Below are 72089 nucleotides of genomic sequence, written 5' to 3' on the forward strand. Positions count from 1 at the left end.
CGCTGGGATTCAGTATCCAGGAATGGTAGCAGCGTCGCCAGTGGAATCGAGAGGCCTAGTCAAGAGAGTAAAAAAGAGTTAGAGATGATGTGATGTCTCGCTTGATGTTCCAGAATAACATAAGGAAATTTATGAGCAAGCAAGTTGAGGAAAGATTGCAATAGATATGTGTAGGTCGCAAGCTAAAGTATGGTAAAGCGACAAGGTTTTAGGAAGATAGGAGTAAGGATAAGAAAGGGCGAGTGAGAAGGTGACGAGAATGAATAAGTCCTCAAGATTAAACCCAGGAAAACAAGAGAGCTAATGGTTTCTCTAAGTTATACAAAGCTCGGTATAGCCTGAATGAACTCAAATGAGTCTAAGACTAATGCATTTAGAAGAGATGGAATGCTGCTATGATAGTACAATGAGAGTGTAATTGTGATAGATAAAGGATGACGATTGGGCCTTCGATTGAGTAATGATTTGAAGAGGATTTCATGAATTGTACGGGATTAAAATACCCACGTAAGTCAATCTTATTGGGATTCTATAAAATACAGTTATAAAAGCACAGTATCGCCGCTAAGTGGATCAGGAAAATCACTTCAAATACTCCTCGATGCAACGTAAGCACTAGTGGCAAGGTATTACGTAAGAAGTTTCAAGTTATCAGTGGAATATTGTAGATCAATATTGAGGTGAATCAACAATGGATGGACAAAAGTCAAAAAGTATGAGATGAGATTAGGTTGTCATTCTTAAGATGAACGGTAATGAGGAAGCATTAAAGGACTTAGATTTATACATATGGGATAAGCAACGAAAGTAACCTGGAGTTCGGTAGCATACCTTAGTAACGATAAATCGAAGTAAGAGTTATGGTATAGTATGACCTACCTAGATGCAGTAAAGTCATACGAATGGATAACCGGTCTATGAAATAAGATATAGCAATATTCGTAAGTTCAACAAAGTATGGAGCAAAGAACTTCAGTATACCTATAGATGCCCCGAGAGACATCTTATCAAGCTTTGTATATGCTTACAAATTGAGGCCTAGAGATTGGATAAAAACTGGAGGAAAAAGAAGAGAAGAGTCGCATAGGCGCACATACTAGGAAAAAGTCGTACATGCTGCATGACAGAAGGTAGCAAGAGTTACGAGATTGGAAAAATTCCGACCGCAAACCGTGGTGTGAGAAAGAGGCCTAAAGGGGGGAATGCCCTGACCTTTGGATTTATTCAAAGAACAGTTGCCTAAATGGCAAGAAGGGTATTAAAGTATCCGCAAGAGCTATAGGTTATGATAATGATAAGTGCATCAGTCAACATTCGAGGACGAATGTTCCAAAGGGGGGAATGATATTACACCCCATGTTTTCGTACATAAAAGTACGCCATAAGTAAATTGATGAAATCTTGGAAATAAGATATTACATCCCGCATTTTCGTATATTAAAGTTTCGTCGTAAAGTAATCGGCGTAATTTCGGTAATGGGATTATTTTGAGATTATAAGCATTATGCTATTTCAAACAAGTGACGAGTAAATTAGTGACGGTGAGAGAATAAGCGAATCGAAGAAAATTAGTTTCGGCGAAATTTGACAATTTGGGATCGAATACGGCCCGAGCTATAATACTCGGTATTTATGGACTGGTACCATACAAGGTACCATGTGGCCATTATAATAAGGTGTACAAGGTATGTTAAAAGTGAGTAGTATTTTAAGTAAGTTGAGATAATTCTTAATTGTTAGGTAATGGGATATTACCTAATTAATTAAGGGAATTTTGTGGATAATTAACTAAGACTATGGATAAGCTTAAGGAGCCTAAACGTGGCAGCAAAGGCCATTATGTAAGTGTGACTCTTAAGGTCATATAATAAGGTGGCAAATTTTGAAGACTTTGTGGCCAAGTCATCCCCTAAAGTGGGGCCCACTCAATAACATAAAAATCAATCTCCCTAATTCATTAAAGGGAGATGGGTTAGATATTTAACAAACTAACGGATGGAAATTCTCAAACAAGAATTCTTATGAACCCCTACAATGTTATAGCAACGTGACTTGCAAATCTAAGGGATACCGATACAATCTTTTTCAAGAATATCATACGGATTTTTTCCTACTTTGATCCGCCGTTACGTGTTATCACAATTGACGTGTGTTAGAGGGATTGTCAAGAGAATCGGCTCAGGTATGTTAAGGCTATCCCTTCTTTCCTTTTGGCGTGATCCAAATGATACAAATGAAACGAGCAAAATATGCAACTTTCATAAATGACTCTATTCATAGAAATACTAGGGGTGTCTATATTCTTGATTCCCCATGTGTCTTATTATTCTATCATATGTTCATGAGCCTCAGAAAAATACGTATTTGATAAAGTTTATCCGAAAGGCATATTGATTTTATGATATTCCGAGAAATCTTATTAACGTAATTCTTATGCATTTCATGCATTTATACATGTACATTGACCTATGACCAGATGGAATTATACACGCGTATATTATATGTATATGGGATATGGAAAAAGGTTACAGCATTATATACGCACCACCACCTGATCAGCTGGTATACGTTGATGATTTGCCCACAGTGGCCGAAATGATATGATGGGATGCCCTCAGAGGCTTGATGATGTTATGAACGCATATACCTATGCATGGTATGACATTTATACGCATATGCATGACATTATAAAAATGAAATAATTCACAGAGCTATGCAGACGTACATGTCAAGTCGTTTGCTCCATGTTTCTCTCATGTCTATTATTTATTGGTTTTCATTCCTTACATACTCGGTACATTATTTGTACTAACGTCCCTTTTGCCTGGGAACGCTGCGTTTCATGCCCGCAGGTCTCGATAGACAGGTCGAGAGTCCTCCAAGTAGGCGATCAGCTCAACGGAAGATGTCGATGCACTCCATTTGCTTCGGAGTTGCTTGTTTGGTCTGTATGATTTAGATGTGCATTGTTTGGTATGGCGGGGCTCTTTCCCGACCTTTATGATAATTATGTATTCTTAGAGGCTTGTAGACAGATGTCATATATATGCAAGATTGTATGGCCTTGTCGGCCTATGTTCAGTGTACGAGTGATCGTTTTGGTCTTATAGGCCAGTATGTCAAATGTATAAATTTTTATATCAGATTCGATTGTCTTATATTGAGTATATTCTAGTTAGCCCATGACGACCCGTTTGGCCCATTTACCAATGACAGTACGATAAGAATGATATGTAATATTGGTACTCGGTTGAGTAAGGCACCGGATGCCCATCGCGGCCCATCGGTTTGGGTCGTGACAATCCGAACGCCTGGACCCATGTAGATGGCATGGGCTATAGCACACGAAAATCTGTTAACCTAGCGGAATTCTAGTTTTATGACCCCAAGACATCAAAAAATGAGGAAAGGTTATGGCGAGGCGATGACTAATGTTCCTTAGGTCATTTTTGAAGGACCAACAAAGTTTTACGTGATTCGCGTTCGCTCGCCCAGACAGATGGAGATGGCGTGGGCTATAGCACACAAATATTTGAAAATCTGTCGGAATTCCAGTTTTATGGCCCTAAAATGCCAAAAAATGAGGAACGATCGTGGCGAGGCGATGACTAATGTTTTTTAGATCGTTATTGATGGGCCAACAAAATTTTAGGCAATTCAAGTCTGAACGCCCGGACCCATGCAAATGGAGTGGGTTATAGTACACACAAATCTAGGAATGAGGCATAATTCTAGTTTTATGGCCCTAAAATGCCAAAAACTGAGGAACGGTCATAGCGAGGTGATGACTAATGTTCCTTAAGTCGTTTTTGATGGGCCAGCAAAATTTTAGGCAATTTTTGCAAGTCACCCGGACCCATGCGGATGGTGTTGGCTAAAATGCCAAAAAATGAGGAACAAACATGGCGAGACGATGACTGATGTGTTTAGGTTATAGCCGAGAAAAGTTAAGGAGATACGGGTCCGGGACACTCAATATTTGGATCCGTACGTGCTGCACGGACAACTCACGTGCTATAGTATCAATATCTCACAATCAGGCCCTCGGCCTCACTCAGTCATAAATCTCTCTAGTCTCTCGGGCTCTCAATAATCATGAAATCAGCCCAAACAACAACGATATGATGCATCAATAATGAACAATAGAGACTGTTACGCCTAGAGAGAATAATTAGCATGTGCGGACGAAGTCACAATCCCCTAGAGTCCACAACACATAGAGAGCATATAGCTAAAAATAAATTATTCAACTTTACAGTTTCACGGGGAGGACCAAGTCACAATCCCCTCGGTGCACGCCTTCACGCCTGTCACCTAGCATGTGCGTCACCTCTAAAGTAATCACATGATACAAAAATTCGGGGTTTCATACCCGCAGGACCAGATTTATAACTGTTACTTATCTCAAAACGTGAAATTCTTTACTCTGCTATGCCTTTGCCTCGCAAATAGGCCTCTGGATGCCTCGAATCTAGTCACAAATAATTCGTTTCAGTCAATAGAATTTATTGGAATTACTTCCATAAGAAAATACTAATTTTTCATAAAATCCGAAATTTAGCTCAAAAATCGCCCGTGGGGACCACATCTCAAAACTCGACAAAAATTACAAAATTCGAAAGCCCATTCAACCATGAGTCTACCCATATCAATTTTACCAAAATCCAACCTCAACTTGATCCTCAAATCTACAAATCTTATTTCCAAATTTCTAATTTCAAATCTCCTATTTACACCTCAAAATCATGTAATCTAGTTGGATTATTCAATGATAATTCAATATTATGGAGTAGAAATGATCACAAGGGACTTACCTCAAGTTTTCCTGGAAAATCTATCAAAATCGTCTCTCCTCAAGCTCCAATTTGCCAAAAATGGCGAATGAGACTAAGTACCCTACTTTATAATTCTGCCCAAATAGCCTCGATCCTGCCTCGATCTTGGCCTTCGATCGTGGTCCTCGATCGATCCTGGTCCTCGATCCTGAGCCTCGATTCTGACCCTCGATCATGGCCCTCGACACTGGCCTTCGATCATGGCTTCGATCCTGGTCCTCGACCCTGCCTTCGATCATGGCCCTTGATCCTGGTCCTCGACCCTGCCTTCGATCGTGGACCTTGACCTGGGCTCGATCGTGGCTTGATTCTGGGCTCGATTATCGGCTCGAATCTGGGCTCGATTTCTGGCCGAAGGAATTTCCAGCATAAGGAAATTGCAGCAGCTGTTGTAGTTCAATTTTTCATCTGTTAACCATCCGAAACTCACCCAAGGCCCTCGGGACTTCAACCAAATACACCAACAAGTCCTCAAACATCATACGAACTTAGTCGAGTCTTCAAATCACATCCAACAACACTAAAAACACGAATCACACATAGATTCAAGCCTAATGAACTTTGAAACTTTCCATTTCTACAAACAATGCTGAAACCTATCAAATCATGTCCGATTGACCTCATATTTTGCATACAAGTCATAAATGACATAAAAAACCTATTAAAATTTTCAGAATCGGATTTCGACCCCGATATCAAAAAGTCAACCCCCCGGTCAAACTTCCCAAAAATTCAACTTTCGGCATTTCAAGCCTAATTCCTCTACGGACCTCCAAAAATATTTCCGGACACGCTCCTAAGTCCAAAATCACCATACGAAGCTATTGGAATTATTAAAATTCAGATCCGAGGTCGTTTACACATAGGTCCATATCCTGTCACTTTTCTAACTTAAAATTTTCAATTATGAGACTAAGTGTCTCATTTCACTCCGAATTCCTTGCGGACCCGAACCAACTAACCCGGGAAGTCATAAAATAACTGTAAAGCATAAATTGAGCAGTAAATGGGGGAATGGGGTTATAATACTCAAAACGACCGGCCGGGTCGTTACATTCTCCCCCTCTTAAACAAACGTTCATCCTCGAACGGGTTTAGAATAATACTTAGAGTCTCAAATAAGTGTGGGTATTTACTCTGCATCTCCTGTTCAATCTCCCAAGTAGCTTCTCCGACTTGCTGGCCTCTCCACTGCACTTTCGTTGATGCTATGTTCTTGGACCTCAATTTTCGAACCTGCCGGTCTCAAATAGTCACCGACTCCACATCATAAGTCAAATTACCTTCCAGCTACACTGTACTGAAATCCATAATATGATACGGATCACCGACATATTTTCGGAGCATGGATACGTGGAACACTGAATGAACACCTGATAGACTAGGTGGCAAAGCAAGTTCATAACTCCAATCTTATTAAGTATTTGAAAAGGCCCAATATATCGAGGGCTCAACTTGCCTTTCTTCCCAAACCTCAACACACCCTTCATAGGTGAAATCTTGAGCAGAACCTTCTCCCCAACCATATAAACAATATCACAAACCTTCCTGTCAGCATAACTCTTCTGTCTAAACTGTACCGTGCGCAGCCGTTCCTGAATCACTTTGACCTTCTCTAAAGCATCCTGAACCAAGTCAGTACCCAATAGCCTAGTCTCACCCGGCTCAAACCAACCCACCAGGGTCCGGCACCGTCTCCCATACAAAGCCTCATACGGAGCCATCTGAATACTCGACTGATAGCTGTTATTGTAAGCAAACTCCACGAGTGGCAGAAATTGATCCCAAACCCCCCAAAAATCAATGAAACAATCGCGTAGAATATCCTCTAATATCTGAATAGCGCGCTCGGACTGTCCGTCCGTCTGAGGGTGAAATATTGTACTCAACTGAACCTGTGTGCCCAATTCTCGCTGCACTGCTCTCCAAAACTATGATGTAAATTGTGTGCCCCGATCTGATATGATGGACACTGGCACACCATGTAGGCGAACAATCTCGCGAATATAAATCCCAACCAACCGCTCCGAAGAATAATTAGTACCAACTGGAATAAAATGCGCAAATTTGGTCAACCGATCTACTATCACCCAAACATCATCAAACTTTCTCAAAGTCCGTGGGAGCCCAACTACGAAGTCCATGGTAATACGCTCCCACTTCCACTCCGGAATTTCAAGTCTCTGTAGTAATTCTCCCGGTCTCTGATGCTCGTACTTTACTTGTTGACAATTTAGATACCGAGCTACAAACCTAATTATATCTTTCTTCATTCGCCTCCACCAATAGTGCTGCCTCAAATCCTGATACATCTTCGCGGCACCTGGATGAATGGAGTACCGCAAACTGTGAGCTTCTTGGAGAATCAACTCACGCAAACAATCTACATTAGGCGCACATAGCCTACCATGCATCTGTAATACACCATCATCTCCAATAGTGACTTCTTTGGTATCACTGTGCTGAACTGTGTCCTTAATAACAAGCAGATGTGGATCATCATAATGGCGCTCTCTAATGCGATCATATAAAGAAAACTAATAAACCACACAATCAAAAATTCGATTCGGCTCGGAAACATCCAATCTAACAAACTGGTTGGCGAAGGCCTGAACATCCAATGCTAAAGGCCTCTCTACTACCAGTAAGTATGCTAAGCTACCCAAACTCTCCGCCTTACAACTCAAGGCATCGGCCATTACATTGGGCTTTCCGGGATGATAAAGAATGGTTATATCATAATCCTCAAGCAACTCTAACCACCTACGTTGCCGCAAATTAAGATCATTTTGTTTAAACAAATGTTGTAGACTCCGATGATCGGTATATACCTCACACTGGACACCGTACAAGTAATGCCGCCAAATTTTCAAGGCATGAATAATAGCTGCTAACTCAAGATCGTAAACCGGATAATTCTTCTCATGTGCCTTTAATTGTCTAGATGCATAGGACATCACCCTTCCGTCTTGCATAAGTACTGTGCCAAGACCAATACACGATGCGTCACAATACATAGTATAAGACTCTAAACCTGTAGGCAACACCAATACTGGAGTTGTAGTCAAAGTTGTCTTGAGCTTCTGAAAGCTCTCCTCACACTCATCTGACCACCTGAACGAGGCACCTTTCTGGGTCAATTTAGTCATAGGCGATGCAATAGACGAGAAACCCTCCACGAAGCGAAGATAATAACCGGCCAAGCCGAGAAAACTCTGAATCTCAGTAACTGAAGATGATCTGGGCCAACTCTGAACTTCCTCTATTTTCTTCGGATCCACCTTAATTCCTTTATTGGACACTATATGTCCCAAGAATGCCACTGAATTAAGCCAAAACTCACACTTAGAGAATTTGGCATAAAGTCTCTCCTATCTCAGCCTCTGTAATACAATACCCAAGTGTTGTGCATGCTCCTCCTGGCTACATGAGTACACCAGAATATCATCAATAAATACTACGACAAATAAATAAAGATATGGTTGGAATACACTATTCATCAAATGCATAAACGTTGATGCGGGCATTGGTTAGCCCAAATGGCATCACAAGAAATTCATAGTGTCCATAACGAGTTCTGAATATCGTTCTTAGAATATCCGAATCCCGAATTTTCAACTGGTGATACCCCGATCTCAAATCAATTTTGGAGAACACCCTCGCTCCCTGAAGCTGGTCAAATAAGTCATCAATACGCGGCAAAGGATATTTATTCTTGATTGTAACCTTGTTCAACTGCCTATAATCAATGCACATCCGCATAGTACCATCTTTCTTCTTCACAAACAGAACCGGTGCACCCCAAGGTGACACACTAGGCCTAATAAACCCCTTTTCAAGGAGTTCCTGAAGTTGCTATTTCAATTCTTTTAACTCAGCTGGTGCCATACGATACGGAGGAATAGAAATGGGATGAGTGCACTGCACCAAGTCAATACCGAAATCAATATCCTAGCCGGGTGGCATACCCGGAAGGTCTGCAGGAAATACATCCGGATAGTCTCGCACGACCGGTACTGAATCAATAATAGGAGTATCTGCATCAACATCTCTCACAAAGGCCAAATATGACAAACATCCCTTTCCAGCCATACGCTGGGCCTTCAAATATGAAATTACCCTGCTAGGAACAAACTCTAGAGAACCCCTCCATTCAACCTTCGGCAACCCCGGCATCGTCAACGTCACAGTTTTTGCGTGACAGTCCAGAATAGCATGACATAGAGACAACCAATCCATACCCAGGATTACATCGAAATCAACCATACCGAGTAATAAAAGATCAACCCTAGTCTCTAGTTCCCCAATAGATACCACACACGACCGATACACACGGTCCACAGTAATAAATCGCCCACCGATGTAGATACACATACAAGTGAAACTAAGGACTTATAGGGCATATCCAGATAATGAGCAAAATACGATGATACATATGAATAAGTGGAACCAGGGTCAAATAATATAGAAGCCTCCATGTGGCACACTGAAACAATACATGTGATCACTGCATCTGAAGCAACAGCATCTGGCCTAGCAGGAAAAGCATAGAATCGGGCATGACCGCCACCTGATCGGCCTCCCCCTCTTGGGCGACCTCTAGCTGCCTGACCCCCACACCGAGCTGGCTTGGCGGGTGGTGTGACTGCTGGTGCTAGTGCTGGTACAGTCAGTCGAGGACTCTGTTGTGGAGCCCCACTCAACAGCCTAGGACATTCTCTCTTGAAATGACCAAATTCTTCGCACTCGAAACAACCCTCCTCTGACGGAATTGCTGCTCTTGATAACCCGAGGAATTACCTGTAGAAGCCTGAGCGGACGAGGCATGATGAGAACTCTGTGCTGGTAGTGCACTGAATGAAGACTGGCCTGAGTGAGCACTGTAAGAATTGTGTCTAGCTGATGCACCATGATGAGCTAGATGACCCGTCTGAGCGTGCCTGTAAAAACGACCCCTACCGCGGTAAAACTGACCCCCTGAAGGAACATCGTTGTAATCACCTGGACCACGAGGCCTCTTAGCCTCCCTCTCTCCACGTTCCTGGCTACGAACCATCTCTATCTGCCGAGCAATGTCAACTATTTCATCAAAAGTAGCACAAGACACCATCTCCCTAGTCATAAGTAATTTCACCTGATATGTGAGGCCATCAATGAACCTCCCAATCCCCTCTCTATCAGTGGGAACCAAACATATTGCGTGACGAGCCAACTCAGAATATCTCATCTCATACTGCGTTACAGACATGCCATCCTGACGTAATTGCTCAAAAAGAGAACGAAGAATTCCTGCCATGTAAGTGGTACTGCACCAACTGGCATGCGCCTCTCATAACCCTCCCACCATCTGAAGGCAGCCTCAGAAAACTGAAAAGTAGTGAACGAGACCCCACTGGTCTCCAGAATACCCGTTGTCTGAAGCAACCGCTCGCACTTATCCAGAAAACCTTGAGCATCCTCTGACTTAGTACCGCTAAATGGTGGAGGTCAAATCCTCTCAAATCTCTCAAGTCTCCTCTGCTCATCATCTGCCATAACAAGAACTACCGGGGCCTGAGCAGCTACAGTCGGCTGGGCTGGTAGTGCCCCCGGTATATGAAGTCACAGTACTACCTGATCTGGAGTACGGGCAACATGGGTATGAGTACCTCCCCCGGCCTGAGAAGTGGCAGGTGCGGCCTGAGCCGAAACCACCTGAGCAAGACCAGTGCAAGATGCCAATATCTGGGCCAAAGTTTCCTGAAGGCCTGGAATCTCAATAGGCACAGCTGGTGCCTGAGCTGGTCCTGTCGGCTTAGCTATATCTGGAATCAGCTCCTGAGCTGGAGCAACTGGTGGTATTACAGGTGCTGGCCTAACTGTGGTACGAGTTATACCTCGACCTTTACCTTGGCCCCGACCTCTACCACGGCCCCGACCTCTCGTGGCCCTAACTGGTGGCTGACCGTCCGATCCGGTAGTACATGTCCTCACCATCTATGAGAGAATAGAATAACAGAAATTTAGTTTTCGGAATCAACAATTTCGCACAACAGAATACAAGAAAGTGAAATTTTCCTAAGGGTTCTACAACCTCTCGAAGTTAAGTATAGACGTCTCCATACCGATCAGCAAGACTCTACTAGACCTGCTCATGACTCGTGAGACCTATGTAACCTAGGCTCTGATACCAACTTGTCACGACCCAAAATCTCACCCGTCGTGATGGCACCCATCTTAGAACTAGGCAAGTCGACACTCTCAATAAACTCCCATATCCTTTGAGTTTGAAAACATAATATCTAAATTTAGCGAAAGAAAAATCACAAATACATATATAAACACTCCTAAAACCCGGTGTCACTGAGTACATAAGCATCTAATATGAATACAAGTCTGGAAAATACGGTCCATAATAGTCTAAGACAAAATGCAGTAAATAAGGAGATAGGGAAGGAGAGGCAAGGTCTGCGAAATACGGCAGCTACCTCTGAATCTCCGAAAAGTCAACCGTGCGAAAGAATCAACACTCGCTATGTCCGAAAACAAGTAAACTGTGACTGAGTACCAAACAACAATTTAGCATATAATTCAACATGTACACGACCTCTGTGGGTCCCAGCAGTGCCAACATATAGCCTAAACATAGTTTCTAACATGCTTTACAGTCAAATTTCCACAACACATAAAGAGCATATAGCTAACAATAAGTTATTCAACTTTACAGTTTCACGGGACGAACCAAGTCACAATCCCCTCGGTGCACGCCCACACGCCTGTCACCTAGCATGTGCGTCACCTCCAAAGTAATCACATGATACAAAAATCTGGGATTTCATACCCTCAGGACCAGATTTACAAATGTTACTTACCTCAAAACGTGAAATTCTTTACTTTGCTATGCCCTTGCCTCGCAAATCGGACTCCAAATGCCTCAAATCTAGTGACAAATAATTCGTTTCAGTCAATAGAATTTATTGAAATTACTTCCATAAGAAAATACTAATTTTCCATAAAACTTCAAAAATTAGCTCAAAAATTGCCTGTGGAGACCACGTCTCGGAATCCGACAAAAGTTATAAAATCTGAAAGCCCATTCAACCACGAGTCTACCCATACCAATTTTACCAAAATCCGACCTCAACTTCACCCTCAAATCTACAAATCTTATTTCCAAATTTCTAGGTTCAAATCTTCGATTTATACCTTAAAATCATGTAATCTAGTCGGATTATTCAATGATAATTCAATATTATGGAGTAGAAATGATCACAAGGGACTTACCTCAAGTTTTCCTTGAAAATCTATCAAAAATCGTCTCTCCTCAAGCTCCAATTTGCCAAAAATGGCGAATGGGACGAAGTCCCTTGCTTTATAATCCTGCCAAGACAGCCTCGGTCCTGCCTCGATCTTGGCCTTCGATATTGGTCCTCGATCTTGGGTCTCGATCCTGGATCTCGATCTTGGGCCTCGATCCTGGGCCTCGATTCTGATCCTCGATCATGGCCCTCAACCCTAGCCTTCGATCATGGCTTCGATCCTGGAACTCAACCCTACCTTTGATCGTGGCCCTCGATCCTCGTCCTCGACCCTGCCTTCGATCGTGGCCCTCGACCCTGGGCTCGATCGTGGATTGATTCTGGGCTCGATTTTTGGGCTCGATTCTGGGCTCGAATCTTGGCTCGATTTCTGGCAGAAGGAATTTCGAGCAGCTGTTGTAGTTCAATTTTTGATCTGTTAACCATCTGAAACTCACCCAAGGCCCTCGAGACCTCAACCAAATACACCAACAAGTCCTAAAACATTATACGAACTTAGTCGTGTCTTCAAATCACATCCAACAATACTAAAAAGTGAATCACACATAGATTCAGGCTTAATGAACTTTGAAACTTTCCATTTCTACAAACAACGCTGAAACCTATCAAATCACGTCCAATTGACCTCAAATTTTGCACACAAGTCATAAATGACATAACATACCTATTAAAATTTTTAGAATCGGATTTCGACCTCGATATCAAAAAGTCAACTCCGGTCAAACTTTTCAAAAATTCAACTTTCGGCATTTCAAGCCTAATTCCTCTACGGGCCTCCAACAAATTTTCCAGACATGCTCCTAAGTCCAAAATCACCATACGGAGTTATTGAAATCATAAATATTCATATCCGAGGTCGTTTACACATAGGTCCATATCCAGTTACTTTTCTAACTTAAAATTTTTAATTATGAGACTAAGTGTCTCATTTCACTCTGAATTCCTTCCTGACCCGAACCAACTAACCCGATAAGTCATAAAATAACTGTAAAGCATAAATTGAGCAGCAAATGGGGGAACGTGGTTATAATACTCAAAATGACTGGTCGGGTCGTTACCTAGGCTATTCAGGTCCAGTCGCCTGCACCCATGCAGATGGCATGGGCTATATCTAAATCAGGTAGAATTCCAATTTTATGGAGCTAAAACGTCAAAAAACAAAAAAGGAACGGTCATGATGAGGCGATTACTAATGTTCCTTAGGTCGTTTTTATGGGCCGACAAAATTATAGGTGATTCGGGTCCGGACGCCCGGACCCATACAGATGGCGTGGGCTTTAGCACGGAAATTTGGAAATCGGGTGGAATTCCATTTTTATGGCCCTAAAATGCCAAAAATTAAGGAACGGTCATGGCGAGACGGTGACTAATGTTCTTTAGGTCATTTTTTGACGGGCTACCAAAATTTTAGACGATTCGGTTCCATACACATGCAAATAGAGTGGGTTATAGCACACAAAAATCTTGGAATCAGACAGAATTCATGTTTTATGGCCCTAAAAACGCCATATAAAAAGGAACGGTCATGGCGATGAGAGGAATAATGTTCCTTAGGTCATTTTATATGGACCGGCAAAATTTTAGGCTATCCAGGTCCAGACGCATGTACCCATGTAGATGACGTGCGCTATAGGACATAAAAAGCTGAGAATCGGGCGGAATTCATATTTTATGGCCCTAAAACGCCAAAAAATGAGGAACGATCATGGCGAAACTATGAATAATGTTCCTCAGGTCATTTTTGATGACCGACAAAATTTTAGGTGATTCGAGTCTGGACCCATGCATATGGCCTGGGCTATAACACACGAAAATTTGTAAATTTTCAATTCTTCGGCCCTAAAACACCAAAAAATGAAGAATGGTCATGGCGAGGAAATGATTATATTCTATAGGTGGTTTTTGATGGGCCGGCAAAAGTTTAGGTGATTCACGTCTGGACGCCCGGACCCATACAGATGGCGTGGCCTATAACACACACAAATCTGGAAATCGGGCGGAAAAATCCAATTTTATGGTCCTAAAATGCTAAAAACGTGGAACGGTCATGGCGAGGCGATGACTAATGTTCCTTAGGTTGTTTTTGATGGGCTTAAAAATTTTAGGCGATTCGGGTCCGGACGTCCGGGCCCTTGCAGATGGTGTTTAGCACACGAAATATGGGAGGCAAAATTCTAGCAAAAAAGGAGGAACAATCATGGCGAGACGATGATTAATGTTCCTAAGGAAGTTTTTGATGGGATGGCAAAATTTTAGCCGAATCGACTCCGGTTGCCTGGACCATGCAAACGACGTGGGCTATAGCCATGCAAATCTTGGAATCGGGCGGAATTCTTGTTTTATGGCCCTAAAATGCCAAAAATCGAGGAACACTCATGGCGAGGCAATTACTAATGTTCCTTAAGTCATTTTTTATGTGCAAAAAAAAATTTAGGCGATTCGGGTTTGGACTCCCGGACCCAAGCACACGCAAATCTGGGAATCAAGCAAAATTCCTATTTTATGGCCTTAAAACGCTAAAAATGAGGAACGATCATGGAGAGGTGATGACTAATGTTCCTTAGGTCATTTTTTATGGGCCGGTAAAATTTTAGGCAATTCGAGTTCGGTCGTCTGTGCCCATGCAGATGGCATGGGTTATAGCACACGAAAATCAAAGAATCGGGCGAAATTTCTGTTTTATGGCCCAAAAGGCCAAAAACGAGGATCGGTCATGGCGAGGTGATGACTAATATTCCTTAGGTCGTTTTTGATGTGCCAGCAAAATTTTAGGAGTTTCGGGTTCGGTCGCCCGAACCCATGCAGATAGCGTGCGCTATAGCACACGAGTATGTGTGAATCGGCCGAAATTCCTGATTTATGGCCCTAAAACGCCAAAAACGAGGAACAGACATGGGGAGGCGATGACTAATGTTCCTTAGGTCATTTTTTTGGGCCGGCTAAATTTTAGGCGATTCGATTCCGGTCTCCTAGACCCATGCATATGGTCGGGGCTATAGCACACGCAACTTTGGGAAACGAACAAAATTCTAGGTTTTTATCCCTAAAACACCAATAATTAGGAATGATCATGGCGAGGCGACGACTAATGTTTCATAGCTTGTTTTTGATAGGTCGACAAAATTTTAGGTGATTCGGGTTCGGACGCCCGGACACATGTATATGTCGTGGGCTATATCATACGTGAATAAGGGAATATGGCAGAATTCCTGTTTTGTGGCCCTAAAATGCCAACAAAGAGAAACGTTCATGGCGAGTGGATGATTAATGTTCCTTATGTCGTTTTTGATAGGCGGACAAAATTTTAGGCGATACGAGTCTGGTCGCCCGGACCCATGTAGATGGCGTGGGCTATAGCACACGAAAATCTGGTAATCTAACAAAATTCCTGTTTTATGGCCCTAAAACGCCAAAAAAGAGGAAAAGTCATAGCGTGACGATGACTAATATTCCTTAGGACGTTTTTGGCACGAACGCCCGGACCCAAGAAGATGGCGTGGGCTTTAATACTCGAATATTTATGAATCGAGCGGAATTCCAATTTTATGGCCCTAAAACACCAAAAATGAGGAACGATCATGGTGAAGCGATAACTTATGTTCCCTAGATCGTTTTTGATTGGCCGACAAAATTTTAGACGATTCATGTACGGTTGCCCAGACCTATGCAGATGGCGTGGGCTATAGCACACGAAAATCTAGAAATTAGGCGAAATTATTCTTTTATGGTCCTAATACGCCAAACAACAAGGAACGGTCATGACGAGGCGATGTCTAATGTCCCTTAGGCCGTTTTTAATGTTCTGGCAGATGATTCGTGTCCAGACGCTCGGACTCAAGCAGATGTCATGGGCTATAGCACACGAATATCTGAGAATCGGGCAGAATTCTAATTTTATGGCCCTAAAACAACAAAATTAAGGAACAATCGTGTCGAGGTAATAACTAATGTTCCTTAGGTCACTTTTTATGTGCCCGCAAAATTTTAGACGGTTAGTCTAGTCGCCTGAACCTATGAAAATGGCATTCTCGGCGGAATTCCAGTTTTATGGTCCTAAAATAACAAAAAATAAAAAATAAACGGTCATGGCGATGCGATGACTAATTTTCCTTAGGTTATTTTTATGGGACGTGAAAATTTTACACACGAATATCTGAGAATGGGGCGAAATTTAAGTTTATTCACCCCAAAATGCCAAAAACGAGGAACGGTCATGGCGAGGCGATGACTATATTCCTTAGGTTATTTTTTATGGGCCGACAAAATTTAAAGCGATTCGAGTCCGGACGCCCAGACCCATGCAGATGGTGTGGGCTATATCACATAAAATTTGGGAATCTGGCGGAATTCTAGTTTTATGGCCCTAAAATGCCAAATTATTAGGAAGGTTGATGGCGAGACGATGACTAATGTTCCTTAGGTATTTTTTATGTGTCGGCAAAATTTTAGCACATTAGAGTCTGATCTCCCGGACTCAAGCAGATGGAGTGGGCTATATAGCATACGAAAAACTGAGAATCAGGCGGAATTTCTATTTTATGGCCTTAAAACGTCAAAATATGAGGAACGATCATATCGAGATTATGACTAATGTTCCTTGGGTCATTTTTTAAGGGCCGGCAAAATTTTATGCGATCCTAGTTCGGGTGCTGGACCAATGCAGATGGTGTGAGATAGCACACGAAAATTTGAGTCAGGCAAAATTCCAGTATTATGGCCCTAAAACGCAAAAACGAGGAACGGTCATGGCGAGGCGATGACTAATGTTGCTTAGGTCGCTTTTGATGTGCTGGCAAAATTTTAAACGATTAAAGCAGGGTCTCCTGGACCCATGCAAATGACGTGGGCTATAGCATACGAAAATCTGAAAATCGGGCGAAATTTCAATTTTATGGCCATAAAACGCAATAAACGAGAAACGGTCATGGCGAGGCGATAACTAATGCTCCTTAGGTCATTTTTTATGGGCCGACAAAATTTTAGGCGATTTCGTGTTTGGACGTCGGACCCATGCACATGGCGTGGACTATAGCACACGAAAATATGAGAATCAGGTGAAATTAGAAGTCGGTTGCACAAGTTCATGCAATTAGCGCTAGCGTGGATTATAGCACATGAAAATTGAGAAATCGTCCCTAATTCCTGTTTTATGGCCCTAAAACGCCAAAAAAATGAGGAATGATAATGGCGGAGCGATGACTATTGTTCATTAGGTCGTTTCTGATGGGCCTAAAAGAATTTAGGCGATTCAGAGTTGGTGTGCTCAATTCCTGTTTTATGGCACTAAAAAGCCAAAAAATGAGGAACGTTCATGGCGAAGCGGTAACTATTGTTTATTATGTCGTTTCTGATTATCCCGTAAATTTTAGGCGAACTAGAGTCGGTCGCCCGAATTCATACAGATGGCGTGAACTATAACACACGAAAATCTGAAATCGTCATGAATTCCTGGTTTTGACCATAAAATGCCAAAAAAGGGAATGGTTGTGGCGAAGCGAGCCGGTCGCCCTAGTTCATACAGATGACATGGACTCTAGCACGCGAAAAATCATAAATCGTGGTGATTTTTTATTTTATGGCCCTAAAACGCCAAAAAACGAGTAGCGATCATGGCGAAGCGATAAGTACTGTTCATTAGGTCATTTCTGATGGGCACGCAAAATTTTAGGGGATTCGGAGCCGGTCGCTCGAGTTCATGCAGGCGTGAACTAATAGCACACGAAAATTCGGAAACCATGCTAAATTCCTATTTTATAGTCCTAAAACGCTAAAGGAACGATCAGGGCGAAGCGATGAGTATTTTTCATTATGTCATTTCTGATAAGCCCGAAAAATATTAGGCAATTCATAGTCGGTCTCCCGAGTTCAAGCGGATGTCGTGGACTATCACACACGAAAAATAGAAAATCATTCTGAAATCCTATTTTATGGCCCTAAAACGCCAAAAACCGACGAACGGTCATGTCAAAGCAATGGGTATTATTCATTAGGTCATTTCTGATAGGCCCACAAAATTTTAGGCGATTCGAAAATGATCGCCTGAGTTCATGCAAATAGCGTGGACTATAGCACAAAAAAACAGGAAATCATGCTAAATTCCTGTTTTATGACCCTAAAACGGAAAAAAATGAGGAACGGTCATGGTGAAGCGATGGCTATTGTTTGTTAGGTCTATTCCGATGGGCTTGCAAAAATTTTAGACAATTCGGAGCTGGTCACCTGAGTTTATGCAGATGGCGTGGACTATAGAACACGGAAAATCAAAAATCGTGTTGAATTCTTGTTTCATAGCCTTAAAATGCCAAGAAATCATCCTGAATTCCTGTTTCAGTACCCTAAACACCAAAAAATGACGAACGGTCATGGTGAAGCGATGACTATTGTTCATTAGGTCGTTTATGTTGGGCCCACAATATTTTAGGCAATCCGGAGCCGGTCGCCCGAATTCATGAATATGGCATGGACTTTAACACACGAAAAATCGAAAATCGTCCTAAATTTCAGTTTTATAGCCCTAAACACAAAAAATCGACGAACGGTCATGGTGAAGTGATGACAATTGTGCATTAGGTCGTTTCAGATTGGCCCGCAAAATTTTAGGCAATTCGGAGCCGGTCGCCTGAGTTCATGCAGATGGTATAGACTATAGCACACGAAAAATCAGAAAATCAACTTGAATACCTGTTTTATGGCCCTAAAACGCCACAGAAATAGTCTTAAATTCCTATTTTATAGCCCTAAAACACCAAAAATGAGGAACGGTCATGGCGAAACGATAATTATTGTTCATTAGGCCGTTTATGATGGGCGCATAAAGTTTTAGGCAATTCAAATCCGGTCGCCCGAGTTCATGCAGATGACGTAGATTATAGTGCACGAAAAAATGGGAAATCGTCCTAAATTCCTATTTTATGGCCCTAAAACGCTAAAAATGAGGAATTGTCATGGCAAAGCGATGTCTATTATTCATTAGGTCATTTCTGATGGTCCGCAAAATTTTAGGCAATTCGGAACCAGTCGCTTGAGTTCATGCATATGGCGTGAACTATATGGCACACGAAAAATCAGAAATCGTCCTAAATTCCTGTGTTATAGCCTTAAAACGCCAAAAATCGAGGAACGGTCAAGGTGAAGCGATGACTATTTTTTATTAGGTCGTTTCTGATGGATCCACAAAATATTAGGCGATTCAATGTCGATCGCCCGAGTTCATGTAAATGGCGTTAACATAGCACACGAAAATTAAAAAATCGTCCTAAATTCTTATTTTATGGCCCTAAAATGCCACAAAAGAGGAACGGACATGGAAAATGATGACTATTGTTCATTAGGTCATTTTTTATAGGCTCGCAAAATTTAGGAGATTTGGGGCCGGTAACTCGAATTCATGTAGTTGGCGCGGACAATACACACGAAAATTTGGGAAATCGCCTTGAATTCCTCTATCATGGCCCTAAAACGCCAAACGAGGACGGTCATGGCGAAGCAATGACTATTGTACATTAGGTCATTTCTGATGGGCCCGCAAAGTTTTAGACGATTTGGATCTGGTCACCCTAATGCAGATGGTGTGGACTATAGCACATGAAAATTAGAAAATTGCCCTGAATTTCTGTTTTACAACCCTAAAATGCTAAAAACGAGGAACGGTCATGGCAAAGCGATGAATATTGTTCATTAAGTTGGTTCTGATGGGCTCTCAAAATTTTAGACGATTCGGAGTTGATCGCTCGAGTTCATCCAGATGGCATGGACGATAGCACAGGAAAAATCGAAAATCGTCCTAAATTCTTATATTATGGCCCTAAAACGACAAAAGACGAGGAACGGTCATGGCGAACCGATGACTATTGTTCATTATGTCATTTTTTATGGGTCTGCAAAATTTAGGCGGTTCGGAGTCGTTCACCCGAATTCATGCAGATGACGTGACCTATAGCACACGAAAACTCAAAAATCATCTTGAATCCTTGTTTTATAACCCTAAAATGCCAAAAAACGATGAACGATCATGGAGAAGCGATTACTATTGTTCATTAGATCGTTTCTGTTGGGCCCGCAAAATCTATGGCGATTCGGAGCCGGTCGCCCAAGTTCATGACGAAGTAATGAGTATTGAACATTAAGGTGTTTCCTATGGACATACGAAATTTCAGGCTAATCAAAGTCCGTCAAAAACAAAATGGGCATGTACTAATATACACGAAAAAATGAATATAATCACAAATTCGTGTTACATGACCATGAAACGTCATAAAATGAACTCGAAAGTAATGGTGACACAATAAGTGTTGGTCACGAGGCTGTTTCCTATGAACCTACAAAAATTCATGCTAATCGTAGGACGTCAAAAAACTTGTACAAAATCATCATGTATTAATATACACGAAGATGTGAATATAATCACGAATTCGTATTGCATTACCTCGATACACAATAAAATAAACTCGAAAGTCATGACGAAGTAATGAATATTGGTCACTTAAGTCGTTTCCTGTGGACCTACGAAATTTCATGCCAAAGTCTGTCAAAAAATAATTCTACAAAATTAGCATTTACTAATACACACGAAAAGTGGATATAATCACAAATACATGTTACATGACCATGAAACGCCAAAAAATAAATCTGTAAGTCATGAGGAAGCAATGTGTATTGATCACTAAGCCTTTTTCTATAGACCTACGAAATTTAAGTCAATTAAAGTCGGCCAAAAAAATTCTAGAAATCAACATGTACTAATACACACGAAAAAGTGGATGTAACTATAATTCGCGTGTTGCATGATCCCAAAACACCCAAAAAAGAACCTGGAATGCCAAAAGGCAGCATTAATCATGGCGAAGCAATGAGTATTGGTCACTAGGTCATGTCATATGGACCGAAGAAATTCCAGGCAGATAGGAGTCCCTCAAAAATAATTCTACAAAATCAGCATGCACTAATATACACGAAAAAATGGATATAATCACAAATTCATATTGCATGACTATGAAATGCCATAAAATGAACCGGAAAGTCAGGGTGAAGCAATGAGTATTTGTCACTAGGTCATTTCCTTTGAACCTACAAAATTTCAGGGCAATCAGAGTCTATCAAAAAACTTCTACAAAATTAACATGTACTAATACACACAAAAAGTATATATAATTATAAATTTATGTTGCATGACCTCGAAACGCCATAAAATTAGGGGTGGCAAACAGGCGGGTCGGGTCGGATATGGGACGGGTCGAAACGGGTAATGAAAAAATGGATAAATATCCGACTCGACCCATATTTAATACGAATAAAAAACGGGTTAACCGACGGATAATATGGGTAACCATATTATCCATGGCTTCATGAATATGATCACTTTTGGGAGAATTCCCAGTCTCACAAACTTAAGGAACCCCCAATTTGAGATATTACAAATGTAAAAGTTAAATTCATTAGTTATCCATTGGTTACTCATTGGTTATCCATTTTCTAAATGGATAGTATGGTTCTTATCCATATTTGACCCGTTATTAAAAAGTTCATTATCCAACCCATTTTTTAGTGGATAATATGGGTGGTTAACTATTTTCTTTTAACCATTTTGCCACCCCTACATAAAATGAACCCGAAAGTAATAGCAAAGCAATGAGTTTTTGTCACTAGGCCGTTTTCTATGGACCAACGAAATTCAGGCCAATCAAAGTCCGTCAAAAAAATTCAATAAAATCGCATAGTAGACACATGAAAAAATGTATATATTCACAAATTCGTATTGCATGACCATGAAACACCACAAAATGAACCCGAAAGTCATGGCAAAGCAATGAGTATTGGTCACAATGCCATTTCCTATGAACCTGCAAAAATTCAGGCCAATTGTAGTCCGCAAACAAATTCTACAAAATCAGCATGCACTAATACCCACGAAAAAATGGATATAATCATAAATTCGTATTGCATGACCATGAATCGCCATAAAATGAACCTGAAAGTCATGGTGACGCAATGAATATATATCATTAGGTCGTTTCCTATAGACTTATGAAAATATAGGCTAATCAAAGTCCGTCAAAAACCTTATACAAAATAAGCATGCACTATTATACGCGAAAAAGTGGATATAATCACAAATTTGTATTGCCTAACCTCGAAACGCAATAAAATGAACTCGAAAATTATGGCAAAGCAATGAATATTGGTCACTAAGTCGTCTCCTATGGATCTACAAAATTCCAGGCCAATTAGAATCCGTCAAAAAAATTCTACAAAATACGCATATACCAATACACACAAAAAAGTGGATATAATCACAAATTCGTGTTGCGTGACCACGAAACGCCAAAAACTAAACTCAAAAGTCATGGCGAAGCAATGAGTATTGGTCACTAGGTCGTTTCCTATGGACCTATGAAATTTCAAGCCAATTAGGGTCCACCAAAAAAAGTTATAGAAGATCAACATGTACTGATACACACGAAAATATGAATACAATAATTAATGCATATTGCATGACCCCGAAACATCAAAAAAAGAACCAAGAATGACAAAAGGCAATGTTAGTCATAGCGATGAGTATTGGTCAATAGGCCGTTTCCTATTGACCTACGAAAATTCAGACCAATCGGAGTTCGTCAAAAAAATTCTACAAAATCAATATGTACTAATGCATATGAAAAAGTAGATATAAACACAAATTCGTATTGTATGACCTCAAAATGTCATAATCTGAACCCGAAAGTCATGGCGAAGCAATGAGTATTGGTCACTACACAATTTTCTATGAATCTACAAAAATTCAGGCCAATCGTTTTCGTTGTCATAAAAATTCTACAAAAGCATGTACTAATACACATGAAAAAGTGGATATAATCACAAATTCGTGTTACATGGCCTCGAAACGCCATATAATGAACTCGAAAGTGATGGCAAAGCAATGAGTATTGGTCGCTAGGTTGTTTCCTATGGACCTACGAAAATTCAAATCAATCGGAGTCCGTTAAAAAACTTCTATGAAATCAACACGTACTAGTACACATAAAAAAGTGGATATAACCAAGTATAAAGATAAATTGGAAGCTAGAACAAGAGTTCTAACACGTACACTCTATATGCGCGACAATAGAGGAGTTGTGACATCCTTAGTTAATTTAATCTGCTGTCATTGTCCTTGTCCAATTACTATTTTCAACCTGAGGAAATAAGGAAAGGTAACAAAACACAAGGTTAGAGCAGATGAGTTTACCATTAAAAGAGAAAAGTAGAACTTGAGAATCTATGCGTAAAATGTTCAATCTGACATCTTCTTGGAATGTAAACTGATTTTGAACACCAAATAGAAAAGGCAAAGGTGATAAGCAGGATTGATAAGAGTAGAAATGAATTAGGATAAAATTGCAGACTAACCTAGGAGTTTGGCAACAGCCGCCCATTATACATCTTATCAAGTAACTTTCTTGCATCCGGACGCCTAAGAAGACCTTTATTATTTGGTAGACCAGTTCCCAAGCATACAGGACATACAAGTTTTCCTCGCCCTGCATAGTCAATGAGAAAAATATTGCTATGTTAGTGTTCAAGATAGATAAGATGAATTATTTCGAAAGCAAAAATCTTAACGTGAATGATTATCAAGTAAAAGAGACTGTCCATTGAAAAACTACTGATAGTATGTTTGTTGGGGTAATATCGAAGAACTAAATTGCAAAGGAGCCATTCTTGGGTTGTGATGCAATAAAGAAAACCCTACATCTTATGCAATATTTAAATTTTGGTTTTATGCAGGTTCATTCCCTTTCAATTCACATCCAACATCCTGTCTCAGACTATGGATGTCGTATCAAGTTTGAACTTCATTCCCTTTCAATTCACATCCAACATCCTGTCTCGGACTATGGATGTCGAATCAAGTTTGAACTAAATGCTGCAACCAAGCCACCGTTTTCATGTTACGAACTAACAGACTTGTTGCCTGATACCAGCTATCAGAATACGCACAGTCAAATTTTCAAGAAGAGAAATATGAGAGAATATTCCATATATTTTTTATAAGACGTGCAAACTCAGAACAAGTTCCAAGAGGATATTTGAAGGGGCCTTTGGAAAGAATGCCCCAAATCATGTAGTTTGAACTAGATAACTAAAGAAGATGTTGTCAAAACATGCGTGAAGTAGTCATCACAGATTTTATCAAAAGGCCAAGAAAAAAAAAAGTTGTGAAGCTGTCATCACAGACTGACTTGCAACAATATTCGGGTATATTTTGGTAAGCAAGATAAACTGAAATTTTACAGTGCAAGTCTAAAAGAGCTCCATTTGCAAGAATAAAGCGTAACGAAGGTATGAGTACTCAAGCATCAGATGTTTAGAGGAACTTATTTCTCAAAAAGCCATAAATACATTCACAGATAGAGAGAATAGCTTCAAGATATAGAGGTTAGGTATAATAACATACCATAACAATTGGGGCATTCAGTGAACTCGTAAACATCTTTGGCTCGTTTTCTGTTTAGAGCTTTCCATTTTCCTGTACCACCACACATATCACCTAAATAGAAAACAAATGAACATCTTAAAGTAGAATAGCACCAAAATAATATATGTATAGTCAGTGTTGTTAAAGGCTCATTTAAGGTGTGCTTAAGCCCTGAAACTCATTTAAAGCCAGGTTGAGCGCTCCCCCTTGCTTAAGTGGCGCTTTAGCATAGGAGATAAGGTGCTAAGGCATGCACTTGTTCATCGTGGACTCTATCTTTGAGAAGGCAGTACTAGAAAATAAATAAAGTTGTTAAACTGATAAATTAGTTGTTAAAAAACGTTATGAATGCAATTTTAGTGATCAAGAATAAGTAATTAAAATTTAGTAAAAGAAAACTAGCTCCGGAAAAATTTAAAACTTCTTGTACAAATCTGAAATTTAAAATTGTTTTAAAACGTGACTGACAAGATTTTACTTCATATATTTCCTTAGTATAGTAATTTCAATTCTTTTTATCACATAACTATCTTTAATATGTGATGAAGAAGACAAGACATAAAACAATCTAGACGTACATATTATAGCACCACTACCCCCACAATTCCGACAGGCAGCTCTTTCGTTTCCATCTAAGGCAATTGCTTTCTGTCCAGTAACGCTTATCAGAGCTCCAGTTGAGCATAGGCAAGTAAGACACCATCTCCGTGAGATTGACGTCTGTGATCCCTGTTTTGACAAGCATCAGATCTTGAATCAATAGTATAATGTGATTGTTGCATCATTCCTAACAAGTAGTCACCCGTTTAAGAAATTGCACTTACAGCTTGTTTGGGTGGTTGTTACCTATTGTATTGTATTGTTACTTTAAATATAACGTTTATTTTGATTGTTATTAAATTTTATTATATCGTATTGGTAAATCCGTTGTTATGTAACGGCAAAAAGTATCACTTTATGTAACGATGTATTTGGTGTGGTCGCGTTGTTACCCTTTTTTTTTTCTCCCATCTTGCCCTCCCTTATTATTAAATAATCTTATTTTATCCTTTTTCCTACCTTTTTATATAATAATTCTACCATGTACCTACTTTTTCTTTGTAATATTGGAAGTTTATTCTACATATTGGTGTGTGACATCATGAAATGACGGCAAATGATACAATCTATCCAAATGTGTATTCATCAAAACAATACAATATAATATTATAATACAATACCATACGATACATTATGAAACGATATGTAACAACCATCCAAACAAGCTATTAGTGGGTCCTATATTATATGATACTATTACTATTTGGAGAGTCAAACAACGTCTTTTATTCACTATAATATACTCAAACATTTTAAATATTTCAATTAGAAGTTGTGTTCTAAAGTATATTTCAAAACTGCTTCTGAATATATAATTTCTGTTTTCTGAAAAGGGAGACATCAACAGCCCAAATCAACTCGAAGATTAGAGAGGTTGACCCAAGTACTTCAAACCAAATCATTCATCTTGGACAGGTGCAGCTGTCCAAAGTAAACAAGAGAAGTTGTGGCCTAAGCCTGAGGTTGTCACGAGTACATAAACCCAAGCAAAGATGAGGAAGTGTAACGAAATCAGGAGTATGATAAAAGAGTTCCTAATTGATAAAAGTAATCTCAAATATGAATCCCCTCAAAAGCAGATCTAATTTGCAGATCCAAATTTTTGATGATTCAATATTTTGTCCTTTCCATTCACTCAGATTTTTCCGTTTCATTGGTTTGGTCCGGATTCTCTCCAAGAGCCAATTGCTCGACACAGAAAATCCTTCCTGAGACATATGGTTCAACAAATTAATTTCAGGAGAAACGATTATTTAGCATATTGAACAAAATTTACGCAGCTAGAACTGGTATTTCTATACTAACCTAAAGCACTGGCAGAAGATGTTTGGTATCTTTAAATCTGCATTCATGGGCTAGTAACAATCATAACGTAGGTGCATAGGCCTCATGACAAGACATATAGAAACCCCAAGAAACTAAAGTTGAATGAGCAATGCCACCTTACAAACCACACCTAAAAATGCCAGTTTGAATACCAGCCACCCTTTTACTCACACGCTCTCCAGTCAGTAATGTATTGCCTTGAAAGTCCCTTATTATGGATCATATAACTGACTTCTCCTACGTTGATTTCACCTTCGCATATTTGTCACTAATGCAAACCATCTACAGCTGGAAGCACTTTCAATCTGGTTCACTCTGGAGCAGCTGGCAGCTCGAAACATAGATGTAAAGCAACTATGGTTGAACAAGACTAAACTGCCATTTAGCTAGAGACGTAAAGCCCAGCCATATGATAATAGGCTCGATTCTTCTAAAGGTTACTCCTCATGAGGAAGAGCATATTATATTCCCAGGTTCAAGAATCTCCAGTTGAAGGAAGTGAATGGTTATAATCTCTACTGAATAAGTTAATGCTTGTAGAAAGTTTCTGAGGTGATTGTTGGGCTAAAGGAAACAGGCCTTACTCATCACGAGTTTCACATAGACAACTTAAGTAAGACAGCCCAACACTCTGCATAGGGCAAAGCAATAGACAAGAAGAAAATTAAGATTTACATCATTTATGCCACTGTAATACTACTGCGAACTAGCTCCTTCCGGTTGCTGGCCTAGAGGCGGAGCGACGATTTGAAGCTTATGCGTTCAGAATTCTAGTCCTTTTAAGCTACAGGGTTCTAAATTAATAATATGTGTATAATTCAATGGATTTCTTAAGACAAATACAGGGTTTGAACAAAAGCTACAGGTTTCAGCCGAACCCGCAATTGTTGCCATTCTGATGTTAAAGTATCAAATGTGCTTGTGCGAATCAACTCCTCCTTAAGTCCACATTCAAATGCTTGACAAATGTTCACGGATATATCAAGCTTATCGACAAACCAAATTCTAAGCTAGAGCCAGCAACTTACAGGGAAATTGATGTATCCCAGATATAATTGATTATTAAAGTCCTCAGAATTTCAGCCATAACTGATTAAATAATTGAATAATACTGACATGCAATCTATTTCCGAAACATGTATAACATCCAAATTCCCATTCTCAGGTCTTCCCATTAATGGAGGGATAAGATAAAAAATTTGCACCCAAAAAAAGGCTGAATTTCCAGAAATCATCAACAATTCAAAAATTCAAAATATTAGCATCCCATCAAGAAGCTGTAGTAAATTACAAACCTTTTCAACCACAGGTTCTTGTGGATTATCAGAAGAAGCTGAAGCACAATTCTCATTCTCTGAGCTGCAGCTCACACGAAAACCTGACCCCTTCTTCAAATTGGCTGCCAATTCCAGAAAAACATTATTCCCAAGTCCCAACACATTTTTCAGGCCAAAAATTCAAAAAGGGTCTTCAAAATACTACGCTAACTTTCAACAAGAAAGAACCCAATCAGAAAGGAAAATCAAGAATGACATTAACCAGTCCAAAAAAGAAACAAAAAAAAAAAACAAATAATTATCTCCCAATTACATTGCAACTGTTTATCAACTTAAACTGCTTGGTACCTGGAGTTCCACACTAAAAATTCAAAAGGGTCTTGAAAAAAAATATATATAATTTCAACCAAAATGACCTTAAACCCCACTTTGAGATTTCATCTGTATGCAGAGTATGGTCATGAAAACTACAAATTTTGAACAAAACATCCCAAGAAAAGTAAAACAAAAAAAATGACCTTTAACTAATTCACACTAAAAATCCAGTTATGTATCAACTTACGGTGATATAAAGAAGAAGATTTGGAGTTTAAATAGGAGCCGTGGAGAGCTGAGGGAGTGGGAAATGAGAGGTGCGAAGCCATCTCTCTTTGTTTTTTCTTTCTATCTCTCAACTTCTACATATACTCTTTGAGTAATTGAGATTTTTGGGATGATATTTGAAATTTTAAAGCTAAAAAAATATCAAGATGGGTAAAATATGGGTTTTGTTGGTTTTTTATGAATGAAAGAGAGGGAAACAACCATGTGCCTCATCTATGTTCCAACATGGATTCTTATCCTCTAATTTTTGTATGAATATTTAAGTTATGTTTAATTCCTTTTTGCCCCCTAAAGTTTAGATAGATGACTGACTCCTCCCCCAAACTCTAAAACTTTCTCAAGCTAAGTTACTAAGGCCTCAATTATTTGCACTTAATGAGGTCTGAATCTTAATTATTCAAATCTCAGACATTAAGTGCGTTTGTTTTTAAAGTCAAAATCTTAATTATTCAGATCTTAATTATTAAGTGTGTTTATTTTTTTTTACTTCGCATCCACTTAATGGGTCTGAATAGGTCTGTATGATTAAGATCTATAACAGAGACTTAATTTCATTAAGATGTTATCATCCACATTCATTATTAACTGCCGCCACCGCCAACCATTATCAACTACCACCATGTCACCCACCACCACCATACTCAACCACCACCACCACCATACTCAATCACCACAACAACCACCATCATCTTCAATCATAGCCACCATTATCGACTACCATCACCCACATCCTCACCACTCCCACTACCATCATTTTCAACCACAACTAACACTCATCCACCTCAACTACCACAACTAACCATCCCATCACCATTAAAAATCATAGCCGGCACTGCCTATCATTATAAACTACCACCACCCACCACCACCTTCCTCAATCACAACTACCAACACCACCCGCCATTATTAACTATCACCACCCACCACCACCATCCTCAATCATAATAGCTACCACTACCAATTACAACTAACTACTACCCTGAACCACCACCATCAACCAAAACTACCACCAACCGCCGCCTCTAGTCGGGATTCACAAACACCACCATTAGCCATCACCATCAGCAACTACCATAGAATATTAGATTGATTAGTATTTTAATTGAATTTTATGTTTATTAATTTTCAAATAAAGATAAATTGTATACATTCCGATGTTAAAAATCAAACGGTCTTAGTCATTTAGTATTCAGATCTTAATACACATTTTAATATTCAGATGTGTATTCAGATTCAGATGTCTTAATCTTAATACACATCTTGATATTCATATGTGTATTCAGACGTCTTAATCTTAAAAAAACAAATGAGGCCTAACTCTCTAATACTATTTACTAGGGGTGTACATAGGTCGGGTTGGTTCAAAATTTTTAATTATCAAACCAAACCGATGGTGTCGGATTTTTAAATTTATAAACCAAACCAAACCAACAAAGTCGGGTTTTTCAATCTCGGATTTTTTCGGATTTTCGGATTTTTTTCCGGTAAAGTCTTCATAGCATAAAATATATAACTTGTGCTCCAAATATTTCTTAAGTCCTAGTAAAATACAACTATATAATGTATTTTCCAAGAAACTAACACAATAATATGAGATAAGTCATAGCATTATACTAAAATATTCAATAAGAAAGTTAAAATAATAAAATTACATAAAACAAATATTGCTAATTAATAAGTCATAATGAAAATTAACATAATCTAAAAATACTATCTAAGTCATGCTAAAATAAGTATAGGCTAGCTAATAAGCACTAATATTAATTAATAAGCACTAAAGAAAAAGATAAACTAAATTATGCATTTTCATTATAAACCAATGTAAAACTAAAATAATTATCCAACACTATCATCATTCCTAGTATTAAATTGAATTTCTTTTGTTAGTATTAGTATTGATTTGAATTTTGTTTGAGTTACTACATTTATGGGTTATAAAATTTATTTACCATTCGAGAATATTAAGTCTAAACTTAAAATAATACGTTAAAAGATAAAACTGTGAAAAAATTTAAGAAATACTTATAAATTATATTACAATAAATATTTATATGTATAAAATATTTTTAAAAATTATATAAATGTACTATCGGGTTGGTTTGGTTTCAGTTTGACTTTTTTAGTTAAAACCAAACCAAACTAATTATGGTCGGGTTTTATTTTCCAATACCAAACCAAATCAAACCAAACCACATCTTTTTTTTTTTACCGGTTTGACTCGGATTATCGGCTTGGTGCGGTTTATCGGTTTTCTTTGTACACCCCTAGTATTTACTAGTACTAACTTGTTTATGAACTTTACCAAAGGATGCATTTCAATTTGTATTGCTGACTCCTATATTTCCTTAATAACCATAACAAAAAAAATGTCTCTCCCAAATATTAAATAATTGTCGTTTTTTATTGTTAATAACTGATTGTATTCTCAAATAATTAATTTACGTATATGTTTGATACACTTGGAAAGAAAGAAGAAATGTTACATCTTTCTTAGCGGGCGTTTGGACATAAGAATTGTAAAATTCCAAAATAGGAGAAAAAAAAATTTCAAGTGAAAATGGTATTTGAAATTTAAAGTTGTGTTTGGAAATGAATATAATTTTGGGTTGTTTTTGAAGTTTTGTGAGTGATTTGAGTGAAAATTTTGAAAAATAACTTTTTGGAGTTTTTCAAATTTTCAAAAATTTTCAAAATGCATCTTCAAAGTGAAAATTGAAAATTTTATGGACAAACGTTGATTTCGGAAAAAAGTGAAACTTTTTTGGAAAAATTCTTATGTCCAAACGGGTATATTCTGTCAGTTCTCTCAATATAGTTGTAAATTTAGTTTAATTGAAAATTATTAATGAATCTGGTAAAAAAATGTTAGGCATTTATAATGCTTTAGTGATAAAAGACGTCTATTGGAATCTTTTATTCTATTTGATATTTCACTTTTGGAAAGGAAGATTAGAAAACTAAGAGAACTTAATATGTTTGGTTGGCCAATATTACCTCTTAAGTTATCTTAAAATTTCAATGATGATTGTTGTCGTAGCACAATAATATTGTTACTTTCATTGTTCTATAGTTATCACTGCTATATTTCAGAGAATAGAATTATGAATTAGAAGAGAATAAAGGACGTCATATTTTAGTAATTATTATCTACTCAATCTTATAATTGTTACACAGACTAAAATAAGACATTTAGGAGGTGTCAATTTAGGTGGAGATGTTTACATTTTAAGCTTAACCCTGCTAATTTGGATACGCCTTCACATCTCTTAAATTATTATATCTAATTTGCTGGTTGGATAAGCAACTAGTATCGTATTAGGAGAGAAATCAAATAGATCAATAGGACATAGTACAAAGGCCGATGACTGCAACAACAACAACATACCCGATGACACGAAGAGAGTCAATAGGTTAAGATACAATACTTTTTCCAGCAATACGAGCACACGAAGAAATTTTGCAGCAAAATCTAAATGATTAGTTTTGCTGCAAAATCTAAATGACTAATTTTGATGCAGACAATTTTTCTGTAACTTACGATATCAAAGACATCATAGCAAAAAGCTGCTATACAGACCAGCTAACATAAACTAGGACATAACTAAAATTTCCTGTGCATGACATTCAAAGGCATCGGACCTTGCCATCGATTTTACAATTGACAATGAAACAAAGAAGAGAATAAGATACATTGTCAGGTTTACAACAATTGGTCACAAATTTTTCAAGATACAGTGCGCCCATAGCATAGACAAGAAAGATAGAGATTCTTTCCCCACTTCTCCTGCAACGAAAACCAAAGTTGACGCAAGTTAACTTTCTCGTAATAAAATGAAGATGATAAAGTCTCATCATATATTAGTCTGAGAACAGCAGACTTGCTAATAACAGAACCTAATCAAAGCAAAAGATTCATAGAGGCAATACGAACTGGTCGGAACTAAGACCAAGTGCTGATGTTACACTTGCATCAGGTCAGGTAGGGATAACAAAGTGACTGAGAGAACCTCTAGCTTTAGAGAACCTACTGTATAGTTATGATTAACATAAGATCTCAAAAGGTCTACTATATATGATTAACTAGAGCATTAAGATATACTACATATTATAATGAGGGCATGGATGAAAGTTCAAGAGAATTTTACTAAATATGTTTACAAGGATTTCCTGGAAGTGCATAATATGAATATCAAAAACCTTACATAATTGATAATATAATACTGGTAAAATCTGCTAAAATAGCATTAGCCAGCAAGTAATGCTCACACTTTTCTTAGCTCATCAACAATTTAGGCAAAGCAGAGGAGAAAACAGTTTCACAAAAATTACCTTGACATGTGTGCTGGGAAACTGAGATGTTCGCAGAGTTTCCTGAGTCTCATCACCAGGTCTTCGGCGAGGCACACTCAGGATAAGGGCAGCTTGGTCTGCCGTAGCAGCTGTTGCAGTAATACGATAACCATTATCCCACCGCTTGTGAATGCCTTCACTGGGATAAAGAAAATCGAGCTCTACCACCTATTAAACATAAACAATCTAAATGTTACTAAAGCTAGCACTAATTTGGGAGATAGGACGTCTTACCAGATGATCAAAGTTTTCTACAACAAATGGTACTATAAGAGAAACTAATAGTCATGCAATGATGCATTGACATTCAAATCAAACGAGCATGACAACATCCATTGCATTTAACAGCTTGCTTTGACCTTATTCAAGGTAACCGGGAAAAGAAAAGAAAAGGTTATGTATCTTTAAAAGTGGCTCTTTAGATTCTAGAGTCAACTCCCAAGAGTAACTTGGATTAGCTGTTGTTAGGTTTATACTCTTTCAATGCCAAATCGAGGTCATCTTCCGATTAAAAATTATGTTCGCTTTGCCAGTGGTGCACTACCTTATCATTCCTCCTTTCTTGTGAATAATATTTCACTTGTCAAAATAATTTTTCGCAACAAAAATATACTCGAATAGCTTTTAAATATCTTCTCCTTATTATGGATAAGATAAAAAGCTTCAGCTACCAAATATTTATATGATATTAACCAAAAAACAATACTTCTAACTATATCTAAATGATAGTGAAACTATCCATAGTGTAATACCAATTATGACACCCAACTTCAGATGAGGACTATAGCTTTGTGTAAACTGTGTATTAATTCAGTATGACCTATTTATACATGTCAAGTGCCATGCTTATGTTCAATTCCGGCAGCCACATTTGACAGAATATAGCAATGAGAACCTCATAAGTTCATACTTGATATCAATATTACCTAATATATCAATGAATATGTATGCTGCCTAACTCTCTGTATGTCTTCTATAAACCAATTAGTTTTTATTTTTTAACAAACCAACAATTTTATTGCTATTGTGGGAAAAGCACAACAAACAATTAGTTTATAGGATAAAATTTAAGTTAAATTTTCATATATGTCAATAAATGAAACATTTCTATTACTTGATTTCCATGCAAACACTTTGTTTACGATACATAACCAGGAATTAGCTTAATCCAACAAATCTGCAAGGTCCAACGTAAACGAACTACATATTTTTTGAAATATTTGGAGGAATGAGTGGACATTAAACAAAACTACTTCATTTCCTTCGAGAAATCACAACTTTAATGGGACTACCATTTTAGCTCCTCCAGCAATACATTATAATTTTATTACCATTGAAAAAACTGACTGGAAGATTTGCACTTCTCCTTTCAAGCGTCGTCTTCGTGGGAAGTTTATTCAACAATTTTTCAAGGCTATAACAGCACGAAAATATTGAAAAAAGATGACATGGGATAGAAGGGATCAAGATAACATCACGAAACCATATTAGATTTTTTTTTTTTTTTTTTTTTGAGTGTGAGAGAGAGAGAGAGAAGAGAGGGATGAACAACCTGGTCACTGAAGCCTGAATTGCGTGACATAACAACAGCCCACCTAGAGCCAGCAGTTGCCATGGAGGTCACGTGGAACCCTTCTTTCCACTTCTTGCTTATCCACTTAAAGGGAAACGACTCACTCACTTTATAAGACTGTTGAGTGAACTGTGTGCCTGCAGAAAATGTCATAACTGTGATATACAAAAAGATAAAAGAAAGTCCAGAACCTAGAGCTGCGACCTAAAAAGCTCAATGCTGGCATAACGGTCTGCATTTGCCTTTGCATAGGAAGAAATACTCTCCACAACAATTAGATGAAATAATGCAACTTAGTGGTCTAACTTCGACATATCACTAACTAGAACTTCCAGATACAGGCAATAAACTCGCGTGTCTCAATTGAACTACTTTAGTTGGTGTAACTATTAACTAACTACATAAACACTCTATGATTGTTATCTTGCAATGTTTTGACTTTATAAAAAGTTCAAACTGGCAAGAGAAAAAGGCTAAATTTCCATTGCATGTAGACTGTAGAGCAATGTTTTAGCATCTAAAGAAGTAATCCATCATCTAAAATCACTACATCGGACTGAAAGGATCATACAAACTGATAAAAAGTTAATACCTTCTTTTATATATATAAAAATAAAGTTAATACCTTCTGATTCGCCTTATGAGAACATAAAAAGCTTTTGATAACAGAACTACACTAGAAAACAACTGCCCCAGCAGCAAACACTTAATTTGTTACAGATCCATGTTATAGTCTGATCGGTAAAGTGGAGGATATGAAATCTAGGTCCAGCAGTAGAGGTAGTTATTCAATGCAAGATAAAATTTCAAAGGGACCAAACAAAACGAACCAACAGAAAGCATAACCGGCACAGTAATACAAACAGCCCAATGGAAAATTATGCTGTGAACTACTGAACCATAGGCACCAAGCATCTAAATATCTACTTAATATAATACAGAAACAAACGGACACCGAATACTAATATGATTCCAACAGGGCACAATACCACAACTCTTGTCTCAAGCACATTTCCAGCATGGTAGAAAAACTGTGGGAAGAACCTAAGTTTATATCAGATACCAAAATTACCAATTTCAAAATATAAGGCAAGAAAAGATATCTAGCTAAATTGTCTAAAGGCAGGTAAAAGATCAAAACAAGCAGAGAGAATTGACCTACAGCATGTTAAAGAAAACCCACCTTTTGACATTACTACTAAAGAGCTTCCATTGGTGGCACCTGCAAGAGAACTAATGTAATAGTTCTTCTCCCACTGCTCCATAATCCACTCCTGTAAATATGCATTAGAAAGATAAGATAATTATATATGATGTTAAATGGCTCAGCAGCACATGAAGTCTACATGAAACTCCTAGTTACCTTGTGCAAAGAAGAAAGGCGACAGCTCATAAACTTGGCTGGTGAAGTTCGTTCCAGCATCCATGATAATAGCCCATAAGCTGGAACAGGACGCTACACAACTTATAGACAAACCATCCACAGACCCTTTCTCTACGTGTTGTGCCAATCTTGTGTCTGCTACATTATAATGGTACCTAAAAAAGTCACGGTGTATTAAGTAGAGAAAGTGGTGAATAAAGGATGATTACTCAATCACCATTATGAATTGAATCAAAAAGGATCATCTCCTGATACCATGGAGCAAAAGTGAACACAAAAAATATCATTTATCATCCTGACGAATATGTAGTAATTATACCATTAGAAGGCAAAGGACACTCGATGCATCCTTCTTAATAAAATATGTCAACGTGAATTGACTAAGGTACCAAGTTTGGCAGATATTTATTTCTTCTACCACCATATCTAGCCTTCCAAGAGTTCAAAATTCATACTGGCAGGAGCTTAAATTTCCTCCTCTCCACGTAAATATCAAATTTGGCCAATACTACAATGTTTCTGTTCATTTTCCTAAGATGCTAAAAACGCTTCTATTCTCCAGTGCAACTACATAAACACTCACTTGACAAAAAACCCACCTCCAACCCGCATCCCCATTTGAGGTGAAAAAGTCAAGGATTAATGTTCACTGCTGACAAATACTTATCAACTGCTTTACAAGAAGAGACCAATCATGTGAAATAGCTACCTCTGTTTCATCGGCTTTCTGGCATTGTAAATTGAAATCCATTGTGTCGCAGGAACTCCCATGCGAACCTTCTTCTGAGGCTGCTCTTCTTCCTCATTTAAAGTCAGCCTCCCCCGCTTTTGGCCGACTTGGATAACCTGTAATAATTACACAATGAGCCAATGGATGGCCTGTAATATAATTCTAACATACTGCGGCTTACATAAAATTTAGAGTACTTACCTTTTGGGCACCATCTGTGTTGATCGGTCTTATAGCAGGATCAGCTCCAAGCAAGCTCCCAAATAGAGAGATTAGCTTTGAATATTTTGGTTCTTCATCAAATTTCAGGTTAATTACTGTATCAAGAAATTCTCTAAAAGGTGCAGGGCAGAAGCAACACAGCATCTCCGGAGATGTTGCCATCTTTTTTTTGCAGACCAGAAATGATTTGTTATCACCCTGAAACTCAAAAGATGAACTTGTTAAAAGAGATGTGCTGAAAGCTATATGACTGAAACAAACTGTCTGCAGTATAACGACTTGACAGAGGCAGGTGAAGCAGATACCTGATAACCCTGCCATGGCAGCCTCCCTCTGTGAAGAAAAATTAGTGTGTATGCAAGTGATTCCAGATCATCTCTTCTACTGGCAGTCCTTCCCAAGTGAGCATGTGTACTTGCATACCGGACAGTCCCTCTGAAATTGATAAATAGGAGTTAATATTGGATAGATATGTAAGAAAACTAAGGCAGAGGATAGCAGAACATGAAACACCTGAATGTGTCAGGACGCTGATCATATCCGACGTGCTGCCCTTTTGAAGTGTCTCTCCACTTCGTGGCTGTACTTGGTAGATAAAGTAATCAGGAATAAGGATTATCAAATCAACGGAACAAAAACCTAAAACTAAGTTCTCTTACCCAGTCCCAAGTCAACTAGGAACAACTTCTTCTCTTGCGGCGTTGATGGCTGGCCAAGTAAAAAGTTTTCTGGCTTTACGTCTCCGTGCACGTATCTAAGGTCAAGAGAAACAGTCACTTGGAAGAATTCAACGAAAACTACAGAGATCTCAAATTAAAAGTAGTTCAAGTTTTTCAGCAACAGAAAGAACCAACATGATTGCAAGGAGAGCGTATTCATAGCCTTACTTATCCCCAAAACGAAAAGGAAAGGAAAGGAAAGGGAAAAGAGTGTGTTCATACCCTTTTGCGTGCAGCTTTTCCAAAATTGACAAAGACTCAACTGCAATACAGGCCACCATTTCTGCAGACATTCTGCAAAAGTAGGATTTATGAGCAGAGCTCTGAAGTTGGCATATAATCTCACAAACTGACTAACTAAATTCTAGTTTAACTTTGGAGTTCTAATAGGAAGAAAAAATGGCAGATAGGGTGTAAGATCTCAATTTTTGTACACCATTTGTATACCCGAAGTCTGCCGCATCAATAAAATTATACCTTACACAAAAACATATAGGAATAAAGTGAAGTGATACAGTGGATTATCCTTACGTTTTCACAGCATCGGGCTTATTTTCTGGTTTTGTTATTGCATTTCAACTATTTTCTAGTTCTTGTGATGCTAATATTATTTCTTTGGTTTCTGTTTGATGGTACTAATATATTGTCCCTTCCCTTCTCTTCTCGTATTTTCCGTCTTCTTGAGCGGAGGGTCTTTCGGAAACAGCCTCTCTACTCCTTCGGGGTAGGGGTAATGTTTGCGTACACACTACCCTCCCCATACCCCACTTGTGGAATTTTACTGGGTCATTGTTGTTGTTGTTGTCGATAGAGTGGATTCTTTGGGTGCACAGAGGATGTATACTCAATTGAATGACACTATGAACGCTTCATTTAATAAATTAATGAGTCTTTGACATACTCCAGTCACCACCGATTGCTTATCTTCTATTTGCACATCCTAAGAATTAAGTTAACTAAATATCAACAGAAGCAATTTTTTTATAATGTTAAAGTACCAACAGAAGCATATTAGAGTTGCACATCTTAAAATTTGTTCTCCATTACTCCATGAGAACAATTATAAAAGATAAATTGACAACAATAAGTTTGTCGAGTATCTTTTTTGTTCTCAGAAATAAACCTCGGAAAAACAGAATCTATACTGTACACCAATGAGAGCTGATCCCTATCAAGGAAAAACACCAGTGTACGAGGATATCAAGGTCCATTTTATATACACCAGTTTATGAGGATATCAAGGTCCTTTTTAAGTTCGATATTGGCATTATTACATAATTCATGTTAAATAATTGGTGACTTATTGAACTATGATATCTCTACTATCATATAAATAATTAATTACTGAAAGAATATGAAAACAGCTACTTCCGGGAAGAGGTCTGACAATTGGGGGAAAAAAACAAGTATGATTATAATAGTGTTAGCTACTTACGATTGTCCAGAGGAATTCCACACATCCCATAAACTAGGCCCTAGCATGTCCATAACCTGCATGCATGATAATATGGTCAATTTACATCACCGTACATAGCACTCATTTAACATATAAAACCGCAATCACTTTCCCAGAAAAACATATAGACATGCATTCACATTAAAAAAAGGTCCTAATCATTAACAACCACTTTGCTAGTAACTCCTCCGGCCGAAAATATTTATCCTTCTTTCTCTTTGGGCATGTCCCAAAATTTTATCCCGTTTCAAGAACTAAATCTTTTTTCTTCCAAAACCACCTTCAACAGCAAGAACATGGATATGACTTTTTTAAAGGCATGGACATGATTCTAGCAGATCTTTTTACTACACAGGGACTATTAGAAGAATAAGCATGAAAAAGCTTCAAATTTTGTTAAATTGAACAGAAAAGATAAAGAGATTATTATAGGATTGACGGAGTAAAATTTTTAAAGGAAATTGATACTTCTACCAAATGGAAATAAAAGAGAGGACATTCTTCAAACACAAATTCTGAGACCAATCCACTCATTCCCAAAAGAAAGAAGTAACTACCAAACCAGTCTTGATTGTTCAATTGAAAGAGAACTGGCTGAATATGTGAATAATAAAAAAAAATAAAGACGTCCATTGAACATTAAAGCTAATTCTTAGCTTAGTAAAGACAGAAATGAGACGGCCTTAATAACTTGAAATACATCACGCCCTGCATATTATACATATTAAATTCTCCATGAAGGCTGAAATTAGAATGCCAAAAGAGGTCACAATCGTTGTCACACTCACAATGCTGATGCTTCTCCTAAAAATGAATATCCACAAAACAATTTCCTTTATCCTCCATAATTACTATAAGTATAGCAAATCTGCCTCCGTAAACATACCATAACATAATAGTCTCCTGCCCTTCCTTTATAATGCACTCTGGGCACTCCATGGCTGCCACCAAGAGTACTGCTCAACAAAAGGCACATGTTTTAGTCCTGCAATTTTATTTCAACATAAGCACAAAGTAATTTCAAAAGTATCACGTCCTTACTTGTAAACTTGCCACTCATATGGAGGACCATAGCTACAGCCTTTGCTATTTCTATGCTCAAACTTCAGCGCAACCTAGAGCCATAACAGAGAGTCAATGTGGATTACGTAACTATCACTTGTAGACAGATAAACTAGCCTTGACAAAAAGGATGTCAGGAAGGAAAAAAAAGAATCTAGCGGATTCATAAGCAACCATATTACCTCCATAGCCAAGGGACCGTTAGCACGCTCATTCCCGCCAGTAAGACGGCGACCCAAAAACACCTGTCCAAAACCACCTTTACCTAACTTCCTTTCAACCTTATAAAGTGGTGATCCTCCTACTTGCACCTGAAGGCAGAAATCATGCGGAAACTAAAAATGAGTAGAATTTTGACATTTAATCCAAAGATTTGAAAAATTCTTACAACACAACTACATTGAAGCTCAATATCTAGCAGTCTAATTTGCAAGTAGTAGAAGTGCTTCACGCATGTCATGTTTCGGCCAAAGAAGGCATTAGTGAGTATGAGAATCACTTGGGAATCCTAGGGGAATGCACGTCCTAGGTCTGGATCAAGCAATTTCACCTAAAATATTGAAGGCACTCGATCTAATAAGTACCTTTTGTTAGGAGTCAGAAATTCTAGGGCTCGGATGCTAGTGTTCTCCTTATTTACTTCACGTATTTACAGACCAAATATATGCAATACATGTATGTGAGTAGGACCAATGACATCTATGCAGTCGAGAACAATGCACCAAGTTCTACAAAATACCAATTTTACTTTTTTTTCCGATAATGGTCCTAAATTAACAAAGAAATAGGTCACTTCATGCTTCAAAAACACAAAATCCCCGGAAACACGCACAAGAAGCTGCAACATCAAAATTATTCAAACGAACAAAAAACAAAGATTATCGGACATATATAAATTAGACACACATTTGTTGTATAGAAGACAAATTCTTGAGAATTTCAATAAAATGATACACGAATAGAGCATAACAACAACAACCACTACACCTCATAGAGCATAACAACAACAAGTACATCTCAAGTTGGGGTCAGTTACATGAATACTCACTAACCATGTTAATTAATCCCATCTCATGCCAATATCATGCAAGTACAAATAAAAGGTACTCCCTCCGTTTTAATTTATGTAAAACTATTTACTTTTTAGTCCGTGCAAAAAAGAATGACCTCTTTCCTTATTTGGAAACAATTTAACTTTTATGGAATGATTTATTTTTTTTTTTGAAAATATATGTGCCTCATTTTAAAACACAAGTTCAAACACAAGTTCAAAAGTCTTCTCTCTTTTCTTAAACTCTGTGACCAGTCAAATAGGTTCACATAAATTGAAACGGAAGGAGTATTAGAACTTCTCATCCCACATAGAGCATAATGGACATAAAATGATGCCCGCATAAAGCATAAGGGATATACAACGATGCCTGCATAAAGCATATATAAAATTCATATAACCAACCCCAACCAGGAGCAGATGTAGTATTAAAGTTATGGGGTTATCTAAAACCAGTAACTTTGACTCAGACCTTCTATATACAACAACTACGCCTCAATCCCAAACAAGTAACTTTGACTCAAACCTTCTATATACAACAACTACGCCTCAATCCCAAACAAGTCGGGTCGGCTATCTGAATACTCACTAGCTCAGGCCTTCTATAAGTGTTAAAAAATTGACTAAAAAGCATAATAATATATTTCAAACACAGTAAATCAAATAGAATCCATAAAGTTCAAATTTTGGATCCACATCCGGACATTCAGAGGTAGAAATGTATGATCGTCACACACCTGTTCAGGAAAAAGATTAGCGTTCTCATCTTCTTGTGCAGTCGCTTTATTATTGTTATTATTATTAGCACTCAAACCACCACTCTCATCCCCCATCTTTTCCTCCTCCTCCTCCTCAACTTCTTCTACCTCAAGTCTCTCCTTCTCCTTCTCCTTCTCCTTCACCTCAACCGCCTCGACCACCTTATTAGCTTCTGCTGCTGCTGCTTTGGCCTTCGCAGCCCGAGTCTTAATATAACTCCGACCACCAACACCACCGCCGCCTCTTTTCTTTTTCGCCGCTGCTACTTGAGCTCCACCGCGCTTACGTACAACCCCACTCCGCAACTCCGGCATTCTTTTTTACCCATATAAATCGAACAACAACCCGAATCCGAATTGTACATCACTGTGTTTTCTTCATCAAAACCCTAAACATAATCATCAGTTAGGTTCATAAATTCAAAAAAAAAAAGGAGTTTGGTTGAATTAATTACAAAAAAAAAGGGATAAGAAGTAAAAATTCGAACAAAAAGGGGGTATTTTTTTTGGGAGATTTTTGATGCTAGGGTTTGTTTGAAGAGAAAAAGATCTGTGTACGCGTTAATGTCGATGAAAAAGTAGTTTACTTCTGTTTTTGTTTTTGTTGTATACATATAGTAGAGGAGATTAAGCGAGAGGTGGGTATTAATTTCTCTTTTTTCAAGTTTACTAGTATTTTCTTTTCATTTTTCTCTTTGTATATTGTGTATAGATATAAATCCAAAATTCAAAGTCTAAAATCCTGACCAAGCTCTGTATTGAACTTTCTAATATGAGGACTTCTCAAGCAAAATTTGCATGCTTTGGTACTATGGTAGCAAAGAATGTGAGTTGGCAAAAGGAAAATCACAAGAAAGTGGGTAAAATTTGAGCCCCCAAATTTTCCTACAACTCAATTTTGGTCCTTGAATTTTGGGGTAAGACTAATGTTTAAACCAAAAAAAAGTAGAGGTTAACATTGATATAATAAGTTAACAATTGGGTTAACTCTATCAAATTGGTTGTGCGCGATGTGAATTTGGATTAGTTATGCGTATGATTTTGAACATAAGAAGAAAAACGTGATTGCACATACATCTTTATTCAATGGTTGAGTTTAAATATGTAAAAATATACAGGTTAATGTGCGGTGCTTTGTGGATAGCAATGTTCTTTCTAATTAAGTACGAAGTACATAAATTGATGGAGATAAGTATAGACTGTGTGCTCAAATGTAACTACCTATATGATAAAACGCTTTGATTTTATAACGAACTATAATTTCAACATTATATTACCTAAAATAATTATTTTAGATTTTTAGCTTGTATCTAATCTTTATAGATAAAAAAAACATGCAACTTAACAAATATACGTGACATATGAATTCTTCACGCTGATGTGTTAAAATGCATGTATTTTTCCCTCATAATTTGAGCGTATGAAGCACTTAATAACACAATCACCATTACCATATTCCAATTGTTATCACAAATGAGTCATTTCTCATAAAATACCTACGCCGTTGTACTATCTTCCGGCAACTATATGAAACATTTACTTTCAATGCCTTCATCTCTCCAAACCTAATCAGAACACCATCAATGTCTCCTCACTCACTAACCACCAATTTCGACTCTCTTCACCTTCGTATATAACCACACATAACAATTTTACTTGACAAAACTTTACTCCCACATACATCCAAAAGGATCTTCTACAAGAATAGTAACATACTCACCATAAGTAACTTCAACCTCTTTGAATTTTTGCCTCGTAAACACTTAAATGGACATAAACAAGCTCCGCACATGAAGCCACAAAACTCCCCCCTCCCCCTCACAAAGAAAAAAACACAAAAAAAGTTCAAAAACAACTAAAACACGCTCTAATTTGATCCAAATGTGTATAAAACTCAACAAAGGCTTCAATGTCCTAAAAAGGCAAAAATTGTAATCGTGAAATGGGAAACGGAAGAGGGGTTAATTATTCATGGGATTGAGAAGGACAATGGCAATGGAAAATAGTTTTTGTCTTCTAATATTTTGTTTTTGCTTTAATAAAATTAGATATATTATTAATTGATTGGTTCGTCTAGCAAGTCAATGAAAAATATGGTTCAAAAAAATTACTTATTTCTAATTAAGATATTCAAATGATTACGAGATAAATAATATCTAATTGACAAATTGTACCAACTTTTAAGGGTTTATCTAAGTTAACTTGCTTTTATAAAACTCTTCCATTATTCATTGCATCCAATATGTAGTAATAATTAATAATACACATACTATCACAAAACAATAATTTGCCCCACTTGGAAAAGACACTAGTAGCTCATCACCAAACATTTTTTTCGATTAGGTGTAAAAGCATATACTGGGGTTTATCTATTAGGTGTGAAAGCAATTATCACATTAAAAAATTCAAATATAAATATTTTAAATTTTGTAAAAGTTAAATAAAAATGAAAATAGTGTAAATCACGATCAAAGTTAAAAATAGTGAAACATAGAGAGCATTTCCTTTGCCAGAATCGTACGATTTGCCGCGAAGATTACTAGAACATCCCATTGCAAAACCTATTTCTCTACAGATTCAAATCAAACCCTAATTTCAACAATTTCAAATCCCAAATTCAGGATCAAATCTCACAAATCATTGATTTCTAGGGTTTGTTTATCCAGTTCGATAGACGAAAGCTAATACAATCAGCAATGGGAGAACTGAACATGCAGGAGATGCCTTTGCCAGCTCTATTTGAGCAGGCTTCAAAAATTCATGCTTCGGCATCAGAATCGAGCGCTGACAAAGTAATTTTTATTTATAAGCAATAACACTGAAGGATCTGATTTTCAGCGTGTTATTTGAATTTGTGTTTGTTTTGGTTCTGGATTTGTAGGATACTGTGAGGAAAGGTTGCGAGATTTTGAGACAGTGTGAAGAAATGGTCGGTAAATTAGGGTTGTTTTCTCTTAATGAGACTAAAGAGGACATTAGCACAGCTAATCTCAAATATATTCTGGTAAGTACTATCTGTTGTAAGCATTGTTTTTGTTGTCTTGAAAGAGCTACAATTTTTTGGAGTCGGTGCAGATTTAGTTAAAGAAAAGTCACAATGGAAGAAAAAGATCTCATTAAGAGATGTACCGTCTAACTTCATTCAAAAATGAAACTTGGATTTTTATTGAATGCTGATACTCATTGGTAAGAGGGTGGCACGTCAATTAGCTAAACTATCCATTTCATCATCAGGGATGGGGAAAATATGGTTATAGGAGGTTCCTGAATAAAATTCATCTAATAAACCATGACTTACTGAAAATCTCAAAGAGATTGCTTAGAAAAATCTTTTTATGTGGGCCGCTGTTCCCCACATTTCTTACCTTGTTTTTTGGACTTAAAATTTTGTGACTTATACCATACCTAAAGATAGATGGTTAAAGGGCGGGTACACAGTTAACTAAGATATTTACTAGTTGGAAATATGTTTAGGTCTTGTTACCACATTGATTTTGAACCTATTGCATTTCTAGAAGTAACTTGACCATATCATAGATTTATATGCCAGTTAAAAATATAGGGGACTTTATTATTATTACGTTAGTTATATATATTTAGCTTATTTATCACTTTAATTTTTATTTGATATTTGATATGATGATGACATGAGATGAGCTTAAATAGAGAAACATGGTCAGTGAGGATTCAAATAGTTGATCTCAATTATTTGGGACTGAGGCGTAGTGGTTGTTGTTTACTTTTATTATTATTTTTTGCGTTAGTGGCGTTCCGGTAGCGTACATAAGGGTGATTAAGAATATATATGATGATGCTAAGACTCGGGTGAGGACTGTGGGTGGTGACTCAGAGCATTTCCCTGTGGTGATGGGGTTGCACCAGGGATCGGCTCTTAGCCCATTTTTATTTGCCTTGGCGATGGATGTATTGTCGCGACACATCCAGGGGAGGTGCCTTGGTGCATGCTATTTGCCGATGATATAGTGTTGATTGACGAGACGCGAAACGGAGTTAACGCGAGGTTGGAGGTTTGGAGACAGACCTTGGAGTCTAAAGGTTTTAAACTGAGTAGAACCAAGACAGAGTACTTGAAGTGCAAATTCAGTGACGGGACCCATGAAACAGACGTAGAGGTAAAGCTTGATGCTCAAGTTATCCCCAAGAGAGCGAGTTTTAAGTATCTCGGGTTTATTATCCAAGGTAACGGGGAGATTGACGAAGATGTCGCACATCGCATCGGAGCGGGATGGATGAAGTGGAGGCTCGCTTCCGTTGTTTTATGTGATAAGAATGTGCCGCCAAGACTTAAGGGTAAGTTTTACAGAGTGGTGGTTCGACCGGCTATGTTGTATGGAGCTGAGTGTTGGCCAGTCAAGAACTCCCACGTGCAAAAGATGAAAGTAGCAGAGATGAGGATGTTGAGATGGATGTGTGGGTGTACAAGGAGAGATAAGATTAAGAATGAAGCTATCCGGGACAGAGTGGGAGTAGCCTCCGTGGAGGACAAGATGCGGGAGTCGAGGCTGAGATGGTTCGGACATGTTAAGAGAAGAAGCATGCTCCTGTTAGGAGGTGTGAGAGGTTGGCCATGGAGAATTTGAGAAGAGGTTGAGGTAGGCTTAAGAAGTACTGGGGAGAGGTGATTAGACGGGACATAGCGCTGTTTCATCTCACTGAGGACATGACCCTTGATAGGAGTGTGTGGAGGTCGAGGATTAAGGTAGAAGGTTAGTGGGTAGTTTTAAGTTGTTCACCGATAGTCTTAGTAGCACGCATGTCCCTTCATATTCTTAAATTTTTATTACGTTATGTGGTTTTGTTCGTCTCAGGTATTGTATTCCCTGTTGCTATTATTTGGTACTATTTATCCTTTATCTCTCCCTTTTTCTTTTCTCTTCCTTCTTTCTTCCTTCCTTGCTTTCCTCTTCTTCTTACCATTCCTGAGCCGAGGGACTATTGGAAACAGCCTCTCTACCTGCATTAGGTAGGGGTAAGGTCTGCGTACAGACTACCCTCCCCAGACCCCAACTGTTGGGAACATACTGGGTTTGTTGTTGTTGTTGTTGCTTTTCTAAAGTTTAAGTTTTGATAAGTACTTGTGGGCACTTTAACTTTGCCTTCCACCTCTGTACTTTGATGCATAGAGTAATAATAAAATTGCATTAATGAAGCCATGCATGCATGCTGTTACTAGATTGGGATATGAAGTATGAGCATTCATTTAGAGATAAACTAAAAACGACAGCTTAAAGCGACGTAATGAAGCGATGTATAGTGTTTGGATTGGTGTGGATTCTAAATCTCATGTTCCCTCTGAATTGGTTCTTGAGAAAATGGAGGGGGAAAACTGTGTGGACTAATCTAAAACTTTTCCACACCTTCATTTCCACGCCTTGTTGCTCATGGCAGGCCTTTTGTTTTAACACTTCTCAGATGTTGGGCATGTTCTCAGCTAAAGCATTTTGGTCATGCTGGTTATTGTGATTTTCTTCCATAACCACCCAAGAGTACTGCACCACCACCTTTTTCATCACCACCCCCAAGTATTTTCTGCTTCTGTTTATCATGATGTTCTTCCACAACCATACAAATTACGACATGCTTCACCTGCACCCTCCTCATCACCATCACTAGTTCTCTTTTTTTCCCTCCCTTCTTTTTCTCTATCTTACCTATAAGCATCATCATCCTCTCTCTATAAAACACCATCTCTGCTTTCCTCTGGTTCTTGATATGTATACTACCATTGCCCATGGAAATATTAGTAAATTCGTGATTGTAAGGAATCAACTTGAGGTTTGGCACTATGCGGAACATGAACCTATTTTTCATAGGTCAGGGCTCGGAACTCCTTCCATCAAGTTGTATTGGGGTTGGAAGTGACTCTTTGGTTTCGGTCTAACCTATTTTTAATGTAGGTCCATACAACAGTCAGTAGCCTGAACGCCTATAAGAATCCGCTTATAGCAAACTTGATGTTCTTCCTTTATCCATTTATACTTTTAATTGGCTTCAATATTGAGTGAAAATTCTACTTGATCTCATTTTAGTTGACGCTGGTTTACTCAATGGGCTATGGAATCTTATATTGCGTTATTTCAGGTCCCCTATTATCTTGCGGAGCTAACAGAAAAAGTTGCAGAAGATGACAGGATAAAAGTACTCAAAGCTGCACAAGCTAAGCTAAAGGTGGAGAATATAAGATATGTAATAGATTATATTCTATGGGAAAATAAAATTATATCTTTCAGTGATATCTTATCATTTTATTTTGCCTCTCTTTTATATCTAGGAATTCATTTCATTTTGTGAAACAATGGAACTTGTTCCTGAAGAGGAGATAGAAACATCTACACAAGGTGGAGCTAATTCTTCTGTAGATCGTAGAGCTAAGAAGGTAGGCTGGATTTAACGGTTGAATTGCTGTATATGACATTTACTTTTAAGGATTGGAACTTTATCACAAGAAAGCTTTGATTCTTTTACTTTTTTTTTAGTGACATTGAGTTACAAATGCATTGTGTTATTTTAGATTGCTCGTTTCAAACGGCAAAGAGCTGCTGAGTCGAAACTACTTGAAATTAAGGAGCGGAAAGAGCGTCGTGGACGATCAACTAAAGCAGCTGCATTGTCAAGTCCTGTTGAGACTGAAGAAGATGATGTGTTGGATGATGATGGAGAAGAAGAAAGGGAGGTTAGTTAATTCTCCCCTAGTTATGCATGGGCATGAGCATTAGCACAAGCTTCAAGCTTCTTTTCTTCTCATCTGTTTCTTCATCTGGTGTTGCAACTTTTATGGCACACTTGCACTTAATTGGTGATCAACCTTATGGTTCAAGCAATTAATCGAAACAGTTTCAGAAGCTGGTTAATCTTAAAATAAATTATCTGATTTAAGTTATAGTCTGTTGGATGATGTTGGTGAGCATCCAAGTTGCTGCTGCAATGTTCTTTCAGAGGTTGACAAGTGAAGGTCGCAACATTGGAGCCCAGGGGCAGATGTAAAGTCCAACCTACGGGGTCATCCAAACTCAATAGCTTTGGCTCGGACCCTGTATATATGCTAACTAAAAAATTCATAAATAAGTACAAATAATAGATTTCGAACTTAGTAAATCAAATGAGTTTTTGTAGAATCCCGAACTTGAGCCTATTAATTTTAAATCTTGGATTTGCCTTTGTTCTGCCTATTTTCTGTGGACTCTTGGATAGGCACTCATTATTTGTTTGAATTATCTGCATGAAATGTTTATCATCACTCTTTGAACCTAATTTCCTCGCAAGATTTGCACAAGACATCAATGACTAACAATCTTGCATTTTGGATTTTTGGAAGAATCTCGATTTGCTCTTTAGATGCCATTTGATATATTGATTATACTAATATTATTCCTCTAAGATACACATAGCCTGATTTGTGCAAAATTTTCTGTCGCTTCTATTAAGTTATTTTTAACCTCGAGTTTTGGCTTCTCTATGTTCACTTTTGAGTAAATGTCTGATTCTTCAAAACTATTATGCATTGCAGGCATGGCTTACAACTATCTCCTTGGGCCTCTGTAAGGTCTGCTAAGATCTTCTATACTCGTTGTAGTTGATCTTTTTTCTGTACTTGATATCTTATGTTCATAGTTTCCAAATACTACCCTGCAGGCCTTTGATCTGCTTGAAATGCTGAAGAAAGAGGAAGAAATACTATCTGCTGTCAAGGAAAAGCAGCTTCAGGTACTATTAAACCAACTTAGTCGAATTGGCTTCTTTACTGTTCTAATTTGTCATTGTGTTCTGGTAGCCTCTGATATGGCTATTGCTATCTGAACTTGTGTGTTCCATCCTTAATTATCTCTTCAATTATTTGATTTCATCAATTTATTTGATCATGTGGTTTCTGCCCCTATGCAATTCGGAGAAAGAGGCATTTTCCTAAGAGAGCTTGTTGGGTTTGCAATGATCACACAATGCTAGATCAAGAGGAAGTGATACAGCTTTAAATGACTTCAACACTGAAATGCTCTTTGGTACTTGCTTACTTTGTGTGTGTGGGTTTTGGGGGGGGGGTGTATCCAAATATTTTGCTCAAGACTACCTAGAAGATCAGCATTAGCTTGCACCACTGTTTTTGACCTTTGTGATTCCTCATCATGTAAAGACAGCTTTGTAGCGTTGCTCTCTAAGGTTATGCTTTGCTTCAATGCGTACTTTCTTACTTCTTTTGTAGGATGGGGAGAAAGAATTCTCTCAATCAATACTCGATGAACGCACAAAAAAAGTAGAAACTTGGCATCGTGATGCTGCCGCTCGAGCACACTATACAAAACCTGCAGCACCTATCACCTGTGCCACTTTTGCACAAGATGTCATAGAAGGGAGGGCGAAGGTTTCGCAGGCACATGAACATAAACACCAACCTTTAATTTTTGGACCTGCAAGTCTTGTTGGTAGGAACCCAACAACTGAACGGGAAAAAATAGCTGCCCAGGTCTTTCAGCCTCATTATAGGTATGCATCATCTCTTGAACACAAAGTTAATATGGCTACTCCAGTTTTAGATCCTAGATGGACAAGTAAGTTGAAGACCTAACTGTCATACCTTTATTCAAATGCTAGAATGCCAACCATGAGCATTGAAGAAGCTGGATTAACGGAGATGAATATGATGAACGAATGGCAAGAAAAGAATGTTAAGCTCATGGAAGAAGCAAATTCCTCATGGTACAAGGACGCCCCCAAGTCGAGGCCAGGTGAAGATGATGAAGAAGACAATGATGCTGCCCAAGACAAGGCAAGAGCATGGGATGACTGGAAAGATGACAACCCTCGTGGTGCTGGCAACAAGAAGCTAACTCCTTGTGGTTAAGGAAGTAGCTGCAGAGTCTTAAGAGTTTACAAGAATAACCTTTTTGAGGTAGCCACCTAATTAAAACTCATTGTCAATGCTACACCAGTTTGTCACTCAGTTGAAAACTATTTTATTGTTGTTTTATTTGTGCTTCATTTTTGTGTTATGTCTAGGTAGATGATGCATTGTAAAGTGGTGGTTATTGAAAGTTGATAGTGTTAATTTTTCTAGTAGATGTTGATTGGATTTGGTGTAACAACTGTATCTTGAGAATATGATAAGAAGAGGATAATTAATTTCAGTACTTAATTTTGTTCTAATCAATAGTACGAGCTAATATTTTAATGAAGCACATTTATAGTAAATGCTTCCGTAATTTACGTGCCGAAGATTGCATAACCATTCCTTCTAGGACTTCTATTAAATGCAGAAAAATTCTCACATTTTATGCCACATAAAAGAACGAAATACTTCGTAAAAGTAAGCCAATATATTCCTTAGCATTTTATAAAATAATATTATATTACTAGAAAAAATTTCATGATGCCTTATAATGCATGGTACTTCGCCGTTTGAACCTTTTTTTGCTAGGATATGAACCAATTCGGCATTAATAATTTGACGTTATTAAGGTATTTAGAATGATGGAAGTCATTTTACAAATATGAATTATTTTCTTTATAATATTTTCTTCAGATTTTTTCCCGGTATTTAGTTAGATAGTGAAACATTATTTTAGGGAAAACACATATTGTTAAAGACTGATGATAATATTAGCAAATCAAATAACATCTTGCTAAAAATTATAAATATTAAGATTGATAATAATATCTAAGTATTGGTTGAAATAGTTAAGAATAAGACAATTGCGAAGGAAAATGATTTTACCCAAAAGTGATGGAATTAATTTTCCAATTTTTTCTTTCTAACAAGCAAATATCAGAAAATCAATTGCAATATTTTCTAAATCAACATAAAATATAACTCAAAGTAACAATATGGAACAAGGAAAAACAAGCTAAGAGGTATATAGAGAAAGAGATAAGAGATTCTTATTTCTTCTTCAATTGTATGTCGTTTCCTATTTATTTTCGACTAAGCAATCAATCTTCAACTTCATCTAATCATGCTGAGATAATTGCTATTCATGAAGCAAGTCGAGAATGTGTATGGTTGAGGTCTGCAATACAACTTATTCGAGACAAATGTAGTTTGAAGTGTGATAAACTACCCATAATTTTGTATGAAGACAATGCATCATGCATAACTCAATTGAATGGATGATTCATAAAAGGAGATAGAACAAAGCACATCTCACCAAAGTTATTTTTCACACATGATGTTCAAAAGAATGGTGATATCAGTGTGCAACAGATCCGTTCAAGTGATAATATGGCTGATTTGTTCACCAAATCTCTACCGACGTCAACCTTCAAGAAACTAGTGTACAAGATTGGGATGCGAAGGCTCAAAGATGTGAATTGATGCTCTCATCAGGGGGAGTTAATATGCGGTGTACTCTTTTTCCCTTACAATGTTTTGTCCCACTGGATTTTCCTTGTAAGGTTTTTAATGAATCAACCAAAAAGCGTATTCCTAACATGTGTACTCTTTTTCTTTCACTAGAATTTTTTTTTCCTAATAAGATTTTAACGAGGCACATTATCTGTAGACATCCAAGGGGAGTGTTATAAGAAATATCAAATTATTGTGGATGTCTACTCTTCCTCTTCATCTCAAATGCTTAATGACATATTTTCTTCACTTTTCATGCCTATATAGCAGTGCCTCCACATGTAAATACATAGTCTGTTTGAGATCGAGCCTTGTGTGGGTCAGATAAATACCCAATATCAGCATAACCAACAAGATCGGGACTGCAATCATTGCCATAAAATAAGTCCACATCGGTAGTCCCTTTTAGATACCGCAATATGTATTTGATTCCATTCCAATGTCTCCTTAAAGGAGTATAGCTATATCTTGCTGAGACATTAACTGAAAAAGTTATGTCAAGCCTTGTAGTGTTAGCAAGATACATTAGTGCACCAATTGCACTAAGATATGGTACTTCAGGACCAAAAAGCTCTTTATTCTTTTCTTGTGGTCGGAACGGGTCCTTATTCACATCAAGTGACCGAACAACTATCGGAGTGCTTAATGGACGTGCTTTATCCATGTAAAACCGTTTTAATACCTTTTCTATGTAGGCAGATTAATGAACAAAAATCTCGTTTGCCAAATGTTCAATTTGCAAACCAAGACATAATTTTATCTTTCCGAGATCTTTCATCCCGAATTTATTCTTTAATTAATTAATTGCCTTTTGGAGTTCTCTAGGAGTTCCAATAAGGTTTATTTTATCAACATATACGACAAGTACAACAAACTCCGATGTTGCTTTCTTTATAAAAACACATGGACAAATGACATTATTTATATAACCTTCCTTTAATAAATATTCACTAAGGCGGTTATACCACATTCTTCCTGATTGCTTTAGACCATACAAAGATTTTTGCAATTTGATTGAAAATATTTCCTTAGACTTTGAATTATGTGCGTCGGGCATTTTAAATCCCTCAAAAATTTTCATGTATATCTCATTATCAAGTGAGCTGTAAAGGTAGGTTGTAACCACATCCATTAAATGCATGTCAAGCTTTTCATGGACAACAAAACTAATGAGATAACGGAATGTTATATCATCCATAACAGAAGAATACGTCTCTTCATAATCGACACCAGGCCTTTGTGAAAATCCTTGTGCAACAAGGCGTGCCTTATATCTTTGTACCTCATTTTTCTCATTCCTTTTATGTACAAAGACCCATTTATAGCCAACAGGTATAACACCATTAGGTGTTTGGACTACATGCCCAAAAACTTCACGTTTCGCAAGTGAATCCAACTCAGATTGGATTGCTTCTTGCCATTTTGGCCAATCACGTCTTTGTCGACATTCTCCAACAGATTGAGGTTCAAGATACTCATTATCTTGCATAATGCTAGATGTAGCATTGTATGCAAAGAAATAATCCACCACTATATTCAATCGATTAAAATTTTTCTCAATATCGATTAGATTTATTGATAGTTTCTTGTTTTCTTGAGTCTCAGGCTCATCGATATCCTCATGAATCTCGGGATTGGTTAAATCATGGGTTTCTTTATAAGACTTTCGTAGTATCATCTTGATCATTTATTTTTATTTTTCTAGGATTTTGTTCCTTAGAACCCAATGGTGTGCCATGCTTTATGCGTGCTTTTGACTCATTAGCTATGACACTAGAAGATTGTCCAACATGGACATCAATACAGATTGGAACATTCTCTGCATGGATATGTGATTTCGCTATCCTTTTCAGATCCGTAAATGCGTCTGGTATTTGATTTATTATTTTCTGCAAATGGATAATCTTTTGCACCTCTTTTTCATAAATAGAGACACGTGGATCAAGATGAGACAATGATGGATTTTTCCACGAAATTTTCCATTTGATTTCACCAATTTCTCCCCCTAATTTTGGGAAAAATGCCTCATCGAATCGACAATCTGCAAATCGAGCAGTGAACAAACCTCCCGTTAATGTTTCAAGGTAGCGAATAATGGAGGACAATTTAAACCCAACATATATTCCTAACCTTCTTTCGGGACCCATCTCGGTGCGATATGGCGGTGCTACAGGCACATATACAGCACATCCAAAAATTCTTAGATGAGATATATTAGGTTCATCACCCAAAACTAATTGCAACGGGAAATATTTATGATAATTTATCGGTCTGAGACGAATTATCTTTGCTGCATGCAAAATGGCATGACCCCAAACTGAAGTGGGTAACTTGATTTTCATGAGTAATGGTTTTGCTATCAATTGCAGACGTTTAATCAAAGATTCTGCAATGCCATTTTGAATACGAACATGAGCTATAGAATGTTCTACTTTTATCCCAATTGATAAGCAATAATCATTAAATGCTTGAGATGAAAACTCAATGGCATTATCAAGTCTAATAGACTTAATTGGATTATCGAGAAATTGTGCATGTATTCAGATTATTTGTGCCATTAATTTTGCAAATGTCAGGTTGCGAGATGACAATAGGCATACATGAGACCATCTAGAAGATGCATCTATTAAGACCATAAAATATCTAAACGACCCACTAGGTGGGTGAATAGGTCCACAAATATCCCCTTGTATACGTTCCAAAAATGTTGGGGACTCAATCCCAACCTTTGTTGGTGATGGTCTAATAATCAACTTGCCTTGATAACAAGAAGTGTAAGAAAATTCATTATTTAAAAGAATCTTTAAATTCTTTAATGGATGCTCATTTGAGTTTTCTATAATTCGTCTCATCATAATTGATCCAGGATGTCCTTATCGATCATGCAAAAGTACAAAAGTATTGAAATCAGTAACTTTTTGGTTTACGATAGAATGTGCCTCAATTGCACTAATTCTTGTCCAATACATGCCACAAGATAAAGATGGGAATTTCTCAATAACCCTTTTCTGGCCAGAGACATTCTTGGTAATGACGAGATATTCGAGATTATTCTCATCTATTGTCTCAATATGAAATCCATTTCGGCGGATATCTTTAAAACTCTACAAGTTCCTCTTGGACTTAGAGTAGAATATTGCATTCTTTATGATAAGTATTGTTCCCTTAGGCAGAGTTATAGTAGCTCTTCCGGAGCCTCCAATTATTTTTGTACTACTATATATTCATCAACATCTATATGGTGAATATCTCTTTTAAAGAGAAAGTTATATCATTATGGCCATGGTCAAAATTAGATGCAAGATATGTTTCTTGCATTATTGTTGTCCTTTAATAATCACATTGCCAAAATATTTTGGCGTACAATAGGTACGTGACCAATGATCACTGTCACGACCCGAAATTCTCACCTTCGGGACCGTGATGATGCCTAACATTTCACTTTCTAGGCAAGCCAATATTAGAATAATATTATCCATTTTAAAACAATTTTAAATTGATTAATAACAAAGAAACAAATGCGGAAATAAAGTCTGAAATACAGTGAATAATCCATAAAAATAGTGATGTCTAAATACCATCCCAGAATTGATGTCACAAGTGCACAAGCTTCTAGAATAATACAAATAAAGGTCTGAATAAAATAAAGTTGTCTGGAGCAAACACACAGGTAATATAAGATAGACGGAGACTTCAGAACTGCGGACGCTGTGCAGTTATACCTCAAGTCTCCTCTGGGTAGCTGAAATCCGAGCAAGTCTATGGTACACCGCTGGGACCAACTCTGAAATCTGCACAAGAAGTGCAGAGTGTAGTATCAGTACAACCGACCCCATGTACTTGTAAGTACCGAGCCTAACCTCGACGAAGTAGTGACGAGGCTAAGGCGGGTCACTTATATTTAACATGTACGCAATAATAGTAATAACAAGAATAATAATAACGGGAATATTAGTAAGACCAATAATTAATATTAATAATTGAAATCAACTCAGCAGTCACAATTCCTCAACTTGTTTTCTATTGCGACGTGCAACTCGTTCCCCCAATATAAATTTTAAACAATTTCGTTGTGGCGTGCAATCCGATCCCCCCCAATATAGACTTTTAAATAAGTCTGTTGCGGCGTGCAATCCGATCCCCCAATATATATTTACTTTCATTTTCGTTGCAGCGTGCGACCCGATCCCCCAATATAGACTTTCAAATAAGTCTATTGCCGCGTGTAATCCGATCCCCCAAATATAGACTTTTAAATAATTCAGTTGCAGCGTGGAATCCGATCTCCCAATATAGACTTTTAAATAAGTATGTTGCGGTGTGCAATCCGATCCCCCAATATATATTTACTTCCATTTCCGTTGCGGCGTGCAACCCGATCCCCCAATATATTTTCACAACTTATAAATATAATAAAAATTGCTCCAATAAATACCATGTCCAATGAGAAACTATTAAGCATCAAGGCACAGAATAATTATAATTTATTTATGAACAAATAATGACAAATTAGCAATTATTTATGAAAATTATGGAGAAAATAGGCAGTTTAATATTTAGTACGCTAAATGTCAAATAGCAATTAAGACACACAAGTCAAATAAGCATGTAATAATTATTGCAGGAATTCAAGAATTAATATTTGACAACGAATACGAGTGAAACAATTTATATAATAATTCATTCATGATTTAAAACGATTTATGATTTTTCAAGTAATTATGCAAACAATTAATTTGACTACGTATAGACACTCGTCACCCTGCCTATACATGATTCACATGCGTCTCACATAACAAATAATTTAATGATTTTATTCACTCAAGTCAAGGTAAACCAAAGACACTTACCTCTCTTCGCAATCAAATTTCAAGTTCCCAATACACCCCTGCCTCGCGAATTACTGTCCGAAATCCTCAAATCTAGTCATAAACAATTCAATATATTCAATACAAATTGTAGAAATTAATTCCATATGAATTTACTATTTTTTCCGGATTAAAATCCGAAATTCATTTTAAAGCTCGACAGTGGGGCCCACGTCTCGAATCTCGAAAAAACTTACGAAATCCAAACACCCGTTCCGAAACGAGTCCAACCATATAAAAATTACCAATTTCCGATGTCAAATGGACCTTCAAATCTAAATTTTTCGTTTTTGGAAAGTTTTACAAAAATTCTAATTTCTTGCATCTAAATCCGAAATAAGTGAGGAATATAGACATGGTTTTATGAAATATAATCACTTTTGGTTACAGAACACTTACACACTTCAAAGTCGTGAAAATCCCCTTTGAAACCGCCCAAATCCGAGATTTAAAACTCAAAAATGAGTAAAAATGGTGTCTTTCGAATTTATGGGCTATGCCTACTCATTTTCGCATATGCGGATAAAAGTTCCGCATTTGCGAGACAAGGCTCGCATTTGCGATGCCAGGCTGCCAGGTGAAGTTTCGCATCTGCGGACATTCCTGTCGCACCCGCGACATCCGCTTTTGCGCAAATTTGCCGCACTTGCGAAGACCCTAGGCTAGGCCAGGCCAGCCCCGCATCTGTGCAATTCTGTCGCACCTGCGGCATCGCAAATGCGGCCAAGACTCTCGCAGGTATGATTACATCAGAGGCAGTAAATTTCCAGAATTTGCTTAAGTTCACAATTTGATCCGATTTCGATCCGAATCACACTCGGGGTACTCGGGACTCCGTCCGAATATACCAATAAGTCCTGTAACATAATACATACTTACTCGGGGTCTCATATCACATCAAACAACGCTGAAATTACAATTCACACCTCGATTCGAACTTTTGAGTTTTAAACTTTTTAATTTGCAAATCTCGTGCCAAAACATATTAAATGAATCCAGAATGACTTCAAATTTGCCACACAAGTCATAAATGACATAGCAGAGCTATTCCCATTTTCAAAATCGAATTCCGACCCCGGTATCAAAAAGTCAAATTTATGGTCAAACTTTTGGAAATCTTTAGCAGCAACAACAACAACCCAGTATAATCCCACTAGTGGGGTCTGGAGAGGGTAGTGTGTACGCACACCTTACCCCTACCTTGGGGTAGAGAGGCTGTTTCCAAATGACCCTCGGCATCCTTCCCTCCAAGAACTCCCCACCTTGCTCTTGGGGTGACTCGAACTCACAACCTCTTGATTGGAAGTGGAGGGTGCTTACCATCAGAGCAATCCATCTTGTCCATTTTTGGAAATTTTTAGCCTTTAAATTTAATTCTAGGCATACACCCAATTCCCAAATTACGATACGGACCTATCGGAACTGTCAAAACACTGATATGAGTTCGTTTACTCAAAATGTTGACCAAACTCAACTCATTTGAGTTTTAAGGCTCTATTTCACATTTTAATCCATTTTTCACATAAAGACTTCCCAGAAAATTGTATAGACTGTGCACGGTAGTCGGGGAGTGATAAATAGTGCTTTTTGAGGTCTTAGAACATAGAATGAATTATCAAATTAAAAGATGCCCTTTTGGGTCATCACATTCTCCACCTCTAAAACAAACGTTCGTCCTCGAACAAAGTTAGAAAAAGTACTTGAGCTGGTGAAAAGGTATGGATATTTACTCCGCATGTCTGACTCGGACTCCCAGGTAGATGCCTCTACCGGCTGACCTCTCCATTGCACCCGAACTGAAGGATAACTCTTAGACCTCAACCGTCGGACCTGCCGGGCTAGAATATCTATCGGTTTCTCCTCATAAGTTAAATCTTTGTCCAATTAGACTGAGCTGAAATCTAACACATGGGACCGGTCACCATGATATTTCCGAAGCATAGACACATAGAACACTGGACAAACCGCCGATAAACTAGGTGGTAGTGCAAGCCTGTAGGCTACTTCACCCACCCTTTCAAGAATTTCAAAAGGTCCAATATACCTAGGGCTCAACTTGCCCTTCTTTATGAACCTCATTACACCTTTCATAGGTGAAACCCGTAGCAATATTCTTTCTCCAACCATGAATGCAATATTACGAACTTTACGATCGACATAACTCTTTTGCCTAGACTGAGCTGTGCGAAGTCGATCTTGAATAACATTGACCTTATCCAAGGCATCCTGTACTAAATCGGTACCCAATAACCGAGCCTCTCCCGGTTAGAACCAGCCAACTGGCGAACATAATCGACTTCCGTACAATGCCTCATATAGAGTCATCTGAATGCTCGACTGATAGCTATTATTATAAGCAAACTCCGCAAGTGGAAAGAACTGATCCCAAGAACCTCCAAAGTCTATAACACAGGCGCGAAGCATATCTTCCAATATCTGAATAGTGTGCTCTGACTGTCCGTCTGTCTGTGGATGAAACGCTGTACTCAACTCAACCCGCGTGCCTAACTCACGATGTACAACCCTCCAAAAGTGTGAGGTAAACTACGTACCTCGATCTGAAATAATAGACACGGGCACACCGTGAAGGCGGACAATCTCACAAATGTAAATTTCAGCTAACCGCTCTGAAGAATAGGTAACTGCCACTGGAATAAAATGTGTTGACTTGGTCAACCTGTCCACAATTACCCAAACTGTGTCAAATTTCTTTGAGTCCGTAAGAGCCCAACAACAAAATCCATAGTGATACGCTCCCACTTCCACTCAAGAATTTCTAACTTCTGAAGCAAACCACCAGGTCTCTAATGCTCGTACTTGACTTGTTGACAATTTATACACCGAGCTACATATGAAACTATGTCCTTCTTCATCCTCCTCCACCAATAATGTTGCCGTAAATCTTGATACATTTTAGCGGCACCCGGATGAATAAAATACCTGGAACTGTGGGCCTCTCCCAGAATTAATTCACGAAGCCCATCCACATTACGCACACAAATACGACCCTGTATTCGCAGAACTCCATACTGCCCCACAACAACCTATTTGGCATCACCGTGGTGCACCGTGTCCTTGAGGACAAGTTAATGAGGATCAACATAATGTCGCCCTATGATGCGCTCATATAAAGAAGACCGAGCGACTGTGCAAGCTAAAACCCGTCTGGGCTCTGAAACATCTAACCTCACGAACTGATTAGCCAAAGTCTAGACATCTACAGCTAACGGTCTCTCACCCATCGCAATATACGCAAGATTGCTCATACTCACAACCTTTCTATTCAAAGCATCGGCCACCACATTGGCCTTTTCGGGGTGGTACAAAATGGTGATATCATAGTCTTTCAATAACTCCAACCATATTCTCTGCCTCAAATTAAGATCCTTTTGTTTGAACAGATACTGAAGGCTACGATGATCAGTAAATACCTTACACGAGACACCGTAGAGGTAATGCCTCCAAATCTTCAGCGCATGAACAATGGCTGCCAATTCTAAGTCATGAACATGATAATTCTTCTCGTGAACTTTCAACTTCCGCGATGCATATGCAATTACCTTGCCATCTTTCATTAATACTGCACCAAGCCCAATGTTAGATGCGTCACAATATACCGTATACGATCCTGAACCTATGGGTAATACCAACACTGGCGCCATAGTCAAAGTAGTCTTGAGCTTCTAAAAGCTCAACTCACACTCGTCTGACCATCTGAATGGGACACCTTCATGGGTCAGTCTGGTCAATGGGTTTTCTATAGATGAAAACCCTTCCACGAACCGACGATAATAACCTGCCAAACCCAGGAAACTCCCGATCTCTGTAACTGAAGTAGGTCTAGGCCAATTTTGAACAGCCTCAATCTTCTTAGGATCCACCTTTATGCCTTCTACCGTTACAACATGCCCCAAAAAGGCAACTGAGTCTAACCAAAATTCATATTTTGAAAATTTGGCATATAATTGATTATTATTGAAAGTCTGAAGCACATTCCGAAGATGTTGTTCATGCTCCTCTCAACTGCTGGAGTAAATCAAGATATCATCAATGACACACAACCACAAAGGAATCCAAATAAGCCTTGAACACCCGATTCATCAAATCCATAAATGCTGCTGGAGTATTTATCAGCCCAAATGACATCACTAGGAATTCGTAATGCCATACTGAGTCCGGAAAGCTGTCTTACGGACATCAGATGCCCTAATATTCAACTTATGGTAACCAGACCTCAAGTCGATCTTTGAAAATACCTTGGCACCCTGAAGCTGATCGAATAAGTCATCAATTCTTGGCAGCGGATATTTATTTTTGATAGTGGCCTTGTTCAACTCCCGATAATTTATACACATTCGCATTGAACCATTTTTCTTCTTTACAAATAATACCGGTGCACCCCAGGGCGAGACGCTGGGTCTAATGAATCCCTGATCAAGTAAGTCTTGTAATTGCTCCTTCAATTCTTTCAACTCTGGCGGGGCCATACAGTATGGTGGGATAGAAATGGGCTGAGTGCCCGGAGCCAAATTAATACAGAAGTCAATATCTCTGTCGGGTGGCATTCCCGGCAAATCTGTAGGAAATACTTCTGGGAATTCACGAACAACTGGTATTGAGTCCATAGAAGAAACATCCGCACTGGGATCGCGAATATAAGCCAAATAGGATAGACACCTTTTCTCGACCATACACCCATCTTTCATATAAGAAATAACCCTATTGGTAGAATGACCAGGAGTTCCTTTCCACTCTAATCGAGGTAAACCAGGCATGGCCAGGGTCATTGTCTTGGCATGACAATCCATAGCATGATAAGGTGACAACCAATCCATACCCAAGATGACATCAAAATCTACCATATAAAGAAGTAGAATATCTAAACTAGTCTCAAGACTACCAATAGTAATCACACATGAACAATAGACATGATCTACTACAACAGAGTCTCCCACCGGTGTAGATACACACACAAAAGCACTCAGAGAATCACAAGGCACAACCAAATATGAAGCAAAATAGGATGATACATAGGAATAAGTAGATCTTGAATCAAATAGAACTGAAGTATCTCTATGGCAAACTGGAATAATACATGTGATCACATCATCAGATGACTCGGCCTCAGGCCTAGTTGGAAAAGCATAAAATCGGGGTTAGGCCCCACCACTCTGAACTGAGTCCATGGGACGGCCTCTAACTGGATGGCCTCCACCTCTAACGGCCTAACCTTCACCTCTAACTGTCTGACCTCCACCTCTAACTTCCTGACCCCTACCTCTAGCTGGATAAGCAGGCGGTGAAGCAACCGGTGCCGGTATAATGGCATAAGAATCCTGCCGAGATCTGTTACTCAACAACCTAGGGTAATACCTCCTGATGTGACCAATGTTCCCACACTCATAACACCCATCCTGATGTCGTAGCGGCTGAAGCTGAAGCTGACCCAACGGGACAAATAACCGCTGTAGTGACTCTGGAGTGGTGGTGTACTGATAGGAACTGAATGTGCACTAAATGATGGCTGCCTAGAGTAAGGCATAATAGGACTGTGACTTTCTGAAGCACTGGGAGATGCCTGAAGTGTTGAATGAAACGGTCTGGGAGGATGAACCCTACAAAAATTATCCCTGCCTCCAAACGAGGCACCACTGAAACCACCGAACTGATGAGGCCTCTTATCAGACCTCTAACATCTCTCATGTGCAAGAACCATCTCGATCCTCCTCGCGACATTAGTAGCCGCCTGAAAGGAAATCTCACTTCCGGTTTCCTTGGCCATCTGAAGCCTGATAGGGTGAGTGATTCCCTCAATAAACCTCCTCACTCTCTCCCTCAGTAGGTAGTAAAAGGAGAGCATGACGGGCTAAATCCACAAAACGAGACTCATATTGAGTAACAGTCATGCTGCCCTGCTGTAGATGTTCAAATTGCTTGCGGTAATCCTTTCTCAGTGTGATAGGAAGGAACTTCTCCAGAAATATTTGAGAGAACTCCTCCCAGGAAAGTGCAGACGATCAAACTGGTCTGGTCAATGTATAAACTTTCCACCACCTCTTGGCGGAACCCGTCATCTGAAATATAACAAAATCAACCCCATTGGTCTCAACTATACCCATGTTCCGCAGCACCTCATGGTAGCGATCAAGATAATCATGTGGGTCCTCAGAAGGTGTACCACTGAAGTGAACTGGAAAGAACTTAGTAAACTTATCCAGTCTCAATAAGGCCTCAAAAGACATGGCGGGCCTATCACTGGTCTGTGCAGCAACAACTGGCCGAACTACCCCAACTTGCGGGGCTGCTGGAGCCTGGTTCTGGGGAGCCATCTGTTCCGGAGCGGGAGTAGTGGGATTTTGTGCTCCTCCCCCAGCCTGTGAGAATGTTGGTGCCACTGGAAATGTACCATTCTGGGCCACGCACTCCATAAGACTTACCAAACGGACTAGAGCGTCCTGAAGCACTGGAGTAGCTATGAATCTTTCCGGAACCTGAACTGGTCCAACCGGTACAGTCTGAACTGGAACCTCCTCCTGAAGGTCCACTTGAGGTTCTATAACAGATGTTGTTGCTCGAGCTCTAGACTGAGCTCTACCTCTGCCTTGGCCTCTAGCACGACCTCGGCCTCGACCTCCACCCCTGGCCATAGTTGCCACCGAGGGCTCTGGTCCTTGTCCATCGGTAGATGTATTACGTGTTCTCACCATCTGCGAGAGAATATGAATAGAATGGTTCAATCATCGATGATAGAATAAAATCGCACGACAGAATAAGAAAGAAGTGATATTGTTCCTAAACTTCATAGCCTTTGAGAGCTAGGTACAGACGTCTCCGTACCGATCCTTCAGACTCTACTAAGCTTGCTCGTGACTCGTGAGACTTATGTAACCTAGTGCCTTGATACCAACTGTCACGACCCGAAATTCCCACATTCGGGACCGTGATGGCGCCTAACATTTTACTTGTTGGGCAAGCCAACGTTAGAATAATATTATCCATTTTAAAGTGATTAATAACAAAGAAACAAATACGGAAGTAAAGTCTGAAATGTAGTGAATAATCCATAAAATATCGATGTCTAAATACCATCCCAGAATTGGTGTCACAAGTGCATGATCTTTTAGAATAATACAAATAAAGGTCTGAATAAAATAAAGTTGTCTGGAAGCAAACACACAACTAAAATAAGATAGACGAGGACTTCAGAACTGCGGACGCTGTGCAGTTATACCTCAAGTCTCCTCTGGGTAGCTGAAATCCGAGCAAGTCTATGGTACGCCGCTGGGACCAGCTTCGAAATCTGCACAAGAAGTGCAAAGTGTAGTATTAGTACAACCGACCTCATGTACTGGTAAGTGTTGAGCCTAACCTCGACGAAGTAATGACGAGGCTAAGGCGGGTCACTTACATTTAACATGTACGCAATAATATTAATAACAACAATAATAATAATAATAATAATGGGAATATTAGTAAGACCAGTAATTAATATTTATAATTGAAATCAACTCAGCAATCACAATTCCTCAACTTGTTTCTATTGCGACGTGCAAACCTTCCTCCAATATATTCATTTTAATCAATTTTGTTGCGGCATGCAACCCGATCCCCCAATATAGACTTTTAAATAAGTCTGTTGTGGCGTGCAATCCGATCCCCCAATATATTTTTACTTTCATTTCCGTTGTGGCGTGCAACCCGATTCCCCAATATAGACTTTTAAATAAGTATGTTGCGGCGTGCAATCCGATCCCCCAATATATTTTAACAACTCATAAATGTAATAAAAATTACTCCAATAAATATCACGTGCAATGAGAAACTATTAAGCATCAAGGCACACAATAATTATAATTTATTTATTAACAAACAATGACAATTAGCAATTAATTATGAAAATTATGGAGAAAATAGGCAGTTTAATATTTAGTATGTTAAATGTCAAATAGCAATTAAGACACATAAGTCAAATAAGAATGTAACAATTATTGCAAGAATTTAAGAATTAATATTTCATAACGAACATGAGTGAAACAATTTATATAATAATTCATTCATGATTTAAAACGATTTATGATTTCCAAATAATTATGCAAATAATTAATTTGACTACGTATAGAGACTCGTCACCTTGCCTATACGTGATTCACATACATCTCACATAACAAATAATTTAAGGATTCTATTCCCTCAAGTCAAGGTTAACTACGATACTTACCCCGCTTTACAATCAAATTTCAAGTTTGCAATACACCCTTGCCTCGCGAATTAGTGTGTGAAATCCTCAAATCTAGTCATAAATAATTCAATATATTTAATACAAATTGTAGGAATTAATTCCATATGAATTTACTAATTTTTTCGGATTAAAATTCGAAATTCATTTTAAAAATCAACAGTGGGGCCCACATCTCGAATCTCAAAAAAAACTTACGAAATTCAAAAACTCGTTCCGAGGCGAGTCCAACCATACAAAAATTATCAAATTCCGATGTCAAATGGATATTCAAATCTAAATTTTTTATTTTTGGAAAGTTTTACAAAAATTCCCATTTCTTGCATCTTAATCCGAAATACGTGAGGAATATAGATATGGATTTATGAAATATAATCACTTTTGGTTATAGAACACTTACACACTTCAAAATCGTGAAAATCTCCTTTGAAACCGCCCAAATCCGAGACTTAAAACTAAAAAATGAGTAAAAATGGCGACTTCCGAATTTATGGGCTCTGCCCAGTCATTTTCACATCTGCGGATAAAAGTTTCGCATTTGCGGACTCGCATTTGCGAGACAAGGCTCGCATTTGCAATGCCAGGCTGCTAGGTGAAGTTCCGCATCTGCGGACATTCCTGTCGCACCTGCGACATCCGCTTTTGCGCAAATTTGCCGCACATGCGAAGACCCCAGGCCAGGCCAGGCCCGCATATGCGCAATTCCGCCGCACCTGCGGCATCACACCTGCGGCCAAGACCCTCGCAGGTGCGATTACATCAGAGGCAGCAAATTTCCATAATTTGCTTAAGTTCATAATTTGACCCGATTTCGATTCGAATCACACTCAGAGTACTCGGCCCCCCATCCGAATATACCAACAAGTCCCGTAATATAATACGGACTTACTCGGAGTCTCATATCACGTTAAACAACGCTGAAATTACAATTCACACCTCGATTCAAACTTTTGAGATTTAAACTTTTAAATTTGCAAATCTCGTGCCAAAACATATTAAATGAATCTGTAATGACTTCAAATTTGGCACACAAGTCATAAAAGGACATAACGGAGCTATTCCAATTTTCAGAATCGAATTCCGACCCCGGTATCAAAAAATCAAATCCGTAGTCAAACTTTTGGAAATCTTTAGCCTTTAAATTACTAGTTTTTCGTTAAATGGCCATAACTTGAGCTAGGGACCTCCAAATTAAATTCTGGCATACGCCCAAGTCCCAAATTAAGATACGGACCTACCGGAACTGTCAAAATACTTATCCGAGTTTGTTTGCTCAAAATGTTGACTAAAGTCAACTCAATTGAGTTTTAAGACTCTATTTCATATTTTAATATATTTTTCACAAAAAGACTTCCCTGAAAATTGTACGGACTGCGCACGCAAGTCGATGAGTGATAAATTATATTTTTTGAGGTCTTAGAACACATAATTAATTATCAAATTTAAAGATGGCCTTTTGAGTCATCACAATTCATGCCATAATAATGACATTATTTTCTTATTTATCTCAAACCCCCTTCTCGAGGTGAGTGTGGTATATTTACTACCACTAGCACGTTCATATTCTTCCAAGAATGAATATGTATTCATAATGATTATCACATTATTTTCACATTCACTTCAGGAATGGAACATAATAATCCATGCGTGCTTTATAAAAGGTCAAATACATATACAACCCATTCAACTTGGTCCCATTTTTTATTTTGGCACTCTATCTTAACCTTGTTCCATTTTGGCTCCCTAACTCTATTTCTTATGTTTCATTTTAACACAAAAGTTGAAACCAGTGCAAAAAAAATATAGCACATGTGTATACACAAATCTGAAGTGTAATAAATATCCAATCAAATATTGCTCATCCTTGTCAAGTGGGTCAATACTAAAATACCTGACCCAGATTTCTTGGTGTCCGTGATACTTTCAGTTTAACTTGAAATCCACAAGAACAAATATCCATTCCATTATGAAAAAATAATTTTCTTTGAGACATAGATTCACTTCAAACTTCAAGCTTATATAAAATAAAGGATGGAAAAACTAGGTGGCAACGTTTAATTGGATAGTTATTACACCTCATATTTGTGTATACACAAGCGCTATATTGTTTTGCACTGGTTTCAACTTTTGTGTTAAAATGAAACATAAGAAAGAAAGTTAGAGGGCCAAAATGGAACAAGGTTGAGATAGAATGCCAAAATGAAAAACGAAGTCAAGTTGAATGGGTTGTATATATATTTGGCCTTTATAAAATCTCATGCCATATCAATGGCAAACATTACTTTCACAAAGTGAAGGATTATATTGAGAGTCATTAATGTTCTCATTACCATAATGATGGCAATTATAATTTTGTTCATTACTACGTCCACATCCATTCATACCTCCACTGTAACATCATGTCTTATTTTAGACTTATGGGACGAGTTTCCACTATTGGTGGCAATTGAATTTAATTTGCATATGCAAACTTTCATTAACTGAACTCAATCAAATAAAAAAATATCAAGCAAATATAGAAAAATACATAATCAATTAAAATCTATGTGTCCTTTGTGATAATTATCCCACTTTAAGATGGAAGAAATATGTGATAAAATAGAAGAAAAAAAATATGTGCTCTCTCAAAAGTCTTTACTTCGTGTTTCTTAATATTAACACATAAAAAAATAATATTTGTTATAGGAAAAATATTTATCGTTCTTTACACCAAAAATCCTTACATGATTTGATAAACTTTCAAGAAATTTTTTTCTACAAAGCAATTTTGTTCATGTATGAAAACATAAATAGCAAAGTGTAAAGAAACTTGAAAACTAATTAGAAAAGGCTAACCGCGATGGCCGAATATATGCTGGCGTTGTACACCTTATACCGTCATCGTTCTTACCATATTATTAACATTAAATGACGCTATCGGCACTAGCCGCTAGGGATGGGCATTCGGTATTTCGGTTCGGTATTTAAGAATGTAGGTTCGGTATTTCGGTATTCGGTTTATCAATTGTGTATACAGAATATAGTACCAAAGTATTTCGGTATGGTTCGGTATTTCGTATTTTGGTTCGATAAGGTTTCGATTTAATAATTGCTAAATAAACAACACTAACGAGTGACAATAATCGCTAAATTCAACACTAGGCAACAGTGCACAATTCAAGGCAACACTAACGAGTGGAAAACTTTCACCCATTGACAGAATTGATGTATTTTTAGCAGTAATCAACAAGGTATATGCAGATATATGAACCGAAAATGAGAAACTTGATTTTGCACATTTTAGAATTTAATTTCCATACTTGAAAGCCAAAAGTAAACCATAATTATGTGTATCAGTTCTCACTACATCAAAATTCATACCCCATGTCACGACCCAATTTCTCCCTCCGTGAACCGTCGTGACGACACCTAGTCTCTACGACTAGGTAAGCCTAACACTTTGCGGAAATAAAATAAGAGCATGGACATTAACTACTAACAGTAACAAATATCTAATAGGCAACTAAATTCCACTCGGCGGATACAATTATCACCTCTGAAAGGTACGAAAAATATTTTTCCAAAACCCGAAAACTCGCAAGTCACAAGCTACTGAGAAGTCTTAACTGTTCTATACATCATTTTTACAGAAGGAAGGAAAAATGAACATAGGTCAATAGAGGGGGGAGGGGACTCCGAGGATCTGCGGGCGCGCTCACATATACCTTGAAATCTCCAATAAGCAGCAGCGATTGCAACTAGTGATGAGACTAGTAAGATGAGCATGTATCTGGACACGAAAAACATGTGCAGCAAAGGGCGTGAGTACACCACAACGGTACCCAGTAAGTGTCGAGTCTAACTTGGGTCGAGTAGTGACGAGATCAGGTCAGGGCCCTACTGGTATAAATATAATGAAATAAGACAGAATGAAATATCGCAATAAAAATAAATACGGAAATCTAAGAGGAATAGAATCAATAAAAGACAACAACTTAGAACACAGTGATAACAACATGGGATCTCTCAGGATACCGTCCCGTAGTCCCAAACGTAAATGTGCAGGGGGAGGGGAGGGGAGAGATCTACCGGAATACCGTTCTGTAGTCTCAAGTAAATATGCAAGACAGGGGGATCTACTGGAATACCGTTCCGTAGTCCCAAAGTAAATATGCAAGACAGGGGGATCTACAGTCCCAAAGTAAATATGCAAGACAGGGGGATCTACCGGAATACCGTTCCGTAGTCCCAAAGTAAATATGCAAGACAAGGGGATCTACCGGAATACCGTTCTGTAGTCCCAAAGTAAATATGCAGCGCAAATAATAGAAATACAATTACATCACGAATTCTTACGATTTAGACTAAGTACAAGTCAAAGAAGAAGCATGAAATTCATTAAGCATGTTGCACAGAGTTCACATAAACAATTAAGACACGTAGACATGTTGTTCTAAACTAAACAGGATAATTACATATGCTAGTGTAGCTAAGTTAAGGAAGACATGTATTTTACTAAATGAAAACAGAGTTTTTGCAACAATAGCCCGCGTACGCACTCGTCACCTCACGTACACGACACTCATATATCAAAAACAGCACCAAATCCTAAGGGTAGTTCCCCCACATAAGGTTAGGCAAGCCACTTACCTCGAACCAAGCTCAAATCAAATCCGTGACAATGCCTTTCCCACGAATATCCGGCTCTGAATGGCCCAAATATAGCCAAAAGCAATTACATATCATAAATACAACAATAATCGACTCATCTAATTAATGAAATCAACACTTTAATAAAAATCCCGAAATTAACTCAAAATTGCCCGTGGGGCCCACGTCTCAGAATCGGGTAAAAGTTACAAAATAGGAACGTCCATTCCACCACGAGTCTAACCATACCAAAATTACTAAATTCCGATACCAAATGGTCCTCCAAATCCACAAATCAAACTTCCAAATTCCTAGCTTGCAACTTCCAATTTTCCACCTTAAATACACACTAACTAGGTGGAAAAATACATGGCAAAGCAAGATTATTATCAAAAATAAGCACAAGGGACTTACCTCAAGAAATACCTCGAAAATGCTCTCAAAGATCGCACTAAACTAAGTTTGCAAGGTCAAAAATGACAAAAATTACGAAGCCCTTCGGTTTTAACCACTGCCCAGGTATTTCCGCACCTGCGGAACCTGGGCTCGCACCTGCGGGTGCGCTTGTGCGGAAATTGTGCGCGTCTGCGCAATTCACTTTCCCCCTGCCTTCGCACCTGCGATGAAAGGGCCGCATCTGCGCGTGCGCGCCTGCGCGCCTGCGGAATTCCTTTCCGCTTCTGCGGACCTTGCGCACCTGCGGAGACCCCTAACGCATATGCGGGCATCGCAGATGCGGAAAACACCTCGCACCTGCGACCCCTGGCACTCCTCCATTTTCCCACTTATGCGCCAATTTGCTCGCACCTGCGGGCAGCCTTGCGCAGGTGCGATTATAGCAGAACCAGCAAAAGCACCAGATTTTCCTAAGTCCAATTTCATTCCGTTAAGCATCCGAAACACACCCGAGCCCCCAGGGACATCAACCAAACCTACCAACCAATCAATCCTATAACACCATACAAATTTAGTCAAGCCTTCAAACCACATTGAACAACACCAAAAATCATGAATTAAGCACGGATTCACACCTAACAACTTAGAATTTTCCAAATTCTACAAACAACGCCGAACCACGTCAAATCTAGTCCGAATTACCTCAAATTTTACACACAGGTCACAAATGAAACTATGAACCTACAGCCACTTTCAGAAATCCATTTCGAGCTCGATATAAAAAAAAATTCACTATTGGCCGAAATCGCCAAAAATTCTAACTTTCGCCAATTCAAGCCTAAATCTACTACAGACCTCCAAAACACATTCTGGACGCGCTCCTATGCTCAAAATCACTCAATAGAGCTAACGGAGTTGACAGAATTCCCTTTCGGATCCGTCTTCACACAGTTCCGACTGTGGTCTAATTTATAAGGCTTAAACTCACAACTAGGGACTAAGTGTCCCAAAACTCTCCGAATTCCATAACCAATCACTCCGGAAATTTCCAAAAGTAGAAACAAATGTGGGGAAAGCATATATTAGGGGATCTAGGCTCTAATTCTCAAAATGACCGGCCGGGTCGTTACACCCCAACAGTACAACTATTATATATTATAGCCCAAAATTCATACCCCAAAATTCAACATTACAGCTACATCAAAATTCATACCCCAAAATTAAAAATAACATTCCATCTCCAACAGTACATCTATTATTATAAAAAAACTGAAGATTGAAGAATGAAAAGTTATAAACCCGTTAAAGAGTTGAAGATTGAAGAATGAAGGTAAAAAATGAGGAAACTAGCAGGCACACTTGAGAGTCGTCGGTGCCGATGTTGTGATGTCACCGTGATGTCGTCTGACTTGTCTTTATCGCACTCCAGTACTTAGGTTCTCACTTCTCTGAGTTCTCTCTCACAGCCGATCTCTTAGGTTAAGTTTCTGTTTCTCCGTTTCTAATTTCTTATAGTGAAGTGAAAATATGAAACTAGGGAAAGACTAAAAAGGGTAAGAGTTGGGCCTAGTCTTATTGGGTTGGGTTGGGCACTGGGGAAGTGTAGAGATACAACATTTCACATATTGGGATGGGCTAGGCAGTATATGTCCTATATGAAATTTTTTAAAAATTCGGTATTTCGAAAAAACTGAAACAAAAATACCGAATTAATTCGGTCTGGTTCGGAATTCGGTTTTTCGAATTTTATGCCCACCCCTACTGGCCGCATCATAACAACTCAGTTGGATAGAACTTCGTGTTGATAACATGTTATAAAATACGACAAAAGGTCAAATATACTCTTGTACTTTCGAAAATGGTTTAAGAATACCCCTCGTTATACTATTGGGTTATCTATACCCTTTT

The 72089-nt window shown here is 38.3% G+C and overlaps 3 protein-coding genes across 4 annotated transcripts; 1 reads left to right on the forward strand and 2 right to left on the reverse strand.

Moving 5' to 3' along the window:
* Positions 1-22802: 22802 nt before the first annotated feature.
* Positions 22803-28604, reverse strand: LOC107770914 (protein PHOTOSYSTEM I ASSEMBLY 2, chloroplastic). 2 transcript variants are annotated; one of them, XR_001644710.2, is made up of 7 exons: positions 28353-28604; positions 27809-27912; positions 25166-25316; positions 24567-24659; positions 23519-23649; positions 23217-23304; positions 22803-23082 (listed from the first exon to the last, which is right to left on the reverse strand). XR_001644710.2 is itself a non-coding variant. In XM_016590243.2 (6 exons), the coding sequence occupies exons 1-5, from the start codon at positions 28432-28434 to the stop codon at positions 23519-23521; spliced, it is 561 nt and encodes a 186-aa protein (XP_016445729.1). In that variant the 5' UTR covers positions 28435-28604; the 3' UTR covers positions 23088-23304. The 2 variants fall into 2 exon arrangements, 1 of the variants encoding a protein (XP_016445729.1); XM_016590243.2 differs by lacking the exon at positions 22803-23082 and having other exon boundaries at positions 23088-23304.
* A 3178-nt stretch (positions 28605-31782) lies between these two features.
* On the reverse strand, positions 31783-42442 carry LOC107770915 (casein kinase 1-like protein HD16). Its single transcript, XM_016590244.2, is given in 17 exon segments — positions 31783-32177; positions 32723-32911; positions 34296-34453; positions 35500-35590; positions 35680-35688; positions 35690-35855; positions 36410-36546; positions 36632-36850; positions 36958-37087; positions 37166-37232; positions 37312-37406; positions 37594-37665; positions 38807-38862; positions 39714-39783; positions 39869-39942; positions 40072-40200; positions 41678-42442. Coding segments are annotated over 17 exon segments (2058 nt in total). The 5' UTR covers positions 42014-42442; the 3' UTR covers positions 31783-32117.
* Positions 42443-44163: 1721 nt separating this feature from the next.
* LOC107770917 (PP2A regulatory subunit TAP46) lies at positions 44164-50841 on the forward strand. Its single transcript, XM_016590245.2, has 9 exons — positions 44164-44490; positions 44580-44702; positions 47801-47887; positions 47991-48095; positions 48231-48392; positions 49227-49262; positions 49352-49423; positions 49917-50197; positions 50306-50841. Exons 1-9 carry the CDS (start codon positions 44395-44397, stop codon positions 50553-50555), a joined length of 1212 nt encoding a protein of 403 aa, XP_016445731.2. The 5' UTR covers positions 44164-44394; the 3' UTR covers positions 50556-50841.
* Positions 50842-72089: the final 21248 nt, after the last annotated feature.

Source organism: Nicotiana tabacum, chromosome 9 (genome assembly GCF_000715075.1).
Source record: "Nicotiana tabacum cultivar K326 chromosome 9, ASM71507v2, whole genome shotgun sequence".
Classification (NCBI taxonomy): Eukaryota; Viridiplantae; Streptophyta; class Magnoliopsida; order Solanales; family Solanaceae; genus Nicotiana; species Nicotiana tabacum.

Coding starts and splice junctions, on each gene's coding strand:
- LOC107770917 (XM_016590245.2), top strand. CDS start 44,395: ATGGGAGAACTGAACATGCAGGAGATGCCTTTGCCAGCTCTATTTGAG. Junction 44,491..44,579: donor CAGAATCGAGCGCTGACAAA/GTAATTTTTATT, acceptor CTGGATTTGTAG/GATACTGTGAGGAAAGGTTG. Junction 48,096..48,230: donor TAGATCGTAGAGCTAAGAAG/GTAGGCTGGATT, acceptor GTGTTATTTTAG/ATTGCTCGTTTCAAACGGCA.
- LOC107770914 (XM_016590243.2), bottom strand. CDS start 28,434: ATGGCTTCGCACCTCTCATTTCCCACTCCCTCAGCTCTCCACGGCTCC. Junction 25,317..27,808: donor AAGAACCTGTGGTTGAAAAG/GTTTGTAATTTA, acceptor TTGTCAAAACAG/GGATCACAGACGTCAATCTC. Junction 23,650..24,566: donor TGAATGCCCCAATTGTTATG/GTATGTTATTAT, acceptor TTGACTATGCAG/GGCGAGGAAAACTTGTATGT.